The following is a 72,089-nucleotide window of genomic DNA, read 5'->3' on the forward strand; positions in this document are numbered from 1 at the left end:
CTAGACGTTTCTTATTCCTTTTCAGAAAATCTGGCACATGTGCTCAGAAGCGAATATTACCATTTTGATTTAAACACAGCTCATCAAATAATCTCAAACAGATTAAGGAGCATCACAAATATACCAGACAAATGACCACATGCCTTGACTGTCCACAGCTCGCCGTAGATCCGTGAACAGACGGCCTCATATTTGACATTTTCCGACAGACTCCGTTCACTATGACCCCTCCAGGGTTTGGTTTTGTGGTGGGACATGGGTGGCGGTTTTACTGAGGTGATGTTCATGATCTCATCTGCACCATCCTGGGGGGACATTCACGTCTCCTTTTAAAACTCTGCACTTTAATTTAAAAAGTACATTTTTGATGGGAGTGGGTGAGATTTATGGGGTGGGTCCTAAGGAAAGAAGGGAAAGAAGAAGTTTATCAGTTTGTATACTGCATCATGTCGGAAAAATGTGCTAAAGGAATAAAAGGCATTATTTTTTTTAATCTCTCTGTGGTAAAACAGTATATGAAGCTAAATTGAATTCTTAATAATGCTCAGTGGTTCAGTTAAAGTTAAAAAAAAAATAAAAATTCACTTCCCGAACTGGTCATATTAAAAAAAACTGCAATTTTACAGTGAAACCACAGACAGGGAAAAAATGCTGTAGGAGTCAGTAGAGAGCAGGCAAATGTATCAGGGGAGGAAGGTGCCTCTGCTCCAGCAGCAGACTATACTACACTCTTTCACTCTTTTTTTTTTTTTCATTCCAAGAGCAGAAGTCTCAGTCCAAACCATGTGTTTATGCGACTGTGAGGTAAATATGCACAGAGGTGACATAGTTAGCGAGGAGGAGATCAGGGAGGCGTGGGGTTTACACACGCAAAGTCGAAGATCAGCTGCTTCACTTGTACTTGGTAACCCACCCTCACCCCACCCACCCGCCCACCAAACCGTTTTCTGGGAGTTACATTCCACACATAAAATATGCAACCCAAAAGCCCCTGGGCCCCCCTAAGAAATAAAGAGGACAGTTACTGTGGAAACCTTAAACAACAGCCGCACACAACATCCCACTGATGGACAGCACACTCCAGGAGGCCGGTGAACAGGTGCTATTTTCTTTCAAAACATAAAGAAAGGAGAGAAATATTAGAAACTGTTCATGTTTTTTAATACGGGGGGGTAATAAAAGTTGTGCAACGTTAGATGTTTTGTGTTGTTCAGCAAATTTTACACATGTGCTACTTCAGGAAAAGAAGTCTCCTTTTTCCTTATCAGATCCTTGAGATTTTAAGGGTGTTTATACTCTTTAAAGAAATAAGTCCTGACACACTGTAAATGATATATAATAAGCCTTATTATATGAATTATGTATGCTTCTTTACTTTCTTTTTTGTTTTGTTTTTTTAACCTGTAGGAAAATCGGTCTCTTCTATTTGTTATGAAAGGAGATTGTTCTGGGGAATAAAGCACAAACAAGCAATTAGAAGTCTGACGATTATGCAAAGGAAACAAAAGCAGAGCAAAAGGGAGGAGGGGTGTGATATCGCAACTCTTAACACTTAGAAACATCAGTTGGCAATAGGCGAGGGTAAATGTAACAAGTGTCGAATGTGATAATAAAAGGAGATAAAAAAAAAAAACCCTGAGGAAACATGTGAAAGATAAAGGGATGCGGTGGGGGAGTGGGAGTCGTGCTTGAGGATGTGTTTGTGGCATGGAGCGTGGGTCCGGTTCCCACAAAACACTTGATCAGCCTAATTAAAAGAACCTTGGCATGATACGTTATGAGCAGTGGGGAGTCAGGCCGCGTGCCAGGTCTGCACTCACCTCCTCTCTCCCACACACATCCAGGCACTGCCATCAACCACAACAACATGAGGCATAAAAGAGAGAAAGCAAATTCTGGGCAAGTTCTCAAGACACTCCGTTTTGTGATCCAGCAAAGACAAGGCAGGAAACTGTATTTGAAGCACAGCAGCGGCTCACTGTCAAAGATGTATCTGCTGTCACTGACCACTGGTTCTCCTGTTTGTCCTCCCCGTCTGAAAAGAGCATTCAGTGTCCCTGCATCAGAGGATCCTGAGTGCAAACGTGAGTCATCTTTGGCAACTCGCAGAAAGAAAAGCAGCCTCTTGGAGCACTACTGTACATATGAATCAAACTTATGTATATGGACTGACTGCCAGCACTTAATGCGTTGCACATTTCTCTAGCATGCACACACTGTGTCCTACCCCGTCCACACACACACAAACGCACAGAGACACAATACACACTCATACAAACAACCATGCATGTTTGTTTAAGGCCTTTTTTTTTTTCTTTTCCTCCAAAATAGACACTCCAGGGTTGCTACAACAGTAGGACACAATCTACCAAACAACTTCACTCGGTAGAGGGGTATCATCTTACACGTAAAAAACATTTAGATTTTAAATGCTTAAGGAACTGGAAAATATTACTAGTATTTTGGACATCAGGTTACTTCTGAATTGAAGGAAAGAATCGTCATTTTATGATGGCAAATAAAAAAAAAATTAAATTAAAACATTTCCCTTAAATTGAACAGCAGAATATTTACTATGCTCTTATTGCTGTTTTGTACTTCTTTGTCTCAGTTTTGCATACACATCTGAATTTGCTAAAGCACTCCTGGTTTGGAGTGCATCAATAGTAAATGCTGCATTTGTTGTGTGACCTCCATTATCCGCACCCTGTACCTTCACTGTGAAACGCACTGTTGTAATTCCAAAGGTAAGTGGTTATACTGCAATGTATATTGTTCCCTCTGCATGTCACCTTGCCAACAGCACCACCCATCCATTTAAAGTGCTGTTCTTCCACCGTGTTACAGTGAGGAGACAGCAGAGGACAAGCAGGTAATGGGATTGCCACACCCTGTTTGGGTTCAAAGCCAGAGGAGCTCTCAGCTGTAGGACAGCGATCCAAGATGTGTCTGGGGAGCATCACCTGGGTGTTGGAGCTGTTCAACCTGCACAAGCTCATTGTTCAGCCCTGTCTCCATCTATGTAGGGAGAAAAAAACAGGACAAAGGAAGAAAAAAAAAAAAAAGATCTAAAATTGGCTATTTTGTGTGCTTCAGTGTGAATGTTCACATATGCATGTGCAGTGTCATGATATGGTCCGCTTCTCCCTGTGTCAGCTTTCTGTATCTGCGCTTTTGAGATAAAATAGATGAGAGGAAGCAGTGTCGCTTTTTTTAGCAAGTTCTCTAATCCTTCACACGAACTAATACAGCCCTTTCTCTCATTAGGTTTCTCTATCTATAGAATACTGCTTGTCAGAGATAAACGTTCAGCTTTCCCGAAGACCTTCGAAAACTCCCTATATTCTGTGAATGGGGCCCGTAATGCATTTTGTTGTCGAGGCTACAATGATTATCATAAAATGATTATTTTATGAGCATCAAGTCTGTATGCAAATGATGCAATCATGCCCCTGAAGTTTCTCTTGCAGATATTCAATGTTTCATTTGGTGATAAATTCAACATCTCCATGATGCATCCAACGTCGTTCCGCCCTTTCAACCACCTTAACTAATTTTTGTTTTTCAACTTTTCCATCTTTCGAATCTCTTCAACCATAGCTCACAGGTTATTTCCCCGTACTCTAGAAATAAAACTTGCTAGAGAGAGTGTTGGTTGGGGGGGGGGGGGGGGGGGGGGGTCACACAGAAGGAGAAAGAAAGTGGCAGGAAGCAGAGAGAGGGCAGGTACAAGATAAAGCATGAAACAAGAAGTATGGAGACGCACTGTACCGCTGTTAAGTAGAGCAACAAGAAAATGTAAACACCTTCCCTTCTCCAACGGCCTTTACTAGAAGGAGGGGGGTGCAGACCTGTCAACGATTGTTAACACATGTGTCCAGACTTCCTCTAGGCCGTTTACTTGGAGAATGAAAGAGGCTCACCACCAAAGATTTATGGCTCCTGGGGAAGAAGTGGAAGTGTGTTATTGATAAGTTGCCGAGAGAAGGTGAGGGGCGCCCACGGCAGTAATTAGAGGATGAACTTGCAGCCCATTGATTGAATAGAGTCCTGGACAAGAACCACAGTCACTTCATACAGTGCTACTGTCACAGTCTGACCTCACGCTGGACAAGTGACCTGAACCCAGAGCCGTGAACATGGCCAAACATCAGAGCTGAGGACTCCTCATCCAAGTGTATAATGTTGTCAACAAATGAGACACTGAAGATGCTGCTGCATTCGAGCTCAGCAATACAGACACAATCCGCTTTTATGCATGCTTAAGTGTCCATGTGTTTGTGTGTGTGCTCATAGTGTGTCAGTGTGGACATGTGGGTGGATGGGGTAAGAGTGCTGCTTCTGTTAAAGCCTAGTATTATCCCAGCATTCACCAGTGTTTCCAGTGACCACAAGGTTGGAGGCCGGCCCAGTCCTTCTAGACACTGCTTAGCAATGGGACCCACCATTGTTTGATTTGGCTGCATATTCCAGTGTTTTCAGCATTGCCTAAAAGAGGAGGGGCAGTGGAGGGAGAGAAGTCTGGGCTGAAAGGAGGAGGAGAAGAAGCAAGCCGAGAGTCGGCCTTCTTCCCACTCCGCAGTTTTCCTAGAACTTAGGAAAAAACAGCAGATGCAGACACTGAGTTCAAGCTGGGGTTTTTTTTTTTTTTTCCTTCACGTTGTACAAAGAAAGATTCCCCTGTTATTTCAGTTGGTTATTGCATCACTTCAGTTATTCTCATCAAAGTGACTAAGATGATTAAAGGTATCTAATCAAAGAAAGCTGTGCTCCTGTGATGCAGGCAATCATTGGGTCATGATATTTATTATTTTGTTTGTCTGAATGTATGTGCAATCCCAGCATGGCTATGTTTGCACAGGTCCCCTGTTTAATTGAGCAAATTAAAGCACTTGTAATTGTTTTTGGAATTTACCTTTGAGATATCTGCGTTGTTGTTTATAATTAAATAGGAACCAAATTATGTTATTCGGAGGTGTTTTTATAACATTATTATTGTACTGCTCATTGCAGACGTTAAGCATAGTGCCCGTAGAGTCTCCAGCATGAGCAGTTCATCGTAACTAACATTGAGGAACTTCCAGGACACGAACCCACCTGAATCCTTTTGTCCCCCAGAGTCGATATTTTAACCGTGCAGAGCTCCCATGTGTAGCCAGGAGCTGGTCTGGAAATCTGAATCCCTCCATCTCATTAATAGTAGATGCCCTCCATCCAGGATTGGAGATGCCTGAATAATCCTCTCCTGGGTTTTTATCATTCAAATGTATTCCACCCAATGAGACACCTGTTCTGCATCTTGGGTCTCTATGACTTCACCAGTGTACCATCCTCCTGCAGCGCCGTGGGGACTCTCCCCTTCTACTAAAAACCCACAGACCAGGCAAACTTTCTAAGGACAACTGGCATACATGTTACAACAGGGAGACCATTCTTCCACAGCCTGGATGAAATCAGCATTCTGTACAAACGAACACCTTCAGCAGGATGAATAACCAAATGGATCCACTTTGACTATAAAATAGATTTCACTAACGGCACTAACAAGAGTGTACTCCGCCTCGCACCAAACACCAACCCCCCACTTTCTGCAACTCCCTCTCGCGTCCGCCTAACCCTCCTCTTCTGCCCAGGTGAGTGTTGTTCAAGCTGCAGCAGCGGTGGAATTACACAGGCAAGACGAAGAAAGCGGACAATTATCTTCAATATCTGTCAGACACATGACAGAAACAGCCCCCCCACCCCCATCCCACGAATACACCCCACCCCACCCCACCCCACCACACACACACACACACACACACACACACACACACACACACACACACACACACACACACACACACACACACACACACACACACGCTAAACTAAAGTACAAAGAATGGGGGTGTGCTGCTCTTTTGATTGTTCAGAGGCATAGAAATTGTCTCTCTCTCCCCCTCATATCTTACCCCCCTTCCTTCAGTGCCTTTTTCTGCTCATTACCCACCACATTTGCATGCAGGCTGCCAAAGAGCAGGCAACTATGGGGAGGGAAATAAAATAAAAGGATTAGAACAATGGTAATCACTGGTTCTGTGTGCGTGTTTAAGTGTGTGTATACGCTCGCATGCATGCAAGTGTGACAGGACGTGAAGAGCAGGGAAAAGCAACCTATTTGAATACATCTGAGATGGCTTTTTTGAAGTGCACCAGAGAGAATTAAGAGAGAGAAAAAATGAACGCAGGTGTAATTAAGAGCTGGGATCAAGTCTTATTTTTTGGTGCCACAATAACTGGAACATGCATTATTTTTAAATAACTCAAAAAAGATTACAGTCCATCATCAGATCCGTAATTTTGCCTGAAAGCGAAAACCAAATCTGACTTGTGTGAATGATCATAAATGTGCCGATCATCTTACAATCTTGCAATCTATCGATGGAGTGAAAGAAGAGAAAACTTTACCGTACACACCCAGCGTAATGAGGGTGGAACTGCTTCGGAGCTCTCTAGCTCTATACTGATAAAATGGAGTAAGTTATAATAATTTCAAACTTTCCAGTATGTCCTTCGGGTCTTTACCTTCCAGATTTGCCAACTAATGCCCTCTGGGTAGAGAGGCTCCATAACTGACATGAACTCAAGCATGCAGACAAGACCTAATAGAGCTGGGCCATATCAGCAGAGCTGGAGGGATGGTAAGGACTGGCCATGCAGCAGCCCAGGGTGAGACCTGCAGGAAACACTCTTTCAGAACAGGGAAGGTCGATGAAAGACCCCCATGAGCCACAGAATGGATTATGTCTCCTTCCCTCTCAGTGCACTGATAACCACATCAGCTTCAAGGACCCCTCAGGGCCGGTGCAGGTGAGGCTAGCTATCTCTCCCACTTACAATCATGAGCCCTTGATGCATTAACTCTGTTTCAGATGCATGTGAATATAGAGTGGTCCGAGCTAAAAGGAACAGATGGGGATGAAAGATGAAATGTGTTAGTGTGGAGGAAGTGGAAACGGGAGACCAATCAGCAGAAGCACAACAAAGCTAGGAAATGCTAACCTTTGAAGGACTAGCGGTTTGAGAGAGGAGGGAGAGTGGGGATCTGTGATAATAGCGCACACTTGATCACACCATTACCTCGAATTAGGGATAATTAGCCTCGGTAAACTGGGCACGAAACACGCCTATGATGTTGGGCCCAGAAGGCATGCTGCGGTACCTTTTACAGCCCGGTGGTTGATTTTGGGCACACACAACTGCCGCACACAGCACGGAGAGGAAGCGATAAAGAGAGTGGGCCCGACCGGCTGGTAGCAAACTGGGAGTAATTATCAAAGAGAGCTTATAATCAAACATCTGAATCGCAAACACGGACTATAAAACCCCTTTGGCATACATCCAGGAGTCGTTTTATCCAATTAGGTAAATGGCTGTAATGTGGGGGACTAAAGTAGGGGTGAGGAGAGGGGTCTGAGGCAATAAATGAATGGAGATCCACAATCGTATATTGCTGGGGATTTTGTCGATATTTTTGGCCTTTCGGTTATTATATTATTGTTTCTGCTGGCATGACTCGAGAATCAAACAATGAAAAACGTGTTCGTTGGGTGCAAATTTCTGTCTCTTCTTGCTGCTGCACTGTTGGACAGAAAAAAATAGCTTTTGGCAGGATTTCCTGACTCCAATTAGTATCACTGTTTGTGTATTTAATTATGAAATGCTACAATGGGGGGGGGGGGGTTTAACGTGTTGGGTGTTTCAGAAGCATTTTTAACGATACACCTGGTCAAGACATGCGATCTAGTGAGCAGATGCTGGATAATCCCACCAGCCTCTTGATCAGGAGCCATATTTGCTCTACTTAAGTGCTGCGTGTACATACTAATCACCATCAACCATTAAACAGCTGAGTCATGCCTCTAACGTAAACCAGCGAATTACACTTTCATTTTAATAAGTCCTGGTGGTTTTGATGCACCACAACCCCTGTCACTCCTCTTAAAGATCACTATTTAAACACCGACTGCGACAGCTCTCAGTTTAAAGAGCTCTTGCCTCACTTACCTCTCTCTATGCAAGTTAATTGGGAGCAGGATTGTTCAGTGGTGATGAAATCCAGATACAACTCAGTGTGTATGTGCAACAACGCCGTACCTCTGTCACACTACAGAGGAATGTACCACGCAGGGTAAAGACAGGAAAGATGCTACGCTTGTGGCCTTCGGAGCCCCTAAAACCTGAAAGTCACATTCCACATCGTCTTGACACTTCAGAGGTTACTGAACAATCCAGAGTTCCCTTTTTGTGAGTGACGGGCTTTGCACTGTGGGCTGTTGCCATGCACTTGTTAACCCTGCTCCTCTTGCCTTCTGCCATTCAAGGCACGGCTCACACTGCACCAATACTATGTTAAGAGTTATGCAAATAGCAATTTCAGACACCACAAGCAAGAGCAGGATATTTATGGAGAAGCTTTAGAGCCATGCAGAAAAACATATGCAGTTAACTGGCTGACAGCATGAAACCCATCTGAACGGGCAGGACAAGTCTTGCTTTGTGTCACATGCTCATTTTGGGAAGATAAAAAGGCACAATTCTAAAATAGGATGTTCGCCAATTAAAGGAATATTTCATTATTTGTAGAAGTCTGTTTATCTGCAGTAAATTAGTCGGGAAGATCAATATCGTTTTGCATTCAGCCTGGTGACATTCTTTGCCTTAAGCGGAAAAACTGAAAGCAGGAGGGAATGTGACATGAACTTATACTTAATCTATTATTTTTAGCACTTGCTCTCAATTTATCAGCTCAGTCATTCATCTCAAGATTTTTGTGTTTTCGTTTTCTTTATTGGTTTAAGTTTGTTTTCCCCATAGAGCCACTCTGATAAGTTAAAATAGTTTTAATGAGTCTTGAACCAAACTGCATTCTATTTTCTTGAACAAAAGTTTTTAGTTGTTTTTTTTAATTCAAACAAAAACAGAACACTGATATAATCACGGTGTGCAGTGGTTCACCCTGTAACCCCACATCACAAAGATTTCTGTTCAAATATTTTTTGGGGGGGGGCTCTGTGGGAGTTTATATGTTCTCCTGTTGCAGTAGCAATCAGAAGATAAAATTATGTATTCGTTATCGGAAAAGAACAATGTATAGTTCTTGACTTTGTAGGTAGGGGATGGATGGATGGATGGATGGATGGATGGATGGATGGATGGATGGATGGATGGATGGATGGATTGATTCTTGGTGAGATTTTTGCCATCTTTTTTCATTAACAGATTAACGGACGTGTCAGTATGTTTCCATCCCTGACATTATTTAACTGAGAAGTCATGCAAAAAAAAAAAAGTCTAAGTTCATCAAGATTTGGGCTTTTAGAGTGCTTGTTGTACTTTCCTTCAGATTTACCCCTACACTATAAGTACTGCAATGTATTTCCATGAATTACTGTAGACAGACCTGGTGTGGACACCACTGTCTATGAGAAAAAGTTTCACAGTCAGAAGGCAACATTTCAATAATAATTGCCATACACAGGGAAATAAAAGCTAAAACACAAAATAATGCAATAATGCAGCTGTAGTTCGTATGTGAGCCAAGATGGTCAATATATAATGTATGTGAATAATCTGCTTTTTATGTGACTCTGAAGATGATGTGGTATATTTAGCTAAACTCTTGAGCGGCATTGTCAGACACTCACAATGCCATTGCTGTAGAAATGAACAGCCAAAATCCAACCAAATCAATTAAAAAAAAACTTAAAAAGAATAAATTGACTATTGTTTCTGCATTTTTGTATCCACTGCAAATCATCATATTGTATCAAGTAGTGAGGTTTGTTCTTTCTTCTTGTGCTCCACATCTTTGAAAAAGAGAGGATCTCTTCTATTGGGCAGTGTTCTTCTATTGGGAACCATACGGTATATTTGATTTAGCTCTCAGAGCCATTTCATTGTGGAGTTTGCATGTTCTCCTGCATAAACACATGGAATTTCCCTGGATACTCTTGTTTCTTCCTACAATCAAAAGGCGTTCCGAGCCATCCATCTTGGAGAGTGCTGGTGGCTCTGCCAGTCTGAAGAAAGCCGACATAGCCGTGTGCTTGGCCTTAGTGACTGGATAGTATTAGAAATAAAGTCCTTTTGGAGAAGTATTCATTTCATTTTTCTCTCTTTATCACTCTTGTGGGGGTTTTTTAAATCATGCAATTCATCTTCTGGTGAGCAATGTTAATATAAACACCAGGGAAGAACATTCCTGCTGGACTGATATAACAGTACTTATATTCTACTGCGTTAAAGTGTTCTAAAGTGCTGTACAGTCACACACACACACCATGACATGCAAGGCGCTCAGTCCATCCATTGGAAGCAATTTGGGGTGCCTTGGAACCTGCAATGTTCCGATTTCTACCAACTCATATACCCATAAATTCTCCGTCTCCAACTCCTCCACTGATAAACTCCAATATTATTTGCCGCCTCTAAACACAGGAATGTGACACTTTAACTCCTTCGTGTCCGTACAAGCTGCACCCGGCCGCCCTTCCAGCTCCGGACCCGCCAGCAGACTCACTCAAGCATGAGATGCTGGCTGTGCGTGCATGTACAGGGCATGTCCGACATGAGCAGACACATACAGGGCTGCACGATGGTGAGGTGGCCTCTATCCCCGCAGGGCCCGAACAGGCAAACACAAGAGCAGCAAGGATGGTGTTTCCTGTAAACACCTTGGTGTTGCAGTGCCGGTGTCATGCAGGAGGCAGACCAACACAAGGTTTTGTGTGTCTGTGCAGGTGCGAGTCAGACACGCAACAATGCATGCATTCTTGCGCTTCAGGAGAGGAGTGGCCTGCTTTCAAGAGAAATAAATGTTTTGGTGAATAATACACATATTTGAATGTATATTAAAAAAAAAAAAAAACATAACTTAAACAGTTAGTAATTTTTCCATTTAAAAAGAGAGAGAGAGCGAGAGAGAATACATCTTAAGTTGAATATCCATCCTGAATGAATCATTTTTCTACCTTGACTACACTGAAAGACTTTTAATATATACACAGCACTGCCCAAGCTCAAGAGTACTTTGTGGTCAACCAATCACGTCATTTTTCTCCGCCCCACATCATTTTGTCAGCTGATGAAGAGGAGAGACTCAAATGGTGACTGATGTGATATAGTGCAAAACCTCAGAAAATGCGATCAATGAATCACCTCCTCCTCTACAAGTCTAAAGCCTTAAGAGCAGATCGCCACACTGCTCCCTGACAAAAAAGTTCTGGTGGCTGTATTGGTGTTACTGTGGGTGGAGAACACAGAATGTAGAAATAACAAACATATGTAATGTATGCCATCACTAATGGGTTTTTAACCTGATATCTTGAAGACTTATTTTAGTGTTATGGCTCAACCACTTCTCATCGTTGTGGGTCGACACCAGAGCTACAAATTCCAAATGAGTGCCAGACACTGTAACTGAGTGAGATGAGAATGACGTACCTGCATGACAGGCAGCTAGAGCACACAAACATAGGAAAGCTCAAATGCTAAAATACAAAAACACAAAAGGCATTTTTTTTGTGAATGCTTTCTTATCAATGGTATTTCCGGGACAGGATCATAACACAGATTTTTTTTTTTCTATTGTACATTTGCTATGGAAGTTACATAGTCTGGAGTTGTTTGGGTGGATCCTGCAAATTTGATGTTTAACTATGAGTATTTCTGTTCTCCAAAGACCAAAGCTGAGCAATTAATTTGCCAATGTAGACACAAACTGAATGTTTTACTAATCCTGCTGAATATAAATGAATGTATTGTTAAGGATGTATTAGATGGATTTAATAGGGTACTCTTTTTACTCCATATCCATTGAGTTTGTGTATATCTATTCATATTTTGCATATAACAGTATTCAAATGAGAATCCTTCAACTAAATTGCCCCTGGCAACTACTTTTTTTATTGTTGACTAAACTAAAACGTTTTTACAGTTCAATTAGTTTAAAAAAGGGAGGATCTTCAGAGTTTGACACCCTGAATTCAGACTAAACATCATCAATAATGAACCTTTAAGTTCAGTGGAAGCAAATGAGTCACAGCTTTTCCGTGTAAAAAACACACTGGGCGGAGTGTGGCCTAGTTCGGCTCGCAGCACCAGCAATTGTTACATGCAGGTTGATCGTCAAATGTTTGATTTGACTGAAGTTGTACATCTCGGCAGTGGAGTGAGTCTATGACTCTTTTGTTCTGGTTTGGTTTTTCTGGCCTCGTCTACATGCCATCTTGTTTTACCCTCTTAAATGAAAAGCAGTACTAAACCACCCTGGTTTTGTGAAAGGACGTGTTTCAAAACTGCAGCCGACTCAAACACTGCTGGAGGAGAAGGACCGCTGTCTGATTGCTAGATATCGACAGATAGTTCACTATTTCTTTTTCCCAAATGGTTGTATTTTCTAAATATATTGGAACAATAGTAGGCCTTCTAATGTCCAATTAGTCACATATGTATAATTCTAAACTACTAAATATACATGGACATGATACATTCTATCATGTAGCTATTTTACTTATGACCCTTCTGAGTGATTCAGTTACACTATAACACACTTGTCTCTGTAAATAAAGTTGGTTATGGGCAGTCGCTTTTTCTTTTAATCTCAAGAAATACATTTCTCAGTTATGACTGAGAAATGGCAACTGTAAAAATTCAAAGATGTGACTGTGGAAATTCAAACTGTAACTCTATCTTGAGCTTAAGGTTAATGGTTTTACTTAGTTCACCATATGTAAGGAAACATCTTGGTTGATGAGTCCTTGTAGAGCGTCTCGTTGATATTAGAACAAGTTCTCCAGGCTTGAGGATTTAGCTCCATGCTCTTGTTGCTCTTGATTGTAGTATATACGTAAAATACACTTTTTCATTTAATTTCTGTGAAGGTAAATGCAGAAGCACAGTCCAGTTGGTCGCTACAAAAGTCTTTGTTTGTTTTTGTGGAACTGTGTGTCTCTGCATGCGTGAGATAATCGGACACTAGCCTCCTTAATGAGGTCATTAATCCGCAGACGAGCCACGCAGCCAACAGATGCGGCTGCAGGCAACTTCTCTGAGAACTGCACAGGTGGGAGGGAGAAGCTGGGTCTGAGGTGGAGGGAGGGGAGGGGGTAATTTTACAATGATTACAGGCTCTCAGCAGAAATGATCCTACAGATATTAGTAGTACTGTGGGAAATTTTACCAGAATTTTATCAAAAGGTCATGTCACTTTTTCTGCTTGTTTACACGAGAGCATCAGTATTTCCTCAAAGGCGAAGAAGTGAATTTGTAAAAGCATGAAATACTCAGTATGTGCGTGTGGAACACCATTTCTGCTTGACATTCTCCAAGTCAAGCAACTCCACCCTCAGGACAGACAGAAGAAGGATGCTCGCAGCCCTTTCACAGCGAAAACCAGTCATTCAATGAGTCAGCGTTCAACCCCTCAGAGGTGTCAGCCAGTCTGTGGGTTGGTGGCAGTGTGAATTAAGACAGTTGCAACTCCCACTCCCGCACTTTGAAACAGAAAATGTGTCTTTTGGAATTCACGTACTTGTGACTGTCGGGGCTTGAGCTCTGAAGGAAACTTGTGAAAAGTGCGCTCGAGAAGAAAGCGCACGGAGCTCGAACATTAATGAAGCAGTTTGAAATTATGGAAAAATATTCAACATGTCTTTATTAATATGGAGAGACTCAATCATATTTGTCTCTTTCATTACATGATTAGCTGTTCCCTCAGTATTTACTGATTGATATGAATATCCAAATGCTATAGCAAGTAAAAAGCCTTCCGTTATGTAAGTGATATTGTTTTAACTGAGAAAAATAAATCGACCGCCCTTCCTTATTGGAATATTAGCATTAGAAATGCAATCATTAAAGTGAACAGTCCCTTCTAGACTTCTATCATGTTGTGTATATATGTGTTTAGTGGTGCCATTGAGGTGTCTGGTGGATTGAATGTGTCCTTTAGAGCTGGCTAACAATGTTAAACTGCAGGACTGCAGCAGGACAAGTTGCAAGAGCATGACTGATCTATTGAGAGAGCATCAGTGTGAATGTAGTCATGGCTCCGATCAATATCGCCTTATTTGTCTGAGTGCACGCGAGTGTAAAATTGTGTGTTGTCTCTCTTTGTGTCTTTCTCGAATTGTGTGAGTTAGCGTCTTGCATTGAGGGAGCGACAGTGAAGGTCTGAGAGCAACGAGGGGTGGAATGGACAGATAGTTGGCGTTTACAGTCCCTCAGCGAGGCGAGCAAAGAGGACGTTCGGAGAGAATGATCTTGCATTTATTCACAAATATAAAAGCTATTCGCTCTTTCCAAGGTGACTTTTACCTGCTCAGCATCAGGGTATTTCTTGGGTTTTATTCAGTCGCCACCATGAAGTGCCTTTCCCTGTGCCTCTTAGAGGCTGAGGCCTTGAATAAGGATGACCCGTCAGGGTCTCGTAGCTGCTGTCGGGGAAGCCATTAGTTTTGCAAGTGGTGAAAGGGTAGCTCTCTCCACAACATAGATATAAAACCTAGAACACAGGATACAGTGGCCAACATACTCCAGACATTTCATCTATAGGTTTTCTTCAAGCCACTTTTCAACCATAAATTGGATTACCACAAATACACATCAGAGACATGCATTTCTGCTACATTCCACTTTTTTCTTCTTCTCTCATTTACTGTAACATCAACCCAGGGCTTCAATTAAGTCTTGCCAAACGGAGAGAATTTCATAGACTTAAATGAATTCTTAGCTTTTGCCCAAGGCTTGTGTCTAACAAAGACTCATTCCTTGTAAGCAACATGAATTCACATGTTCAGATGAGGTAATTGAAAACAATGGCCTTTTCACAGCGGCAGCAATCTCACACAAGGTACTGTTGCGAGGAAAATCTAATTATTGATCAGAGAAACATGATTTGTGTATTACATCCATCTTTACAGTGCAAACTAGCAATGTAATATGAAGTTAGAAGAAGCAAACATAAATGATTCCGTAAGCTTAGATGAGACTGTTATAAGCTATACTATTGACTTATTTGTTCAATTCCTGTTATCTTTCTTTTTTCCTTTCCTTCTACTATAAATATAACACAACCACATGACTTTGGAGTTTATGCTCACTGCATTCACTACATCCTCCCACCGAATATTGAGTCTGACAGACGTGCAGCATTATGCGCACAAATGATTTAGTGCATTTGCCTTCATGAATATAGAATATCCATCATGTCCGACCAGATTGGGCAAAAACTTTGGTGATTGCTATATTCTTGTAATCATTTTACATTAGTCTGTGTGCATGTGTGCGTGCAATAGTCAGTCATAACTATACCAAGCATGTTTGTCATCCAAGGTGGATTATAAATAAAAGATTCAAAGGTAGGGCAGACGCACAGGAATGCCACCAGGGTCAGCAAATCAGGGGACTAATAATTATTTGAAATAATAATAAAATAGAATGTTTTATGAAACAGTAATATTATAATTCCCATCTCTGACATTTACAATCTGTTTACACAATGTGTCAGGTGAACACGCATTATTTTTGCATTTTCATTTCTGAAAAGTTTTCCGATTACACGGCAATGTTTGGAAAGTGATGTCCATTTACATGGAAATGGCAGAAACGTAGTGAACAATGTGGTTTTCATGTTCAGCCACTAGTGGGTGCTGTTGTTTGATTTTGTAATGGAATCACACAAAACATTTAAAATGGAGAGTACACCATCATACCTATGGAGGTATGACGAAGTTGCATTGCCATTACTGGTGACTCGGTGCATTTCACACCGAGGCCTTCAGTAGTGCTCAGTCTGAATCAATTCACCCTCAATAACTTTTTAATGGCCCCCCCAAATTTTTTATCATGCAGAAATGCAGTATAATGAGCCGTTGCATCACAGGTAGATACTCGTGTAGCCAGAATAAATACTTTTACTGAAGAAACAAACCCAGAGAGCACAGCTGTTATTCCTACTGCTGGAACTGCAGCTTCATAAAAAAAAAAACATCTTCTATTCTGAAAATTTCAAGGAGGGTGAGAAACATCAGTTTTTCGTAGTCTTGAAATCTGATCTGTGTCTGGCAAGCAATATAGACCACAAACCTGCCGTGGAGTTGGTGATATTGTGCAGCTGCTAGTCCGAGGTGCATTCAATGATCTCTTGAAAAGTCCGTCTTGGAAATGCTTTTGACAATAAATTGTAATCAAACCCCTTTCTCTCCCCCTTCAGCCAATGTGAGTTGACAAAGCCATTATTAAATATACACAACTATATTTTCAGTTGGCTACAGTTTGTTAGGTCTGGCTCATAAACCGTGACTATCCAATCAGAGGGCAGGAATGCAGTGACGTTACTGTACGCCTGCTCCAACTCTGATTGGTTGAAGCAGCAGCGTGACAGACTCTTATTTTATGCTTTTTTAGGCCTGCAGAAGTGACTGTGAAGAACTCAGGCAGGTTTCTTTGACCCTGGCAACAAATGACGGCTGAAATGTGATTGTTTAAAAGCTTTAATACGAAAATACAAATCTGGAAGCAGCGCAACCAGGGGGAAGTTATGAGAGGAAGCCAACTGATTGTTTGGTATGATAAAATAAGTATTCATGGTCAAACTATAATTAACATCAGTCTGTGATTCAGATAATTTTCTGAGGCCAGCAGAGAAGGCCTGACCAAGTCTCAGGAGAATATGTAGGCTATTGGGAGTCATGACACTCTGGAGGCCACCATTCTTGTTATTGTCCATCTACTTGTGCACGTCCAGAAAAACTACTCACTGCGGCCGCAGTGCACATGCGCACTCACAGCGTTTTAGAAAAGTCACATTCTCCTCCGTTTACATGGAGAGGGAGTGTTTTAGAATAGTTCCACTGTGGCTCTATGGGTAATGGGATACTGAAACCCAAAACCGCCCGCAGTGCATGGACTAAGCACCTTGCATGGCAGCCGCCTCCATTGGTGTGTGAATGGGTGACTGTGATTGTTGATTGTTTGCAATTTTCACTTGAAAAACACTGAAGAGCAAATGGAGCCTCAAAAGGGTTGTAAATCTCATTTTGTAGCTAGTGAAATTGTTGAATGGCTAGTGGCTTGTGAAGAAAAAAGTTATTGTTTAACCCTGGCTCCATCAAATCACTCAATGGAAAACTCAAGCTAACTAACACACGGGGGGGGGGGGGTATTGTTTCCCACAGATCATTCTTGTTTAAATGAAGTCTGCACGCAAAACACTCACTTAAATACTCCTGTTTGCGCTTAAAAACACAAGCGAACTGAAAGAGCAATCTCTTTGTGTATAAATGAATTCACGTCTACAGTCTCAAGGAGAATATGTTCGGATTCACATTTGGAGCCATATTTCCATGTACAATAACCTGATAAATAAAGTGCCTCAATGATGCCCCTCCACTCTTTACAGTTATTCTCTTTACATTAAATTTCATCTTTAAGATTTTATTTTTTCATGAAGATATGTGATACCATTTTCACACAACACATTGTTCGACGAGTTCTTCATGGAAATCATCTTTTAAAGATTTTTTTTTTCCCAGCAGCAGTATGGAGTGTCAATGTGGCAAACCTCTTGCCCGCAGTAATAATTTTTTGGCAGGCAGTTGCTCCCTCCATGCATCCTGCCACAGACGCCACGCACCATGTAAACATGCAACAGGATTTAAATATAGTGGATTTGAAGGGAGATATTTAATCAGCTCTGAAAATTCCTCCACTGTGTAGTATTTGAGTCATCTCCGCTGGGCGTCTACTTTGGATGAGGGTAGCCACACAGCTGAATTGTATCCAAGTCCAACTGTGTATACATAAACAAAGAAACTTTGATTACTTTGTAAGCCTTTGTGGCTTAAAAAGAAATAAACAGTTCTAAGTCTATTTTTGTGAGCCATGGTTCACATCAACAATATATTTATTGTGAACAGCAAACAACTTGTTTGAGTTGTTTTGTGTTTCTTTTTCTTCCAAAACTAGGTTTAATGTGCACCTTTAATCTAGTTTTCTGACTGGAAATTTTAGTAATTTATGTTCAATGCAAATAAAATGGGCCACATGGTGAAGTTGTTAGCACTGGTGCCTCACAGGGAAAATATGCTCGGCTCAAATCTGGGCTTGGGGGATTCCCTGTTCTCCGTGAGCATGTGTGGGTACTCTGGTTTGGAGCCACAATCTCCAAACATGCTTTTGAGGTTAAATGATGATTCTAAATTGCCAGTAGGCATGAATGTGAATCTGTTTCTCTGAAGTTGTGCTGTGATGAAATATTAATCTGTCCAGGGTCTATCCACTGCTCAATATCAGCTGATATAGAAGACGGATGTATGTTTGTTTGTTTTTTTTAATTCCCTATATTACATTAATTATGCTAATTATCTTAATATTACCAAGATGTACCACATAGGGATGTAGTGTTTAGCACCCCTTCCTTGCTGTGAGAAAATCCCTGTTCAAATTTAGATTTTGGGGACTTTTGATATTGAGTTTGTATGTTTTTCTGAAGCATATGTGCATTTCTCTAGCTGCTCCATCTTCCTTCCATGAAGATTAATTAGTGACTCTATCCTGCCGCGAGGTATCCATATGAATATTTGTCGATTTGTGTTCGCCCTGTGATGGATTGGCGCCCTGTCCCCTGTCCTTTGCTAACCTGGATTGGACATTTATGAAAGATGAATGGATGCATGAAATTTGAGGAATATAGAGGTTTGTCTTAATTATATATATAAAAAAAATCTCTGTTTACTAAAGTTATAGACAATAGTAGGGCCTTACTTTCACAGACAAGTCCAAATGTTTCTCAGTCAGTTGTTTTTTGCCTGAATGGCCTTCTTAACTTATGAAATGTAATTACAAGGAAGTTACATCTCATTTACACTACGAACGCAAATCCAATGAAACTACATTTACTTTGAATGTGCAACCCTGATGACAATCCAAGTGATGTGAAAGTCTCAGTTCTATTGAGCACAATACAGTCAAAGGTACAAATCCTGTCTGTCATTCCATGTTACAGAGGGATGCCAGCACTGGGAAATGACAGTTGGTGGACTTTGGAAAAGACAAGCTGAAACCTGAACCAACCCTCCAGGAGTGCAGCCCACAAAAAAACAGGTTCCCTGCATGAGACACCACTGATGGTGGTGGTGGTGGTGTGTGTGTGTGTGTGTGTGTGTGTGTGTGTGTGTGTGTGTGTGTGTGTGTGTGTGTGTGTGTGTGTGTGCGTGTGTGTGTGTGTGTGTGTGTGTGTGTGTGTGTGTGTGTGTGTGTGTGTGTGTGTGTGTGTGTGTGTGTGTGTGTGTGTGTGTGTGTGTGTGTGTGTGTGTGTGGAGGGGGGGAGGGGGTGTTTGTGTCTCGGTGCGACAATCATCCCCAATCCTCCTCATTATGCAATGTCAACAGGCTCACGAACCAGTGTCTCCTCAGGAATAACCCTGAGCTTTTAGGACACAGTGTTCTGATGCAACTCCTTTTACCGGCTCAAGGTTCACTAAATAAATTGTACACCATTTAAAAGGCTACTGCTTTTATGATTTGTTGCAAAAGGATGTGCTTCTTATTTAGTTGACACAACCTGTATTTAAGTCAAAATATGAGAAAACAGGAGCCCAAGGCTGCACAACAATGTGCTGTCAGCCTCTTCAGTTGTTTTCATGTCTCTGATGGGGCAGAAAGGGCAAATGTCAGGGCTGGGCACACACACAGAAGATCTCTCTGACCTGAACGCACATGGCCTCTCACCCCATCCACGTCACAGTAATACAAACAACAACCTTCCTGAAACATTTAGTGGTTATGAGAGAAGTATTTCTGAGAAAGATGAAGAGCGTCTATTATTGGCGTAGCGGTTTGACCTTGCACCTGTTCAGTGTGGCATTATTGGAATGGGGAGTAGCTGTTCATGTGAGCGCCTGGTCAGGCAGCTCTGCGCTTTCCTCTTTAATGACCTTTGGATATTTCATGTTGGCGCATCTCGACACTATATTTTTGATTGCACTCGTGTGGTACAGTATGTTTTTAAATGCATGAGCAGAATTCCTCTGCCTGCCTACTTATGCACTTGTGTGTGTGGTCTACTGAGCAAAGTATGTGTGTACAGTATGTATTCACCCCCCAGCCCCACCCACAGGGACAATGCAATCAAACGCCACCACAGGAACCTGATATAATGATCGCTGTGGAGTGTGCTAATTAACACTGAATAGAGCTCATAAGCGTGGTTCCTTTGCCAACAAATCAGCAGACAGCAAAGCACACAGGCGTTTGTCAAAGCGCCGAACGGTGACAGGGTCACACACTCTACAAAATCCAGCTCATTCTAAAGAAAGTGCCCCGTTACCTATGGACACATGTGCCGCGCATTGAAAATATATGCTCCTTTATTATGCGTGTAAACAGCATGACATGGCATGGGACTTTGAGGGACTCATGTCCTTATTCAAGTGTCCTGAGGCTGTTTTCACTCCCTGCTGCAGTAAACAGTATCATTATTTATATCACCATTGCCTGTGAGACTGTGTGCATAGACGGAAAAAACACAATACGAGCAAGCATATTCAAACACATACTCATACACAAACTGCTGGTCTCCTTTGAGATGTCAGCGATCTGCTCACGGTTTGGTGGAGCCATTGTTCAGAAGGGCTCATATTCTTTAATGGGGGGCCTTTTGTTGTTGTAAACAGCATGAATTTTTAATCCAGTCCAAGATTCTGGGCTGGTAATGAATGTGTCTCGGCAGCCAGCCTCTCTGGGGAAGGAGGCCCCTGGCTCCTGTTGCTAAGTTTCAGCAATGCTCAAGTTATGGAGGAATCAGCCTGTTACGCCCCACCAATCAACACACACACACGCACACGCACACACACACACACACACACACACACACACACACACACACACACACACACACACACACACACACACACTTCCCGTGTACATACACCAATAGTCAGTCGGATACACAATCACAGACTTGTGCAAATAAACAACAGCCCTTAAAACTATATGCACACAGCTTACAACTTGCAAAGAAAAATACACACTGTACATCCCATGCAGTATAATGTAATACTTATTCACACAGAAACTACAGTATATGTGTGTATAAAGAAACACAGATGCATGCTTGCAGAAATATATCCTGCAGCTCACTCAAGTGTTCAGCCATTCGAGAAAAGATGGCCACATTTTTCAATTAACTCACTCCGTTTCTATTAAGTCTCCTCTACTGGGCAAGCTGATTTGAAGAGTGGTTCTATGTTCTCCCATTTCCAGCTTGCTTTTTTTCTCCTCTGAGGATCCATATCTTCGATTCTGCACCAGAAGCTGTCACTCATTTTATTAGTCTAAAGCTTGCTCATTCAATAGTGTCAATTCCAAGCCTCAGACATTGACCTGAAGGAGTTTCTCCTCAACATCCAGCACCAAATCATCCACTTCCTCCCCAGATCTTTTTTTTCCTACATAGTTTTCACTTCAACAAAGAACCCCCTCAACCCGACCAGATTAACTCTGACCTCGGAGGTGGAGCTCGAGCATGAAGGCAGTTGCATATAACAGCAAAGCTGAGAACACTTTCAGATTATGGACAATTACTGTGAGTTGCGAGTAATAAGTTAAAGAACTACAAGGTCTTTGTCATCCAATCTTTACACTATTCCTGAAACATTAACCAAGTCGTAACCAAGACTCCAAAAGACACAGTGGCTGTGTGTTCCTGTGTCTCAAAATAGATCCACTCCCTCTGGAGCCTCTCCTGTCATAGAGAAAAGCTTCAATAAAACTGAGAGATGTATACTATATGCCAAAGGGTTAAATCAAAGCGGTGCTTTTTTAAGTAAAAAAGCTGTGGAATTCTCTCCTGTCCTCTTTTTTTCACCCCCCCCCCCTCTCCCCTCCCACAGCGATTAAATTGCTGATTGATTTTTGTATCTCAGCTCGATTCCTTGCCCCTCACTCCCCGTCTCTCGCCATTGATCCTCACAAGGCTGCTGACTCCAAAGTCAGAGGACCCATCCTCTCTGGCCTCCGGAAATGAACTTGTTAGATGGGCTGTGCGATTTATTGCTCATGAGGCCGGGGTGTCTCAGTGTGAATGTGTGAGAGTCTATAGGGGCCGTGTCTGTGTGTGTGTGTGTGTGTGTGTGTGTGTGTGTGTGTGTGTGTGTGTGTGTGTGTGTGTGTGTGTGTGTGTGTGTGTGTGTGTGTGTGTGTGTGTGTGTGTGTGTGTGTGTGTGTGTGTGTGTGTGTGCGCTTTCACAAGGTTTGGAATTTATTGCATGTCTGCATTTCTCAGCACACGAGTGCACGTGCGCGTCTCCACAACGGACGAAACTGCTGAATTTATGCCAGTGTGTTAGTGTGAATAAACGTGTGTGTGAATATTATTCATGTCTGACAATGTTATGTATTATTCTTAAAGTTGTTTTCAGATTTTAATAAATCTTCAGCCCCATAAATCTCTTCTTTTATGCAAAGTTTAGGACCCAGAGCGTCCCGTTTAACTTTCTTTCATCCTGATTTGGTGTTGTATGTCCGGCAGCAGTTTATCATCCAATACACTGGACTCAGGCTCAGGTTGAAGTTTTGCTCGGAGATTTTCTGCTGAGGTAGGAGGTTTCGAGTTTTTCCTGATATTCTGAGGTGTCCCGCTCACTGATTTGCCCTGTCTACCTGCTCGTGGCGTCTAACGCGGCACTGTCCTCTGCTGCAGCCTCCTCTGACATATTGATTGGGTTCCATTTAAAAGCCCTGTTCTCCCACCGTTATTTACTTCAATAGTAAATCTTTACAATGCCGTAAAAGACTGTTTTACACACTTGGGTTATACAATCTCCCTGCTGCAGGAGCCAGACAGGCGTGTGTCAGACTGGAGAGGAGAGGAGAGGAGAGGAGAGGAGGGGAGAGGAGAGGAGAGGAGAGGAGAGGAGAGGAGAGGAGAGGAGAGGAGAGGAGAGGAGAGGAGAGGAGAGGAGAGGAGAGGAGAGGAGAGGAGAGGAGAGGAGAGGAGAGGAGAGGAGAGGAGAGGAGAGGAGAGGTAAAGATAAGAGGTGTGGGCTCCCTACCTCATCTTTCCCGAGAGGCAGTTTCAGTGCAATGGCACCAGAAAGGGCCTTGGCACTGCTTTAAAGGATGCTCTGAGAGAATGAGCTGCCTGCTCTCCCTCAACTTCATTCTCCTCTCTCCAGTGTGCTTTGGCACTTCTCCATCCTTTTGTTTTAAGCTGCAGACTTTTTTTTTTTGTACCGTGGCATTAAATTCAGGAGAAGTGCCAGCTACTGTTAGTTTATAGCTCTGCAGAAAGTGATCTTGCATAACTGACCCAGACCTCGAATCAAAGCATTGTCTCATAATATCCAACTGAAAGCCCTTTTGTATGAAGGGGATATTAAAATGATGATGATTAATTTGAGTGTGTGCAACAGCTAAGGAGCACAGGAATTGTAAGCTCTTTAAAGAACAACACCCCGTGGAAGGGTTGAATGATTACGATCCATTAGGAAGAGTGTGTCAGGCAGTGAAGAAGTCATGCACAAGCTTTGACTCGTGACTTCAAGAGGTCACTATGCATCAGCATAAATCATTCAGCTTGGATATAGCAGAGGTCTTTATTTCATTAGAGGACATATGCTCTGCTTGTTCCCACTGCCTATCTTCATTGAGTAACCCCGGCCTTCAGCCCAGCCCAAGCCCAGTCCTGCTATCGTCCACATGGCCAAGTCACACCAGCAGTAATAATTACTTAATTTAGGAGCAGGGAGGCGGGCCCTGCTTGGCGTTTATTGGTGTTGACGCCGAGCAGACTTCAAAAAGACACTAGGTCCATAATTTATCTCTCTCCACGGGCCCAAGTGTTTCAGGAACAGAGTGTGGAAGACAGAGAGAGTAAACGAGTGTGAGAGAGTGGAAGAGAGAGAGTATATGTCTTTTAGTGGCTGTTTAATACTGCCTGGCTGTTGACTTTGGTGTACTTATTCTTTGATGTCAGTAACACTATCATCAAGGATCTTTTCCCCAGCCCCCTGCAGTAGTTTTACACCAGCAGTGGCACATTCCCCCCCTTCACAAACTCATCCAAGTTGAACTTGGCTATCCAAATCATCTGCTGCTGGTCGGGCTCACATGGGATACCCAAGCTGAAAGTGTACACTCGAAAAAAAAAAGATCATTTGGAATAAACAATAAATAATTCAGTAGAGTGGTTAAATAAGTAATAGTGTGATATCTATTTCTTTGGTGGCGCTATTGCCTTGCTTTATTTATTAATGGGCTTAATAGACACCGTGTCTTGCCATGAAGAGCAAAGTCTAAAATGCCTATGGTGAGTCTCTTGAAGTGAGCCCTTAAGGGAAAGAGAAAGTTCTGGCTTGGACCATTCTGTCTATCTCGAGATGTGCCTTTTTGTGTGTCTCTGTGAAGTGGTCAGACATACAGCACAGTCTAGACTCTTTTTTTTGCGGGGGATATGTGGGGGTAAGGTTCAAGGAGTGACATGAGCCAGCTGTGGAATCCTGATCGCAACAACTCCCCCAATTCTCGCCCTCCTTTGCTTCACACTCGTACAACTACACTCCCACCCCAAGCTCTCCTGTAATAACCATGAGATGCTCCAAAAATACCCTCCCCCACCACATCCACAGGAGGATGTCCGCCCTTCTCCGGGGAGATAGAATGTCTTTCTCCATATCTGGCAACCATGACCACAAATTAAGTCAAGGCTTCTGTGAAATATTCCCTTTGTCTGGCTCTGGGGTTAAAAGCACCCAAAAGAATCAAGACACTTCTCAGACCTAAAATAAACACACACGTGAACATTTTTCAATCCAGAATTAAGTGGGATAAAGTCATCCTCCTTAAGCTTCTCTATCTGAAAGCCTCATTCTTGTTGAGCTACGAATATTCAGCTTCAAAATCGAGGCCAGGAACATGGGATGAATCCCATTTTACCATATAGCTCGGAGCTAAGTCGAAAGAGAATAATCTAACACCACATTATTACTCTTACTTTTTTTGCTTTTAAATGCCAGCTCACAAGCACGCTGACAATTTACTCAACTCAAATTCATTTATGATCTTTTGTTTAAGTGCTGACACCTTCTAATATATTGACAAATGTGTGCTTCAGTGGCCAGTCAACAACTTGCTAATATATGACCACAACACTTTCTTCTGCTGACCAGTATTGAGGCGGTAGAGGCAGTGTGGAGCAGAGCTGAGGAGTGTAAGTGTTTTACCAGATAGGTGGACAAGAACCCACCGTCATCCTGAAACATGGCCGGCTGCAGCCAAGAGCTGTAAATCAAGCAGTACCAGAATTTCAACACTGGCTATAGTGCGACGGTGCACCTGCACATATTCTGCCGTCTGTGGCTGTGACCCTGCAGTGTTTTACACAACACTACAAACCACTACACACAAAAGCATAAAATGAAATCTGTGCTTTCAGAATGTTCTTTCACCTCTTTACTTTTCACTCCAGACTTGCTGCTGTATTCCATGAACAGTTAGTTAACACAGCTCAAGAATCTCACTTAGACATGCAGCCCTCATCCTGTAAGAGTGCCTGAGCTGGGAGAATAAAAAAAACATAGCGATGCCTGCCCTCTTTGGCCTGTGGCTGTTGGAGAAGAGGATGCCTCGCGCCTCCCATTTCCCTTCGTCCACAGGAGGCCCGTCTCCACACAACCACTGACCCATCGTCCCGCATGGCTAACTGGGCTCCTGTGTATTCACCGCAGCAGAGAAGCAGTGGAGGGAAGGAGGGGTGAGGGGGGCCTCCAACATCTGGGAACCATCAAGCCAAAAGAGCCTTAGATCCTGAGATTCCAGTCTCCGACCCCTCTCCTCTTCTCATCCCCCCCTTACCTCTCCTCAACCCCTCCAACACCACCTTTTCTCTCCATCTGTCTCCCTCCTTCCCCACTCCCCTCCTCTTCCTCTCCTCCTCTCGTCCCGGCTGCCCATCATTTCCATGTCTCTTCGGCAGTGGGCCTAATCCAAACAGATTGTCTAACTGTTTCAAAAACATACTCCCTTTCCAAGCCCCCTTCGCTCCCCCTCTCTGTCCTGTGTTCATCCCAGGGAACAGACACTTTCATTCATAGCAGAGGAGGTGCTGGTGTCAGTCTGGCCCAGGTTAGCAGGTTACTGCTCCACAGAACCATTTCAGGAGGAATGAGAAAGCCAGGCCCCAAAGCACTTTGACAGATCCACATTTAATACTCAATGCTGACACATTACACAGCACCTAACCCTCTCCTCTCTCCCTCCCTTAACCACCCCACTAAGTCTGCATAGGAATGGCTGCAGCTGGTCACTAGGCACACTGTGTGTGGCACAAAGCCCATTGTCTCAGGCATATTGTCCAGCACTGCCACCTTTTTCCACAGGCGAGTGCTAGGCCAGGGAAAGCCCTTGGGGGAGAGCCCCAGTAGGGTGCTTAGGAGCAGAGAGGTATCCCAGGAGACCACCAGGCCTCCCACTGGGTAGCCTGCCTACATCAGAGGCTCCCCCAGCCACTGCCTGCTGAACTACTGCATACTGTGTTTTGTTTAGAAGGAAGCTCTCTGCCTATTTACCATAATTGAATTAAAAGGATTAACATGGTTCCAGTGTTGCTCACATCTGTGTTCTCTATGATTCCACCTCTTTCTCGGCGTCTTGAATTCTTGAGGGAGGGGGAATGGGGATTTGTTGGTACTTATAAAGTGTTTCCTGCTACATAATTGCGGGATTTTACATATTTCAAGCCCATGTAACATTTAAAGAAGTGGATTTACTGATTAGATATTTAGGGCACTTTGTTGAAATCATAGTTCTAAAACCAAAATGTGAGTTTTACATATATATTATAGACCAACAAACCTATCATAGACGGCACATTAAATTTAAAAAACATAATGGAAGCTCAACTGGGCAGTAGGATTCACTGTGTTGATTTTAGCCCACCCGTGTAGTTGCTATCCCAATTGGATTGTGGCTGAGGGTCATAAGAGCAGTGGCCTGCAGATCAGAGGCTGGATTAATTGTTGACACTCTCCCAGTCCAAACAGAACCCTCACTACCCCCACAGCACACACACACACACACGCAAACACGTACGCACGCACATGCACCCTCCCAACTACATCGAGGCCCTGACAGACACTTTGATTTATGTCTAGCCACCAACAAAAAAAAGAGAACAAAATCAATTGGCTATTACCGCACTTAGTACTGGGCTGTCACCACCTGGGAGTAGGGTGTTGAAAATAAAAGACAGAGTCCATACAACACTTCCATACCACTCCATATACTCATTCCCACTGGGGAGACACAGATCAGTGCTCAATCTCCATATACACAGTCTCCAAGCTGACTGTCTGTTACACTTGAGCTCAGGGGCAGCGGTAGCCCAGAGGTCAGAGAAGCTGGCTTGAGACTGAAGTGTCGATGGGTGAAATTGGCAGACAGGCTGGGGAACCTTGGGTGCAGAAAGCAGAAACCACCACCACAGCACCAGTATGCAAGTCTCCAGCTTCCATCTGGCCAACAGAAGAGGACTGTGGTTGTGAAGGGAAGTTTGCAGGTCTGGCTGCTTCCAAGTCTTTCAATGTAACGTAAACTGCTGATGAAACAGATAAGACCTTTAACTAAAATTGTAAATTTGACTGATTATTCGCTGTGAGTAACCTTGATTACATACATTTACCACTTAAATTTAATCTGTCTGCATTATTTGACCTCTCACCACCTCTAACTGAACTTCTCTCTTTTTTCTCTCACCTCTTTTCAAAGTAATTACTCGACAGCATAAACACACCCAATGTCAAGGGCACTAAAATGGATCAGTATGTACTCTGCAAATCAATCCTGTTCCCTGACACCATACAATACAATTAGCTGCAATAAGGCAGGCTGAAATACTCACTCTTTAAACTGTTACTGTACCCCCTGACCTTCCTCTGACCTTTATGTCCTATTCTATAAATTGTCCTGCTGTATTTTGGGCTTTTTATTCCCAATGGAAGCCATTCAAGGCATGTATCATGCAAGCAATAGAGGGATATTTTTATGGTCAGGCTCAAGGGGGTGGGGGGTGTAAGGAGGTATGAGATGGTAATATTGAAAGATAGAGATATATGATTTTGAGACTTTTGATTTTGCAGACCGTAGAGAAGTTTTCAGACTCTGAAGCAACTTTAAAACAGTGGAAGAAAAAGAGCAAATACGGGGGGAAAAAAAAAAGCTGAGTTATGAAACACTTATTTTGCTTCCCCCCCTTCGAGGGTTGTGCCAAATGGAGTACAGTTGTCAGCGGTAAAACGGCCGACACTGGTTGTCACCCCACTCCAACCCCCCACCCCACTCCAACCCTCCCCACCCCAGTCAGCTTGTCCTGCACCGGCAAGGGAACCATGTCTGACCCAACAACTGTGTGTCTGCCAACTGGAATGCAGGCCAGGGTCAGTGGCTGAGGCCTCATGGCCTCGTAGGGACTATTCTGAGAGCAGCAGCTCATCTCTGTTCTAACCCTTTACTGGTGTCTTGTGACTGTGGTTAAAAATGGCCTTATGTGCTCACCGATTCTAAAACACAATCACTCTCTCTACCTCCCTTTAATGTACGCACATGCACACACACACACAGACACTTTGTAACGAGCTAAATACTCTAAACTAAATAATAAAAAAGGTTCAAGCTGTCCTTTGTCGTCAAAATTATGCTGATGCTTTTTGAGTGTTATGTTTACTGGCTGTTGGGCAGAATGGTCATTAGGGAAGAACATCACATGATAATAACATCCATGTGTGGAGTCAAGCATGTGATGATTTACCTTCACGTAAGTTAAATGTAGGTACATTCACCCAACAATGCATGTACATGAGCACACTCTCCCATGCACAGAATATTCCTCTCATGCATGTAGTGTCTTTACAAAGCACAAATCACCTTTGTGTCCATCTGCAGTTTCAAGTTCCAGCCCACTGACCATACGCTGTAATCACTGTGTATTTAGCTTTATCTTTAGTGAGCTGGCATGCGTGAGTCCTCTTTACGACACTGTAAACTTTAACTGCCTGGGTCTTAGTGCTTTAACTCTAGTCCAGCCACCCAGGGGAACCAAGGGGCTTATGGGATTGAATGGGAGAAAACCACTATCGTCCATCTCAGCAGTAGCAACAACAACAAAAGGAGCGATAGCATGCCAGTATGCAACATGCTGTCCTGCCATCATCCCATTAACAGAAGCCCATCCAAAAATATGAAATTCAAACTTGTCAACAGGACGGTATATTTGAAACATCATTTATGTGAATGAAAGATTCTTTTTCAGATTTCTGATGCCACAGCGAGAAATACAAACAATTCAAGCTCCCATAACTGTCCTGTGGAAGAAAACGAAACTGAAACAAATAAGGCACATTTCATGGTCAAATATCAGTTCGGGTTCTGTTTAGGTCCATTTCTTAAAACATGTGCATAAACTGACAGCTTCCGTCCTCTCCAGCACCAGTTGGCTTTTATCTCCAAATCTGGATGTGATGTAGAGGCTTCTTGCTGTTAAATCATCTATTTCACGAGTTGTTGGCGCTGTGTCTGGGGAAAAAACCTTAAGGAGGCTATTAGAGCCTAACTGTGTTAATGCAGCCACCCATTAAAAATCCCCATGGAGCTAGAAGTGGACTCGTACACTTTAAGCATCTAAACACACCAAAAGTCATGCAACCACCGATAAATATGCATCCGCACACAAAAGCATGATATTACAGACACAGAAATGTGTGACTGAATATGTAGCATTTACATGATGGAAATGCAAAATCCACTGCAGCCTAAAATATTGCATCAATCCCAACATGAAAAAATGTCCATTACAAATGGTCATTTCTTGCAAACTAGTCATTCATAAAGGCCTGGCCATAAACAATCCTTATAACAATGATCCTCACACACAGACGTTGTGCAACACATGCCCTTACCGACACCTGTTGTGTCGCTTAGATTTCTACAGCCCCAAGATAGCCGGTCATCTTGGGTGCTTGCTCACGTGAGCGAGGGGTTGGAACAGAGCAGCCTTCTGCTGCAATGCAAACAGGACTTTTATAGGCATGTTTACGAGCAGGTTGTCGTAGTCTCCCGTTTTAGGATGGGCCGGGCTGAGTTAGTCTGAGTCAAGCTAGCCGGAGGAGGCAGAGAAGGATTGATGGCAGACAGGACAACACAGCCCTGTCTGGGCGTCTGGGTCATACGCCATGGCCTCTGCTCTCTCTGGTTTCAGCTCAGGTTGCCGTTTCATGTGGGATCTCCTACGGGGGGACACTAACTGTCAACATAGCTCCTCTGTGAAAGGCAGAGGTCAGTGCACACATGTGGTTGTGGGGTGCCTTGTTGGCGCTCACAATGGATCATGTTGAGAAAGCACCCCACTGTTAAAATGTACCCCATCAATAAGAGTTAAACATGTTGCTTCTCCAAAATGGGATTCCAGTCAAACACAGTTATGCTGCTCGGATCGATGCATTGATGCTGCAGTCACATTATTGTTTACATTTTACAAGATAGCGGGCTCTTCACCCAGGCGTAGTTGCTTTCTAAGCTTCTGTATTGTGCAGTAATACCACAAGTGTGCTAAAGGCCAGATAAGGCTCTGACCCTGTGGGCCAAGGAATCATTATGGGCTCATAAAGGGCCCTGCGCCAAGCCTCCACTCAATAAGCCTGGATCCACATGGAGCCAATGCAGCTGATTAATTAGTCAAGCAATCAATGAGCTGCGCCTTCCATCCACTGATTTCCTCTCGTATTTTGTCCAGGTACTGCAGCAATTACTATACATGCAAAACATACACGCAGAAAAACATGACGAATACAACGTACAGAAAGACCCACAAATGCACAAGTGATCACACACACACGAGTCTGCGAAATGATAATGAGATACAAAAACAAAGAAAAACACTTTGAATTGGGGATAAGAGGCGACAGAGGCAGAAGGGAAAAAAAGCACACCAAAAAAAGCTGTGGGAATAAGTAAAAAAGTTCTCACCTTCAAAGCACTGAGAGCAGGCTGGCTGTCAGTCAGGAGAGGGAGGTGCCATTTGAAGGATCAGTCATCCTTGACAGTGCTGTCATGGAGAGCCTTAATTAGCCAGGATTACTTCCTCACTTAATGAAGCATGCGCTTCTTCGTCTCGGCCCGAATACCACTCTCCCCTCTCTCTTTTTTCCTTCCCTCAGGTTTTCTCCTCTGTCGAACTCCCTCACTCATTCTCCGCAGCTCCACTCTGTTCTCCGTGCTGCTCTCCAGGCTGGCTGCTCAAATCACTCCTCATACTGGAGACTTCTCACATCCTGTATCATAGACGCTCTGTCACTTCCACTAACCCAAGTGAGTGTGTGTTCATCCCCCCTGCTCGCTTTCTTCTTCATGCACCCTCAATTCCCGCTCAGTTGTAACGTACACTTTGGCTGTTTTTCTCAATCAGTTCTCAAGCACCAATTCTGAAGCAGACCTTTGGTGGAGGTGAGGCTGTCTGTTTGATTGTCAAACCAACTTATAATCTGTCTGACAGACTGTGAACAAATTGTGTATTCTTTGGGGGGGGGACAATGCATGGACAATATATCTCATAACTGAAATGATGAATTTTTTTTAAAATGATAATATAACCTTGTGCATTAGGTGAAGATGTTAGCATTCGTCATAAAGTTTCAAGAATTGGAAAAGTTTTTTTTATTGGTCTCTTTGTGTTATTTTTAACTGTTCTCCAAAAAGAAAAGCGAATCCATTTTAATATTACATACACATGAAAACATGAAGAAAATTGAATAGTTTGGTAAGACAGCAAGGATGGGTTATGAGGAGAGAGGCAAGTGGTGATAGAAAGGGCTGACTAATAAAGCAGTGAGAAGATGGGCAGGCTATGAGAGGAGGAGGAGGAGGAGTGAAGGTGAGGTACAGGCTTGAAGGAGCAAGGAGAGCAATTTGCCGCCACAGCGCACACAATGTCCCCTCCATGCCTGTGGGCCATGTGAAGACTGCTCCTTCAATTACACTTCACACCGGTCAGGGGGAAAAGAGACAGACATACTGAAAACGTAAGAGGTGAAAAGAGAGACCGAAACAAATAAGCGCATTCAAATGTGGTGATAATAGGAGATCTGTCACACAAAAAAAGCAAGAGAGGATCAAGCAAAAAGTTAAATGGTCAGAATTTACAGTGACGTTGTGTGTATTGAGTACTTGGCACCAGCAGAGGGAACAAAGAGCAGCGTCTTCCAGTTTGTAAAAGATTTGTAGTGTGGGGGTTTGAAGTGTCAGAAGACCTTTGACATTATATAAATGTTTACTTGGAAAATGTCTTTGCTACAAAATTCAGTCAAGGTAGAGACATAATGGACGACCGAGCAAGATCAGTTTTGAACAGTTCATTTGAATGACAGAGATCAGTTATTTCTGTAATTTCACCAGTCATCTGAAGTGGCATCCTAACAAGTGTCACTTTACAGTATTTTGCGGGGTTTTTTTTCTATTGTTTTTGCTGAAAAAGTTTACCGGTACTTTCTTTTCATGTGTTTGCTTGTTTTTGGCTTAAGTCTAGATTTTCTTTTCTTTTCTTTTTTTTTGAACAGCGTTTGGTTGGTAAAGATGGTGGTACCCTGCATTGTAATACTAATATATTTAGTTTTTCACATGTGATATGATTCTTCTTTTGGTCCAGGTTGCAAATTGTAAGAACAAGCCATGTGCAACAAATAGCTAACTGACTTAATTTCTTTTTTCTCTCTCTCCATTTATTGAATTATTAATGTCTCTGGTGTCAAAAAAATAAACAGAATAAATTATTGAAATGAAGGTTAACTCAAATATAATTTAAAAAAAAAACATTTTAGATTCTTCATTTGAGAAAGTTGGTTTGTTCACATTTCACGTGTATCTTTTGTCTTCTTGTTGCTATGCACAAATCCACATACAAGTTGACTAAACTTCATTTGCATAATAATAGATATGGCCAAAAGGTTTTTCTTGCTAATGTTCAGAATTATTCACATCCCTAACAAAATATTGTGATTTCACTTCTTGTAAATTATTTTCAAGATGTTCTGATGGAATGTATTAGAATCGTTTTGCTTTTTGCTCCGTCCTCTGCTTTTGTCTCCTTCTATCCTCTCACCCCAACGGGAACAGCAGCAAGTCTCCGCCTCTGAGCCTGGTTCTGCAGGTTTCTTCCTGTTGAGTTTTTCCCTTTCCGCCGTCGTTTGCGCATCCTCACGAATAATTGTTGAGTTTGCCTCGATAAAAGTGCCTTGAAGTGACTGCGTTGTACTTGGCACTATATAAATAAAATTCAATTGAATTCAATTGAGCACTGTGCCCACAGTCGATCATGGTGATGGGAACATAAAGCTGTGAGGAGGTTTCTCTTCCAGTGACAGAGAGAGAACCTCATCAAGGTCCAAGGAATCATTAAAAAAAAAGAGGATCAGGATCCTTGATGAATATATGAAGGAATCCGCTGAGAAACTCCAGTTCGGCCATCACAGGAAGTACCAGTAGGACAATATACTTCCAAGGCAGTGAAGAAGTATTGGCAGACAATGACCCAGAGTAGAACAACATTCGATATAAGACATGCAGATAGAAAGCTTGTAGACAGCTTGTAACTATCGCCTTACAGTGAAAATGTCCCTATCGTTCAATTTGGGCAAAAACATGCATTAAAGTAGATTATATTGAATAAAGCAGCAGAAAAAGATGCTTATTTGTGGTGTTCTGTGTAGCATACACTCACAAATACTCAGACATGTCATTTATAGTAGTGTTTAGGTCATAGATAAGTGATTATTTCCGTCTTTCTTCATCGCTAACATTGGAAATGTGCAACTACACAAATTATTCAGATGATTAAATCAGGGCAAAAGTCTTCCCGAGGTCCAGAGTGCATTTCGTAGTAGTTTTTCTGGGATTAATAATAAATGGTTCTGAAGCAAAGTGAAGCCCACAAACACTTGGGCACAAGTGTTAGTTCAAGTGACACTAACAGATATCTATGATCCGGTCTACATCTTCCACGCGAGACAAAAGGCTTGAGGTGGGTAAGACATCCACGTCACATCGGACAGCACAGCAGACACACGCAGACCTCCAGCTTGCTGCTGTCAGCAAACCAGACGATGTGATAGAAGGGCCACAGAGTAGTAGTTAACATGGCTAAAAGATATGAAGCCAACAGAGTGGTTGAGCAAGGATGACAGGAGGGCATGTTCTAATACAGGCCACCGTCACGACGGAGGCCCGCTCCCACTCTTCCAACCCCCCCCCCTTCTCAATACGTCTCTCCTCAAACATGCCCACCAGGCATGGGCTGGCTGCTGAGGAGGTGGAGGGAAGTAGAGGACTGGGGGAGGGGGGTTGAGGGATGGAGGTAGAGGTTTGGGAGAGTTGGGGCTGAGGCGGAGGGGTGCCTGTATCAATCCGTCACAGGATGACAGCTGACTCCTGTGCTCGCCATGGCCACGGGCAACTGACCAGAACCAGGCCGAAGCTGGCCAGCTGTTTGTGTGAGTGTGCGCCGGTTCGTGTATTTCAACCCTGCAACCCACCGACACACACACACACACATATATATATATTTAATCTTCCGTCCAACAGTAGCCATATCCTTCTAGCCATCTTTCTGCCTCTCTCGCTTTCTCTGCCTCCCCAGCCTGTCCATGACATCTTACAAGTCAATCAATCAGTTTCAGAGAGCTGGCATGAGAGCACTGCATTTATACAGAGCACACCCTGCCTGTCATACTTGCTGAAGTATTTTTATTTAAACTGACCTTCAAACCAATCCACTTTTTACCCCCTCTGCAATGCCTCAGGTATGTGCAACAATATAAGAGAATCTTCAGAGAGAAACGGATGGCAGAGACCAACATCTGGTGTCTTTCAGTTCCACCCTACCTGGTATTTGAAAACCTCTGTCTCTGGTATGCCCCCTGAAAGTAAAAGGGTTGTTTCATCCGCACCCATTTGTATGTGTGTCAGCTCCTGCGTGCGCACCAAGGTTCGCTCCCCAAAAAATTATCAGATGGTCTTTGTCATAATGGAAGTTGATCGAGTGCTGCCGAATGTAAGCATCATTCACACTCCCAAGTTTTGGAGATTGTGAACCTACGCAATAGTTGTTTGGGTGCATTGTTAAGCAGGCAGTATCCCGTGATAGATACAATATGCAAATAAAAGTACTAACAGTGACAGTTTAATTAATCAAAATAGTATCTGTTGTCTCCTGCAATTTGTTGGAATTGGTCCTGACTCCCACTTCCATTTAGAGTTTTGAGCTCCATATGTTTCCGTTTGTTTGTGTTTAGTCATGTGGTTACGTGTCTCGGTGCTCTTCATTCCAATTACACACAGACACACACAGACACACCAAAATTGCAGTTTCACTCTCGTTTTTGCTTACACTCCATTACATATTAAGGAAGGCTCAATGTCTCTCAGTTATGCCTTCATCCCAGTCATCTCCACCTTTATTTTAACTCAATCCTAAGCATCACCCCCCCCCCCCCCCCACCTCCCAAGCCATGGCCCTGTAACCCTCCACTACACCTCCCCCTAACCCACCGACCCGCCCCAGCTCCTGACAGTACCTCAGCGGGAGAGCGTGGCTCTGATGGATGCCACAGATGGGCCTTTCCCTCGGAGCTCCCAGGCTCGGCGCAGTGTGCGCTCTGCAGGGTCAGAAGCCAGGCCTCCCCATGAAATGCATGTTGTAACAGGAAACAAAAGAAGGGCCCCTGTCCCCACCAAGAGCTACAGCACCCCCCCCCCCCTAAGTCTCATCTCCCAAACCCAAAACAGAGGACATGCACCTCACGAGGGAGGGCGAAGGGGCGGGGTTGAAGTTGAAGGGGGAGAGATGGGTCACAGAGAAAGAGAACGGTACTCAAAGAGGCAAACAAGGGAAGATAAGAGGGAACATTTTCAGTCAGGCAGTTGGATGGTTGACTTCGTTCCCTCTCATCACACTTGATGTCTTGGCCTTTGTGGAATGTAATTGTCTCCTTTCCACTAAATAAATGTACAGCCTTCACACTGATGCAACACAACTACTTTTATAGCCACACAGCTCAGAGCTGTATTATTTGGACATGTTTTCTTTGAATTTGTATTGGGTGAAATGATGGCATTCCCTTAAATTGTCTGAGAGAAAACATTCATCCCATCAAAATAATGTCAATGCACAGCTTTTTAAAGTTTCTCATATAGATTCTGACAGGGAAACAATTCTGCCCATAGATAACGGCTGATTGATTGTTCTACGTGTTTTAATGAAGGTGGTGGAGACCTCCTCGATGACAAAAATATTTCAATAGATATTGGGTTGGGTGATGATTTAACTGTGAAAGCTACAACAAAATAGTTGAATCCATCCATCTTCTAAATCACTCAACCAACTTAAGGCACCTACATTTATCACCTACTACACTGTGGGACAACAAAGTACGACTGCGCGCTGTCACTCTGTACTGAATCAGAGGTGACAAGCACCACATCCTATTGTACTTCATTATGTAAGGGTTCCAACACTTCAATAAATAAATAAATCTAGAATGGAATAGTTAAGCTTGAAGAATTTATGTCCAGGGAGTAATTTTCTGTATTTTACATCCCTGGGATGCTGCAAACTATTGTTTTAGAGCAGCACTGGTGTGCTTTTGATCGCCACTTCATTTTCTACTGCATTTCTATTGTTTACGAGCAGCTGTTGCTCAAACCAGCAGACTCGCTGTGCGGTGCTGTGAGACGGTGGTCATGAAATTTGTCAGACTCTCACGAGACTATTTTGGTCTGTCTGTGGTTGCACGACCGTGACAACAGGTGTCTGCAAAGACCACAGGTTTTAAACCAAAATCAAATGTTTTGTCACGAAGGCCAAGATGACACAATGGACAGCCATCTCAAAGGTGGTGATTAAGGGTGTGCCATATGTTGCCCCCCAAAAAAACATTGTCCCATTCATACCTCAGATTTATTAAATCGTCTTATTTCTCTCTCAGCTGCATTCGTGGTTCCATCTTCTCTCCATTCTCTAGTCTTTGCCTGTTCTCTGTCTCCTCCGATGAACCTCTTTCCAGCTAATAACACTGGGAATAAAACTACAACATATTTGTGAGCCTGAAAAGGTTTGAAGGATGTGGTACTGTTTGTAATATTAACACCAAGTCTGAATATTGTCCCATTTTACCCCAGATTGATGGACAAAATTGATATATAAAATGTTTCTTCTTCTTTCTGTACAATATAAATAATGTATTTTTTTCTTCCTCGTCATCCTCTTTAACCCCCTGATCACATTTCTCCACTCCATCTCTTTGAAAGAAACTAAAAAAAATCTCACCGCTTAACATTTTTTTTCACTCCCACTACTTCTGCCTGTATCTGAGCTGTTGTGTTGAGCTGATCTGCGCCTCTGCTTCTCCAAAACGTCCCTTAAAAGTCATATTTCTGTCGTCCTGACCTCGTTAGGACATAGCTGTGGTGTTGTGGTCTTCAGGTGGACGTTAGTGACGCGGACATCTTGTTTCTGTGCACTGGGCTCTGTGGCATGGAGGCTGTTTAAAACAGAAAAGAAAAACAGATATAACCACACTCGCAGATGTTGTCAGAGCTGAAACCCATCTGCCACTAAATGTGGAGTTATGGACGGTTTTATAAAATGCAAAAATGTGAACTTGTGGGGAGGACGTTTGTGCAGCAGGTGGACTCTACTTGTGGACAGACGCACATGCAGCCGTGTGTGCTGGATTCCACCGCACTATAAAAGATAGATGAGCAGAAATTGCTGAAAATATGTGCAAATTCCTGCATATTTCCTCCATGCGAGTCCCAACCGTGTGTTTTCCTGCCACCGAGGCCGCTTATTGGAGAACGCGCTATCGCCACGTGACTGAATGCTGCCCGCTGATTGGCTTCTGGACACCTCATGTACTGCTACATTGCCAGCTATGTGACTTTCCTTCTCGATAGTGTAAATATTCAATACTGTAAAATTACACATCGTCAAAGAACATTCACGATAATGTCGTAGACGTCATGTATCGCACAACTCCGGTGGTGATTCTCATCCCAGCTGACAGTAGATCAGCCATTACAGTGTACATTGGTCCATCGCATGGAGAAAGTGACAGCGCCACATACTTCATTCACACCTACACCTTATTGCGATTCCATCCACACGTGACAAAAACATTTCCGTTTAAATGTTTTCCATGCACACAGTCACATCAAGAAATGTATCCCTACTAAACCAAAAAATTGTTGTCATTTTTATACCAGGCCTGCAGTGGCTACACAAATAGTCCCCAAACAAAGAAAAGAGCGGGAAAACACGGGAAAACTACCTCTTCTGGTCGCTCTCTGCGACGACCTCGGAGCAGGTCACATGTGCTTTTCTTCTTCTTCTATCACTCTTTTTAATCACGAAGGTAGAATCGAAGTAGAACATTTTGTTGTAAAACAGACATTGTTGTGTGGGAATGCTGGTAAAGGACGATGGTGCCAATGTGAGAGTGATGGCGTTTTCACTCGTTAAGATGGAGTAAGCGTTTTCATATGTATCTACTCCGCGATGGATTAAAAATGGCGTGTTTATTTAAAAAAAACAAAAAAAAACAACCTCAGTACAGTTGTGCATATACTGTACTTAAATCAGCCTTTGTATGAATGTACATGGAAACGCTCAGTGTGCGTTAGGCTTATAATAAAAAGCATTTACTGACCTCACATGCCACCTTCTACTCTACCCACTTCAGAGTTTTATGTTGTTGTTGGGTTTTTAAAATTATTATTATTATTATCATTATTACTTCTCTCCACTCCTGTGAGCCATTAGAGTAGGAACAGCAGGCGGCCTGTTTGGACAAGTGCCAAGCTGCCCACAACCCATAGATAACTTCTAGAATAAGTTGAACTTGAAGACAGAAAAAAAAGTTGACAAACAGGTAACATACAGTTGACATACAATTGACAGTCTTCAATATCCCTTTCAGAGAAATAATACCTTTTTTTCCCTTTTGTTCCTGTAAATTGGTTTATCAAGCATCTTTTTGATTGAAACATTTTAACTTGGTTGTGAGGGAATACTGATTTCAACCTAGGTTAGGATTTTTCTCACTTCAAGTCTTATCTTTCAATTCTCTATGTGAGTTAACTCATTGCTATCTGGAATTAAGTCAAGTTCTTTACTTTCATAATCTACTTCAAGTTCAGTTAAGATCCCGTTTCAACCATTTCCTGTTTTGAACCAACAAGAATAATTACAGTTCCGATAATACCATTTCAGTACTACATGTATGGTTGACAAAAATAAAAGCAATAAAATGTACAAACTCAAACTAATTCAGCAAAAGACTGAAAAATAAAATTGTATTCCACAAGTAAATGTCTCTTTTCCCTTAAATGTGAATCCTTGATCATCCTGATGGTTAATTCCTGGACTTCAGAGAATGCGCTGCAGGTTGAAGAGCTGTGCGGATAAATCCGACCAGTTTTGGATCCCTCCTCCCTCCGTGTTTCCTTGGCGGCCATGATAAGAAACGTTCTCAATAAGCTAAGGAAAGGAGGCTCAATGTTTCCTTTATAACTTCCTTTAGCACAGGAAACACTGATGCATCCTTTACCAAAGCAGATGAGATAACGCTGCCCCACAATTCTTTGCGGCGACAACATTTTATGGGACCCCCTCATTCGAGTGTTCAGGGAAACTCACAATTACTCAACGCAGACCATGTTAAGATACCAATGCAATTATATGCCTTGAATAACTTTAAATAATCCAAAACCCAGATCCCAACTATGAATGTTGTGTGGATGTTGTAAAACAAACAAAACAAAGTAAACCGTTGGTGCAGCCTATTTTCAGTTCAATTGGTTATTTATTCACCTGGAGCTTCTTTTCCTTTCATTTCAATTCAAACTTTGTGATACTTGAGATTATATCAGTGGTTGAATCCACAGAGGAAAATGTTAGAAATGCACTTTTTTGTAGTCCATTTCTGGACATTTTTAGTTTTTTCACCACAGCGGATGTCACTAACCTGCGTCACCTTTGGATTATTATTATGGTCACAAAAACATGATCGCCTTTCCCTAACTCCTTTAGGAAGCCTCCTAGTACAAAGGTACTAGGAGGTCACGGGGTTAAGGAAAAGTAGAAAGGAGGGACTATTTCGATGTACCCACAGTTCAAGGGATCATTGGGTGGCCGCCATCTTTTTTCAGGCACATTGGATCTAATTCTGATGGAAACTCAGAATTTCCCAGTCCAAACCGGGTCGCTTCAAACATAAGTAAAAGTATGATTTCCAGCTTAAATGGTACTTAATGAGCACCTCATCTGCAGTCAAGGTTAGGAGAAAAAAAAGAAAAAACATAATGTCTGCATTTCAAATAAGCATCAAATACACCATTTACATCGAACAAATCAACATTAAGCAACATTAATGTGCTACCTTAGCTTACAATTTCCATGAAATGACCAATCCATTGTGAGAAAATATATTTCACATGAAATAAAATACAATTCTTCAACTTACCAACTCTAACTCAGCAATGTGCAGCTTGTCACAAAGGCAAAGACAAGGTGTGGAACAGAACTAAACTCCTTCAGTGTACAAAACTGACTTAAGCTACTCCTTTGACTTGGTTTCTTCTCATTTTCTCTCTTTTTCTAGCTCTGCAAGAGCCATGACTTTCTCATTCAGCAGCAGGAAAAACCCAAACAAACTGCTTGGCTGTGACTAGTCACATGGTTCATGCTGCAACGTGACTTTTCAAAATAATAGTCCAAACACGTTTTAAATTAAATAAAATAGCATGAATTTCCATATTTTAAACCATTTAACTGTTTTTAAACACAACACAAATCTGATTTCATGAATTATGGTATTTCTGAAATTTTTTATGAATTATTTATTGTTTGTCACTTAAGTCTGAGGAAAGACAAATGCAGGAATTGCACTTTTTAAGAAAAGCTTTTATTCGTTTGTTGTGATAAGTACAAATCATTCTATAAAAATAGATACATTTCTGTACACGCTGTTAAGTAGAATGAATTATCTTCACAAAATAATCTTGGGACATGTTTTTCTCAAACCAGAAAATGGGACAAAGAAAAAGAAAATATGCGCAAAGTTTTCTGGAAATCCACCACACCATAGCATGAGTACAATATATTTGTTGCAGTCCAAGCTAGGCCAATGGGACTTCTTTCTCTTCTTGTGTTTCACCACAATGAAATGAGAGTGCAAAAGAATTTCCCCATCTTTGTGCCAAACACAGGGAACGGTTTTGAGTAGTCTTGTACTGTTAGCTTTTTGAGGAAAATAAGAATGCCGTGCCAATTTTAACATATCAAGTGCAGCATGGCCCAGTCAACAGGAGGGTTCCCGCTGCATATTAACAGCAGTCGTTCATATTAACAACAATCATTGTAAAGAAATTGGTCAAATTCGGCAAAACGGCAAATCTCACATTGATTTTTTTTCTGATAAAATGTTTGAATCTAATAATGGAAAACCAAGACGAGATTTAGGGGGCGGATTAAGAAACAATACAAGCAATATCCTCTTCAATATATCACAGAGCCTTTAACTCTGAATCACTGAATCCTTCATTCAGATCTCTGAATGATCGGTTCAACTTTCCAAAATACAGGTGTGTGCAGTACTAAACTACTGTATCATTCTGTTTTATGCAATGTTTATGCAATTAACACTTTGTGCCATTACCGTGGTCATGTTCTTTTCTTTAAGTGATTAAAAATGTCCCAACTAGGACCTGATTCCTTTTTTTATTGGCCCACGTCAAATTTCTAAACAGTGGTTGTCTTTGACTTATATTCCTCTGTTTTAAACACAGCAGTGGACGAGTATAGCATAGCTTGACTATCGACTAGAATATCTGACAACAACGTCATCTCATATAAACTATTCACCAATTCTGTTGACCAAAAGGCCAGATGAAGAGTTGTTGTCGCCCTAACAATGAACCCTTTTCAAAGTCACTTAAGCTTTACCTGTCATGCAAAATCACTAAGGGATATATATATATATATATATATATATATATACACACACACACACAAACTATAATTGGTTACAAATTGTTAAGTGGTTTCATATTGTGCACCGGTGTTGAAAGTCAACATTTCTTTGTTCAATTACTCCAAATTTGCCCTGAAATTGTAGCCAATCTGGAAAAAATTGTATATTATTGTATAATATGTCTCGTTGAATGTTAAACTACAATGAACAGGGATAACTAATATTTCAACAATACTGGCAAGTGACTGACTCTACGCAGCAGTGCTTTCATTAGACTTTAGTCATGAACATCTGTTGTGTTGTGAGTTATTTCAGTTGTGTTTTACACAACTTGCAGCATTTCTGTGTTTCTGTAGTTGCCGTGTGCTTCTTAATGCCACATTTGAGCTGTCAGATTGTTGAATAAGGTTCCCCCTTGGCCTGTGTTTTAGTTATTTATGGCATCTTTTTCAAAATGTTATTTTTTTTACGTGCTGTCTGAATGGTGAAGAAGCTTCCTTCATTTTCTTGCTTTTCATCCACTGGCAAGTCATCAAACGACGATAGATACAAGCATACTGTACATAGACAGTGCGTGAATGGACCTCCCACCTTCCCTCCATCCCCTAATGCAGAGTACTTTCTGTGTGTGTGTGTGTGTGTGTGTGTGTGTCTGTGTTAAGTTGAGCTAAGCTGATCCTAGTAAGATTCCAGCCTGCTGGAGCTGAGAGTTGCACCAGGCGGCATCGCCAGCCTCTGGCTATCCACTAAATTAAAGGCCTAATGCACAATCCTTCGTGCAGGCTGACAAACTAATGAAATGGAGAAGTAGGGGCCCCCGGGAGGATTGGCCGGCAGATGAAGACGCCTCCAATGAGGGATTCAACCCAGAAGCTGCTTCCCCACCTTGTCTTTTCCATCCACGTCTCTCCATCCTGCTCTCCCTGGCTCACCCTCTCAGTTAGTCTCTTTCTGTCACTCACTTTCTCAGCACACAGCCATGGACGTCAACCGCATGTCTTTGTACAAAGAAAAGGTAGGATACAGTTGTGCATCACGAAGCCATGTAGAGTCGTGCGAGTCCCAAGAAATGAGCGTGGTGAGATTTTTGGTTGCACTTCTCTTCGACGCCACCGAACGCGATGGTACCCACAGAGAACTGTACAGACTTAACCTACTAACCTTGGAAGAGGTTCTTTGTCTATAAATAACTCCCACCAATTAAAGCTGTTTTTCTGAGTGCTCCCCACTGAGCCCGGCACCTTGCAGTCCCTGACGACTCGTCTCTCAAGAAGCTCAGCACAGGAGCCACCACCCTGTTAATTAGACTTGCTATCGTTCACCTGCCCCTGTCTCGCTGCTCCGCACTGCTGTCTCATTCGCACACACACACACACACACACACACACACACACACACACACACACGCACACACACACACGCACACACACACACGCACGCACGCACACACGCACGCACGCACGCACCCACGCACGCACACTCACACGCACACATGCATGCACGCACAAAATGCTTAATATGCATGTTTGTTCACTTTTTTTTTTTTTTATCATTTGACTACCACGACAATATCCAAAGAAGAGGATTAGCCTCAAGCAGTTGACTCAGTAATGTTATTTATCCACTTGTTTGACCTGGGTGTTTTTATTATAACTGCCAACAGCAGGATGCACGACATATTGTAAAATTTACTTTAGGAAAAAAATTTCACAATCCTCAAATGGTTTTGGTGACTGAAAAAGAAAAAAAAAAAGCAGGAGGCAAAGCAAATAATCTGCCACTGAGGGAAATGGGTTGAATTACACTTTAATTTCCATCGCTATTAATTAGAAGTCTTGGAAATCTGTTGCGGTTTGGGTCCCCCTCCCCTGCCTGCCCCCCTCCCTACATCCAGTTAGTCGTCCTTATGAAGCTATCTATTAACATCTTAATTGCTGCCTGGTCGGCTGCGTTGTGTTATGGCAGCTCCAGTGAGTTAAACATAGCCATCCTGACACTGGGCTCACAAAAACGGGATGGCTGGTTCAGGGAACGCTTTTGCCACGAATCATTGACTCAAAACAACAAGTTACCCTCTCAACGGGTCAGTATGTCGCAGTGATTGCCCATTACCAAACTATGTCACATTTGAGACATAGAAAAATGGCATCCTTTGGTGGACAAAAAGAATTGCTAAAATGTCACTTGTTTCTTTTATCCCTCGGCTCATGTGTTTGTCATTGTCATGGGTGTGAAATTGCTCAGTCAGTTGCTGATGATGAAGTGAGCCCATTGTAATGAATTCTATCTAACCTATAAGTGGTTGAGCCTAGGGATGATCAAAGGTTAACACCACTTCACCCCGAAGACAGGTCCCATTAGCAGTTATATTGGGCTAATGCTGGAGTTTGTGCCTCGTCTCACAATTGTGTGCGTGTGTGATCAATGCATAACTATGCGGCTGGCTCTATGATAAAGCTAAGGCATGAAGAATGGCTTGTGTGTCATCGACACCCACAGACAGGCCACAGCCGGGAACTGTCAGTCAAACTTTATCTGTCTATCAGTGTCTCCTAACCAGCCTGCAGACACAGGGGTTGTGCTAAATGGCATTTTTACACATTAATGCATTAGATTACACCCAGGGATGGATTTAGCGCCGTGGCAGCTCCACAAAATGCTCGATCCCCGCCAAACAACATGCACCACACCCTGGAACACACACCATGCTAATAGTCCTGCCTTTGACATTTGAGGTAACATTATTATGGGGCTCATTTGGAGCGCCGAGGCCGCCGGCAGGAGGCTCCATTCATCAGGTAGGCCGGGGCAGCGAGACACTGGAGGGTCAGGTAGGGTTGGGGGGCGTAAAGCAAGTGGGTGTGTGGGTGGTGGGTGTCAGAGCCCCTCTGGGTTTGACATTCACAGCACAACAGACAGCAGAGATGGATGCTGGGTAGCATTCCATCTCTGCACGCATGACAGAGCCCCTCCCTGCACACAGGAACATTCAATCCCACATATGACCTTTCAAGAAAACAGGGGTCAACTTCAGAGTTTTATGTTATTGTTGGGGTTTTTTTTATTATTATTATTATCATTATTATTATTCATTCTCTCCACTATTGTGAGCCTTAAGAGTAGGAACAGCAGGCGGCCTGTTTGGATTAGTGCCAAGCTGCCCACAACCCATAGGTTTTGTGGATCAGATCAAAGTAATCACCTCACTACAGCTTACTATTCCTTCCCAGTCTTCATCCTTTGACCAAGACAGTGGATATATATACAGAGTTTAAGTGTATCCTAATGTGTGTACTTGCAGGTGCATGTGCTATATGTTTTGTCTTTGTGTGTGTGTGTGTGTGTGTGTGTGTGTGTGTGTGTGTGTGTGTGTGTGTGTGTGTGTGTGTGTGTGTGTGTGTGTGTGTGTGTGTGTGTGTGTGTGTGTGTGTGTGTGTGTGTGTGTGTGTGCGCGCAGGTTAGGTGGGGCTCACAGGGTCAGGAGATGCTGCAGGGCTCTGCTGACGGCTGCAGGAAACCAATCAACCTTGTCTGTGTATTCCACGACCCGTCGTTTTCTTAATGACCTGCCCTGACAGGCCTGCTGCAGCCCCAGCCAAGCCTCCCTGCACCACTCAATGGATGACCGGCCCCCATCAGCAACATGCTAATGACCCAGAGAGGGAGAGAGAGAGAGAGAGAGAGAGAGAGAGAGAGAGAGAGAGAGAGAGAGAGAGAGAGAGAGAGAGAGAGAGAGAGAGAGAGAGAGAGGAGGAGACAAATTGAAAACGAATAATGTAAACAAAAAGAAAACTCCAAATGCAAGGTGAGTAAAAGAGTCGACGGGTTTCCCTTCTGCAAACATTAGAGATGATTAAGATAAAGAAAAATGCACCACTATGTGACTTGGTTCAGTTGGTTGAGTGGGCCATCTTCCAGTTGCAATATAGTTGGACAAGACACTGAACAACAAGTTGCCACCACTCAAGCAACTTGCACGACAGCTGTCGCTAAGAGTGTGAGTGTGCGTGTGAATGTGGAAAACAATGTGGGTCTTGGCTATATATATATATATATATATATATATATACACACACACACACACTTTTGGCAGAGTAAGTCGGGAAAGTAAGTTGAATTTATGCAGTACATGTAATTTTACTGAAGTCAGGATGCATTTGTGTTCCTTTCACAACATTTCACTGCAAAGAAACCAAGGTCAAGTCAACACCAATCCTCATTAAAGCCATTAATTAAAAGTAAGTGCCTTTATTCTCATATGCAGTCATAGTCACTGCTGTATATGTTTTAAGGAATTTAGGGTTTTCTTTTAAATAATGTCTGTCTTTATGTATCCTGGATGACCATGTCACACATTAGCCTCAGAACATGAAGCCATTCAAGTTCACCATCTTCTCTACATGTTTCACCATTATGATCGGCGTATTAAAACTAAAAGCACAGTGTGAAACAAGAAATATGGAGGTGAACCAAGTCACACTCCGACTGTAAATGTAATTACAGAAAAACTTGGAAAACTCAGTGTGACATTATATTTTGACGTCAAGGCCTAACCACAACCCACGCCTTTCAAAATGTTTACATTTTCCCTCAAGGCACATAATTAAATGCTTTAAAAAAAAATCAATCTATGCAGTATATATTTGAATAACTAAATGCCAGGATATGTTTAATGCAGCCTCTCTCAGATTGGACTTTTGCCCGTTCTCAAAAAGTTTCAAGCTTAAGACAGAAGTCTACATTCTTGAAATGCATCATTTAGGTTACCAATATGCCACAAAGTCTACTGCACTACAGGGGGAAAAAAGTCTCACTTAATAGTATTGGAAAAATAATATTAGCAAACACTCATCCAGCCACACAAGCATTTTTCACAGAGCTGAACTTTTCCCTCACGAATGTGTCTGGCTTTTGATTGTGTGTTGGATCAGTTGTGACATGACCGGGTCATCGAAGGATGTTCACTCTGGAGCACATCACTCAAGTCAGTTTTCCCACTGATGAGATGTGCTATTAAATAATCAGCCATTTGTCTCTGTGAGCTTGTTCTTCAGCCTGGATCGAAAACATATTCAGCCATCAGGGTCAGATCAGTGCTTGAGCAGCTCTTTCCACCTGCCATGAGGATTACTATTCATACTGTACACATTGGTATTTCACAGTATCGTGATAGCATATCAAACGCACAAATAAGTGCAAAGATTCAATAAATATCAACATGAATAAGGTTGTTCGGTAGCAAGCTTAGAGAGAAGCATGTTATAGATCACTGAAGACACGAAACACAAGCAAATGAGCATGTACTGTCTTTTTCTATGCCACGTGTGTTAACAAAATCTATGTTGAAATATGCCTTCTGTTGGTAACAGCAAATGTGCTCAAGCAATTTAATGAACAACAGATTGTTATAACCAATGCTTCACAGGTGAAACAATGAGAAAAGAACCGAACCGGGGCAATGGGACGTTACCTGTGGCCTGAGGCTGGTTTTGAACTGCAGCGGACTGTCAACCTGCCAGGAAGTAACAAAGAGGCAGGAAGAAGTTGACAGACCCTTCAAGTGGCGCCTCGACTGAATAAAGTGTTGTTTCCTCGCTTAGTAGTAAAGCAGCAAGCACTGCTTCATCTGTGTACGTTCTCTTTTTTTAAAAAGGCACTTAAATAAAGTGTGATCGATTGTGTAATAGACAGTCTTGACTTTTGTGCATGAAACTCAGAAAGATTGATTTCAGATTGATTTGATCTGAAAGGTTTATTTCGGACATTAGGGAACAACAACAAAACACAATAAAATAAAAACATTAAACACAGACAAACAGAACAATAGTTGAATTGTCAAAAAAAATTTACAATCCCATTTTTTTTTTTTAACCCAAACTCTCTTCTTGATAAAGTCAACTCCACATCCTTTCAGCTTTTTTTTTTTTTTAATTTAACTTAACTGTACTTCAGCAGCATGCTTCCTAACTTTTTCAAGATGGTTAGATTACCAAAGGTCATTCGTTTTGACATGATTTTTTTTTTTTTCCAGTATTTTGAGTGGATGGGTTCAAATGCTCAACATGAAGATTGGAGATCTGGTTACTTGGCAACGTGCTTGCACCCACTTGGCGAGATCTGGCTATGGAAGAGCCTGTCCTGGTGAAGCGTATCTGGCTATGCCAAGTGTGACGGGTAATTCACACTGTCTGGACAAAGGAAAAATCTTATAGTAAAATAAAAGATGCCAACACAGTATTTGCAAATCCCACACAAGGCCACGTTAGTGAGTAAATATCATTTTTAATGCCGTAAATCCATCCAGATTTTCCACTTTACAGAAATCAGAGGGCCCCAGATTAATCATACACGCTCCTTGCAGTCTTAACACCTGCAGTGATGTAGTTATTGTTGCAAACTAGCAGTTTGTACTCAATTAAGACAATCTCTTTGTAAGCCAGATTCAGTATCTGCAATCATTAACATTCAAAGGTTTTGACTGTGCTTCGAGCTAAATGAAACAGAAGAAAAATGACAGGGTCAATGGATAGAAACAAGACTGTTCAAGACCAGCATGATAAATTCTGCCATGTCATCATCTTCAGACGTTAACAAACTAATAAAAGTAATAAAATTCCAGAGTCCCCTTCCATTGAGGCGAGAGCCAAGACAGTGTCAGCACGTCATGCCACAAGTCTACTAAGCTCAGCACCCATATAAACTGTTAAAGTTTGTTCACATCACAGTAAAACAAAAGGCCAAAAGCAACAACTGGGAATTCCTGCGATGATGTGTAACTCTCACTTTACCAACAGCATCCTTAGCAACACACAGAGCAACAATATACTTGTCTTCCTCAACAAATATCATTTGGCACTCGTCACCAAGCAAAGCAGAGAACAAAGGTAAACGTGAAGACGGGGTGAAGCAGAAAAGGCCTCAGCTCCAGATACAGGTCAGGTAAAAATATCATGCTGTTCAGCGAAAGAAATCATAATTTGACGCATTTTAGAATATTATAACACTCCATTTTTGTTGATTACAATATTTTCTGTCTATTGACCTTCCATATTCTGAAAAGGTTCAAATCCTGTAAATTAGACTGACAATCTACTAGAGGTATTAATTAGATGATTTTTTTTTAGCAATTTGTTGGTTAATTTATTTCCTTTCTTTGTGAAATCCTTTATTGTTCACACGGGCTGGATTTACACGATGGCAATCAAATGACAATGACATCTTTTTGAGCTGGGACGTCAACATTTGCATGTCAGAATACTGAATAAACGCAGCGTTTATTTTTTGTGATGCAACCAGTCACGCATGCACACAGACAACAGTACGATGTAAACGTTCAAGCTGCTTCAAACTGTCTTTGTTAATCACATCTTACCCGTTCGGGATATGGTCTATGAAAGAAACATGTCTCCACGTGTGATCCAGATGATGGTGTGATGAATCTACAGTTGGTTGGAGACGTTCCGCTAAATGGAAAGAGTGAGCAGCACAATGGAGTCTTCCATTGTTTTTGTTGTGGAGGATGTTACTGCTACTGGCAGCATCTCATGAGGGCCTCCAGCGTTCACTGGATTGGTTCCCTGTCGAATTTGAAGCGGTTCGAATGCACATCGGCATCTCTAAATCTGAGTCCATGGTCCTCTCATGGAAAAGGATGGCATGCCCTCTCCAGTTGGGAGTTGTACCTTCCACAGGTTTGAGGAGTTCAACTACCTTGGTTTCTTATTCCGGAGTGATAAGAGGAGGGATCATGAGATCGGTCACATCTTCAGACAGGCGGCTGCAGTAACGCAGCCACTGTATCCCACTGTTGTAGTGAAGAGGGAGCTGAGCAGTAAATCAAAACTCTCCGTCGGTCTGAATCCCTGAAGTTTGGGTCACGACCAAAAGAATGAGATTGCACATACAAGGGGCTGAAATGAGTTTTCTCTGCAGGGTGGCGGGCGTCACTCTTCCTGATAGAGTGAGGAGCTCAGCCATCCGGGAGGGACTCAAAGTGGAGCTGCAACTCCTCCACGTTGAGAGGAGCCAGTTGAGATGCTTCATGCATCCCATTAGGATGATCGCCTCCTTTTAGGGATTTACCAGGTGGGTCCAAATGGGACGAGGCCCCGAGGTCGGCCCAGGACTCACTGGTGATCTATGGTTTAATCTGGGAGGCCAGAGATGGATGGATGGATGGATCAATGGATGGATTTAACTGTTTTCCCACTTGATGCAGATTCACAATGTACTGCAGTCAAATCCAGCAATAATCACTCCATCTCTCGTTGCCCTCTGTTCAGACACCAGTTTATTCAACGCCGACCTTGCTGGTGTTCATTTCTCCACTTTCCATACCTGCTCAGTGCTGCCGTCTGGTCAATAAGGTCACCGACCTGAAATCGGATAGTAGTCAATGAGCTAACCAAATGAGCCACCTAATATCTGAATCCTGCTGCGAGCACACACACAGACACACTCTCGATAACGCTGTGTACATTACCGGCATTAACACCGAGACTAAGGGTGACAAAAGGGGAGAGAGGGGTGAGAGAAAAGGGTAAGTGAGAAAGAAAAAGGCAGCAAAACTGAGGATGAAAGAAAATAAGAAAACCTTATCTATCATTGAACACTGAGATTTTTTTTTTTTTTTTTTTTTTTTTTTGCTGTTGTACGGAGACACGTCTGCACATGCAATTCATCATCTTTTATTTAGAGGATGTTCGGAGGCCCATAAAGCCTAGTAAGATGAAATATGTCTCTTGAATAAATTGCGAATATTCTGTGTTTTCTCTCTGTGATAGAACTGTATTTCAATCCCTGTCATTGTGATGCTGCCAGAATCCCCTGGCAAGCACGGGGAGGTTTGGGACTTTTAAGCTGTTTGTTTCATCTCAGGTATTAACCCCAATTTTATACCTACGCACTGAGATAATCATGGTTTCAAGCTGTTCGTATTTTCTTCTCTCACCAAATCTGCACACTTTTAATCCCTGGAAACTAATTAAGATTTATATAATTATCATTTTCGCCAGTTTAGTTTAGTCAGTGTGTGTGTGTGTGTGTGTGTGTGTGTGTGTGTGTGTGTGTGTGTGTGTGTGTGTGTGTGTGTGTGTGTATGTGTGTGTGTGTGTGTGTGTGTGTGTGTGTGTGTGTGTGTGTGTGTGTGTGTGTGTGTGTGTGTGTGTGTGTGTGTGTGTGTGTGTGTGTGTGTGTGTGTGAGCAAGGAGGAGGGATGAACCATTGAAAAAGAAATTGGAGAAAAGGATGTGAAAATCCAGCATCTTCAAGAGGTAAGTGAATGAAGGTAGGGAGCTGGACAAGGCCTTCTTTATGTGCACAGTGAGGCTTCATGCTGCTGCAGTGCTTTCAGTGGGCAGTGACTGACCACCCTCCTGAACCCTCCCCCCTCCCCAACACCACCCCCACCCCCACCCCCACCCCACCTAACCCGCACACACACAATGAGACCCTGGAAATACCTCACATTCCTTCCACTTCTCTGACTGCTTAACAGCCAAGGAGAGATAACAAAGGAATGGGCAGGCATTGAATATCGGCCTGCGGAGTGAATTGAGAATTTTTTATTTTTTTATTGACCCACCCCCCCTTATTGAAACCATTGCACACCACACCTTATCTTGCCCATCCCACACAGAGATGTCTGACTGTTCTGCTAATGAGATGGTGTGCACTGTACATCTGAATGAGCCACCAGCTTGGCTCACCTGTTAATCCCATTGAAGTGAAACCTCATCCTACTGTCAAAGCGGCGCGCTGGCTCGTCCTCCTACCTGGACCCCGTCTCATACCCCGGCCAGCTCCAGGCACACAACTCTCCCCTGGGATGAGGTTTTCTCTTTCTCTTGGGCTCAAGTTCCCAGCTCAGGTATCCTGGATTCCCCTGGTCTCTGGCTTCTTATTTCACCTCCTGTATCATGCCTTCTTTCCTCTTGCCACGCTCAGGTCATCTATACTATTCACCCCTGGAGTCTTCATCAGGATGACAAAAGAGGGATGGCTAACCGACGCAGTGCTACTCATTCACTTGAATGTTTTGGTCCACTGATGCACAATCAAGATCAAATAGATGATATTGCTTGAACCGGAGAAAGCAGATTGATTTCCAGGGTCAGTTCATTACATTGTAAGGGTAGAGCTTCATAGTCAGGTGATGTTCCAGCTGAAGTGTCTCAAACCCTCTGCTGTATGTCAGCCTGTAAAAAAAATAATAATAATAAAGCACATAACCCAAGGAAAGACGTTTTCCATTGAGGCTGACAGGTAAACTGCAATTCAACCTTCACTACTGAGCCTGAGCTGTCTTTTGATTCTCTCTTCACACTCTTCCAACTTAGTCACCAGTGAAACTAAAATACAGGTTATTTACTAAAATATGGTCTTTTCTTGCCATTAATAGGAGATGATTTTGTTTTGAAAGAATTGCCAGCTCACATTTCTTTAGTAAAAGTCATGTGATATGACAACATCTTTTGCAGGATTTTCTGCCAGTGAAGAATCTAAGCTGTGGATCCGGAGCCAAGACTCTGTGGTATCAATATATGGAGATCTCTACAGTATTTTATACTCCCAGTCTTTTAATTGGATTTGGTTACAGGTTCACTTGGTTTTCCAGGTTCACTAAATTCACTAAATGGACTCGGCTTATTCAGGGGATTTGCAGTAGCAGATGCTACACAGAGGGCAAGAAGACCTCATCCCACAAAACCACACATAACCACAGATTGAGGTCAAACAAAAAGTACAGTACTCCAGCTTTAGGTCCTATTAAGTAACCTGCCATCCTAAATAACATATGGAACATTTAAAATTATCCCTCTGTCAAATACATTGCATTTCTGATCATTTTGATTCATTCATTAAATGAAGAAACTGTGGCATTACTTCACATCTGCAGTCAAAACATCCCAAATGCAAATAAACAAATTACCCGGTTAACAGATAAAAGCCGTTTGTGTGCCGTCACAACTTTCTGTGTGTAGTATGCATGTTCTCCCTGTGCATCTGTGTGTTTTTTCTTCCTGCCATTAGCCAGCCTTTGTTGAAGCTAAAGATGGATGGAACAATATGGAACAATAGTAATACCTGCACTCAGAGAATGACTCTTGTAGAAAATGTTACACAATACGCATTTGTAGTCACGTAGGGAAGCATAAAAGTAAAGTACAGCGTTCATGTTTTACGAGCCTTTGAAAGCCTGTTGTTCAGACAGCTTTTATAGAATTTACACTCCCTTTGTTATTCAACAAAAACAGTGAAAGAAAATCCTTGTTACCTCAAAATGTAATTGTGAGTGACTTATGTGCGTGTTCGACGTACAGCTGAAAGAGTTTTCAACCTGCACATATTAAGTGACATGAGACTGAAATTTACAGCCATTTAACTGGAGCTCACTTCCAGTGATGCCAAACCACTGTGAAATGGTTACCAGGAGGGAATATACGAATGATTTAAATAGGTTAAAAAAAAAAAAAAAAGCAAAATATATATGAAATGTTTGACATTAAGAGTCCAATAATAAGAAAGAAGAAGTTGTGAACATTCATAAAATATAATGTAAGCAGGGGAAAACTCCAAAAGATTTTTTTTTCCTTCAGTCTGAAGTGAAGATTTGGTAGTTGATACAAAATGGTCAGTGTCTGATGTGTTGATTCTCACATTTAAAGAATCAACACACTTTTAATAAAGGTAAAACACTATACTCTATATACAGTATGGCTTCAATGTAGAAAGATAATCATCATTTAAATACAAACATTTACACCTATAGCCACTTTAGAGTCATTGATTACCTTCATGTGCATGTTTGAACCTGTGAAAGGAAGCTGGAGGAGCAACACAGGTACAGGGAGATCATGCAAACCTCACATAGAAACTAAATGGTTTTTTTTTGTGATCAGGATACAATGGCATGATCCTTTTTTCATTTCTACAACATTTTTAAAGAAACCTGAGGAGAATATTATGCTTCCCGCAAACTACTACTGCGATGAGAAATAGACATGGATGCACATTGTGTGTCTTGCATGTAATTTAAATCTGCCTGATGAATTATACAAAGACAATTCAAGAAATATTATTGTTTATATTATAATGTTGATTGCCCAAAAGATACTTTAGCATGAATACAAATAAATACGAATGAGAAACAACTGTTATAGAGTGCATATGATATATCTGTAGTACACAAAATGTATTTAATAGAGTTAAATCATTTTCATTTTGCAGCTCGAGATATACTGAGCTGACACTGTGATTCTTGTTGGAATAATTTCACTCTGCTGTATACATTCGCCCTCAGTGAGCTGGGATCGGCTCCAGCGCCCTGCAACCCTGAAAAAGATAAAGTGGTATGGAAAATGGATGATGGAGTGTATATCTATACTTTTTGAACTTTTTCAGCACATTTTAGCTATCGCCCAATGCCACTTCACACCTTGGCATTGTTTTTGATGAAAATCTCCTCTTAATATTTCCTCTGTAGTATGCCAACATGATAAGAGCTTAAAGTACATAATGTTTCACTGGTTAGAAGATACTTAGACAGAGAGACAGACAGAATGTACATAAACACCACAAACAATTTCTTTGTGTGCGTAAAAGTGTCACTTCTTAACATTATCTATGACCTCAACCTCAAAAGATTGGAGGAGACAGACAGGAAGGAGGAGTCACTCAGATTTGGGTGAATTTTGGAGGCCTATGAAGGAGCGGGGAGGGGCTGGCACACTGTGTGGGGGCTGAGCTGTGAACCCAGCAGGAGGCCATGTCCCTCCAGGACAGGGTTTCCGAGCGTGGCACACCCCAGGGCAAGCCAGGCAGACAGAGCCCCACAGGGTTAGCATGATGGTAACATTGGCCGGCATCGGGCTCGCCTTCTGTCAGTGCCACATCCTCGTAGGATCGCTGGACCTTTGGTTGGGGTGGGAGTCTGTTTTGGAAGGCAGTGGGTGGGCAGTGTGGCGCGAATGTGCTCCAGCGGTAATTCCAAATGGCACAGAAAAGGCCCCAGGTAGTGTTTTGGGAGCGCAGTGGCGGCTGTGTCATGGAAAGACGGGGCTAATGTGTCAGCTGGGTGTTTCCCCAAATCAGCCTCGTGCTCCACCAGGACAGCCCTCAAACCAAATGGACTGCTGAAGATGACATATGCTGAGGGCAGAGACTGACTCTGTGTGTTTGTGTAATGTGTAATTTATGTCACTTTACACCCAGACACGCACTTCTTTCTCATAAGCATCCACATGCATTCATGAAGGTGTGTGTGTGTGTGTGTGTGTGTGTGTGTGTGTGTGTGTGTGTGTGTGTGTGTGTGTGTGTGTGTGTGTGTGTGTGTGTGTGTGTGTGTGTGTGTGTGTGTGTGTGCGTGTGTGTGTGTGTGCGTGTGTGCGTGTGTGCGTGTGTGTGTGGCTGCCTGCTTGTCACGGTATGCTTGAGTGTATACAGTACACGTGTATGACTGCAGCTGTGCTTGATGAGAACTCAGACCAGCGGTGGAGGGGGTCTTATTGATGTTGATGCAGTCCAGACATCTATATTTAAAGCTGATGTGGTTAAAGTAGCCTCTTAAGCCAGCCTTTCCACGCTTCTGTGGTCTAAGCCAGTGTGAAGAGGTGCGCTAATCGCTCTGCCATGTCTGTGTGCGAGACGAGCGCGAGCGTTCCCTGTAGCCCAGCAATTTGATCACAGCTGATTAGAGACTCACGCAGTGCCCACAAGGCAAACAGGTATGAGGGCAGATTAGTGCTGAAAAGTACATGAGAATAGAGCATTACTTGTGGGCTAAGGGGCGATAAAGCATTCTTAAAAGAGTCTAGAAGTGGCAACCTGAGCCATGCAGAGCGGTACAGTTTGGGTCCTGGACTACAGAGAAGAGGAGACAGAGAGGGAAAGGCTGCCTGCTGCAGCAGCCCTCCCGTTCCCCTCCTGACAGAGCTGCTGCTGATCACGCTGCCTCGGGCCTGTTGTGGCTGGATGCTGCCGTCCAAGCCTACATGTCAGTGTGAGACAGGCTCTCTCTGACCTCTCCAGCGCTAGGGGCCTTCCAGCCCCAAGGAGGGGCCCCCCGCTCCATCACATCCCTTCCAATTACTGACATCCTGCCGCCTTTGAACACACAGGAATCATAGTGAAGAATAGCAGAGGTCAGACTGCAGATGGAAAGGGGTGGAAACAGCAGGGTCTAAGTAAGAGGGGAAGAAAGAGAAAAGGGAGGGAAGAAGAGTGAAAAGCTATTTGTGTCATTGATGCTTCTGTAGCCCCTCTACCAAGCCTCCATCCTTTTCAGGGCTTATGACTGAACCCTAATCAGGAGCAACTGTTTCAACAACAAAGACAGAAGGGCGGCGTGAGTTAAAAATGGCCTTCCAGTTTGTAAAAACAGGGAAAACAAAGGACCCCTGTGCCTCACAAAAAAAGATCAAATTAGGTCATTTTCAATATGTGAAACATCGACACTGTTAAAAAAAAAAACTGAATAAAAGAAAGCACTGGTTTAATCTCCAGCTTCTGTCATGTAACTGTTATCGCCTTTTTAACTAAGATGCAGACACAGTAAATAGGTAGCCGAGTTGTGCGAACAACATGAAACACACTAGTCGTGGCTGGTTTCACAACAGTTTACTTCATAGCTGAAGCTGTTGTAACAGGCATGACTCTTCTCGGGGGAATGGCGAGGTCTGACGATGGGGGTAGGGCTGTGGGGTGCCGGTTGCATGTTTGTGCATGTGTGCATGTAGGTTGTAGCTGTCCTACAATAAATGGCATATGAGATTGGTTGGTGCGCCTGGCAAGGGCCCAGTGCCCTTAAACCCAAATTAGCCTTTCGAAACCCATATCCCCCTGGCACAATGAAAAATCCTACACATGTATGTAAGACCACAATCTAACAAACACAAATACACATACAGTCACATCCACACACTCACAAAAAAACCAAAAAAAAAACACAATGCACCGATGACCTCACTCTCTCAAACTGTGGAGAACACTGCCAGGCCAGAAATCCCTCTAAGGCCTCCCTTTCAGACTGTAAGCACTGTGCTGCTGAGTAGCCATATCAAGGGTCATTATAGGGTCAAAATGGGCCGCTATTAGATTCCAGCAATCCCTGCAATTCAAGCATATAAAATGTGCATCACATTTGTAGTAATAGCATTACATCAAACAAGGTTTGACGTGTTCACCGTAGTGTGGTGAGTATAAAAATAGCTTCCCTTTATGGAATAAAGCATTTATGCTTTTTTATGTTTGTGCTTAAACAAATAAAAAAAAGTGCCACGGCTCTCAGTTACAGCAATAGAAATGTGTGCAAGGTAATGTGTGTGTTGTGTGTGTGAGGCTCAGGTAATATTAATGTGTGAGGATCTAAATGTGTTTATAGTAACATGATGGGGATATGTGTGTCTTTAAAGGGACAAAGAGCTTGGATTATAATGCAATTCAAAAAGTTACATTTTGTATTGTACTATACTTAAACATACAGTATATTGATGTTATACATATTTTTAAACAAGATTAAAGAACATTATCTGAAATAATCATTAATTTTCACATGCCCTACCAACATACCAACCATATTCACTAACAAAATCAGTGCTCTGCCACTTTATGCCCCACGCACAAACTATACAACAAATGAAAACTAAGATTCAACAGATAATGAAAGTTTAAAGGCGAGACAATTTTGAGCAGAGCCTTTAATAAAGGGATCGGTTTCAAAGTTTGTTTAAGCATTACATATTCGTTGACATTTGTGCAATTCTGCAGGAAGGTCAATGCAGTGTGTGTGTGTGTGTGTGTGTGTGTGTGTGTGTGTGTGTGTGTGTGTGTGTGTGTGTGTGTGTGTGTGTGTGTGTGTGTGTGTGTGTGTGTGTGTGTGTGTGTGTGTGTGTGTGTGTGTGTGTGTGTGTGTGTGTGTGTGTGTTATAAGGAGAGTTTAAAAGGTGTTGAAAACTATTAGCTTGCTGCGGAGAGGCACTGTGCAGAGGCTGAGTGATGAATTATTGAAGTGGCTCTTTGGTGTGAATGAAGTGATGAAAATGTCCATGGCCACAGAACAAACTGAAGTTCCGACACAAGTCTTTCGGTGACACGCGTTGACATGCACATGTTGCTTCTAACGGCTATGATCCAATTCCCATTTCTCAAGAAAGCGTGTGTATGTCATACACTCATTTTATTAATCTACAGTCACTTCCTGTCAAAACATTTTACCTTTTCCTGTTGCAACTTTAATTTTTACCTCTTTTGTTCTCTTCTTGGTCCTATTTTCTCTCTTTCTCTCCAGTTCTGTGCCATCAAGATCCTCAGTATCTCTCTCTTTTTAACGGCACATCCAGTGATCAGTCAATGTGATGCCACTCTTTCAAGTCTTCCCTGTTTTAAAGAGCCATTGCCGTTGGGGGTAGAGTGAACGGGAGTCTGAACCAATGCTTTTCGACAGCACGGCCCCATCTGTATGTTACACTCCAACAGCACCGGTGGAGAAATGTGGGAAGTAGCAGGAGGGTGGGGAAGGGGGGGCTCTGAAACACACGTCACACATGAAAGTCACCTCACTCCAACCGGGAGAAATCATGGGTCCTGACGGAAAGGTAACAGCCGGCCGCAGGCGTTCGGCGGGTTGCTAGGAGACAGGGAAGCAGTGAATGGTGGATGAGATGAGTGGATGGCTGATGTATCCGCTCAGATGGAGCTCGCTGACACATGCAGACACACCGACATGCAGATGAATGTACACAAACTGAAACATGAAGAAACAACAAATTTCATAAAAATATAAAATAGTATGAGGAATAATGTGTAAGTAAGCAACGTTAGTGTTGCTCCACAAGCGCTGCATTAACAGCAGTAAATAAATATTAGTTTGTCCTTGCAAGGCCTCTGCTGCGGTCTGCATGTTTGTGGTTTATAGCAGCACCACTACTTTTTTTTAAAGTTCTCATGATCATGAATCTATTCATTTAATATACTAATAAAATATCTCCACAACTTTTTGCAGAAGTGGCACTAATCAACGACAAGTTTTCCATGACTGGTCCAGTATGGGATATGCTGATATGTAAATCAGAATAGCTTCTTGTTGTGGTGGTGGTAAACTCTGCGCTACCATGTACCAGGTTAAGCATGCGATCTCAAACATATCAAAGGTGAACTTGAAATGTTGATCAGCGCCGTCCCCAGAGCTGCATGGTTGCACACATACAGTCAGTTGTCGTTCCAGTACGGAGGTGTTTTATGGTTGTGGATAATAAGAGGGCTGCTTGCCTCTCTCCTTGACCCACTGCTGAACCTGCCATAGTTGACGCGACTGCGCTGGAGGGATGCGAGATGACAAGAGCCAAACAACTCTACCTGACCGTGTTCAGTCACCAAGAAAAGCACAGCTCGTGACTCATTCAACCTTTTAATTTCAATCTCTCAGTCTATCCAGATTTTTTTTTTTTTTTTTTTTCTCGTCTCCTCTCTCTGTCCCACATGATCGTTCCTGTGAGGAGGGCTTGCGGGGCATTACGCACTGGCTGATGCGTTTCCAGTGATTTAGAGTCTCTCGCTATGTGGTGAGAGATGCCCTGTGGAATGAGCCAGCCCGGCCACAGATAGGGGTTTTGGATGGAGCAGTGGGGAGGCAAACTTGCCTTATCTAAAGTATTTCTTGGGGAGGAAGCAGATGCCTTCTCTCCCATTATATCATTATGTAAACACAGGGTTGTGCCACAGGTTGACAGGCTGTATTTCATAAAATCGGCAAAGAACAAGCCGGCGTTGATTATTGTGCGCTTACATCACTGTGAGAAATCAATCTGTTTAATTGGCCAGCTTTTGTCAAATATATTAGATTAAGACCTGTATGAGACCATTATATTGAAGAGTGTAAATGAATAAGCTTTCAGCTGTTAGGAGTCAGAGCTTGTTGTTATGATTTATTGTGCTTACGAAACATGTTTTTCTTCCGTTGACCACACTGGGACTGATGAAAGAAGAAAGGACTGCAAATACCAGCCTGAGTCATCTTCAAAGCATTTTCTCTTATGATTGTAGGCATCATGATACCAGACCAACTGAGGTGACGACACAAACTGAGCAGTATATAGAGGCTTAAAAAAAACACTCAAAAAGTCTATTGTGTAATGCAGCTCGAGGGACTATCACCTGTGTTTGACACATATATCTACCTGACTTGTTTTGCATATGATCTTTTTTTTTTTTCCAACAAAGCAGACTGAGTTTATCTTCCACTCCACTGTTTTTAAGTCACGTTGACTATTTTAGCATTCATGGCAAGCCACGGCAAGGCACAATAACAAGTGGTCTATTCAAATTAAATCAGTAATGGCATTGTCCATATTTCAGGCAGGTCATGCGTTTTTATTTATTCAAAGAATGAAGACAGGTCGGTTCCTCTCACAATTATCTCTTTTCATTTAAAGAATGAATGTGCATGTCAGGGCTTCTTTTACTCTCTTTCTTTCTATTCTAAGGTCCCCCCATCTTCACTGCCCCCGCCATCACTGGGCGACAGTAGAGGTCGTTAGTAGAAGAGGGATGATGCCAAACTTGACTGGAGTCGAGCCTTATCTCTATTCTTTACACTCTCGCTTTTGTTTCAAGGGCTTTGTTTACACACGCCCCATTAATCACCTTCTGCCTTCCCACAATCCCACAGCATTTAAAGTGGGTGCTCGTCTTGGGGACATTGTGCAGCACAGGTGCCAGTGTAAATCTTTCTTTCTTCTCCTCTTTAGGAAGGAAATGAAGACACCCAGAACTCTGGTCACCTTCTCCTTCCCAGTCTATTCCTTCCTCGCTGCCCTTGGCTTTGATCGTTATCTCAACATTTCACTCCAGCATGGCCCCAGAGAGGTCTGATCACCAAACAGTCAAGTATCAGTGCCACGAGCCTTGTCTGGCACGCCCATGCCACCCTGGTACATTTAATCCAGTCTCGGTGTCAGACTGTCAATGCCCTCATGTCTTGACAGCCAAATGTGAGTGTATGCAGACTGGATGCTGTTGAGCAAACATTAATCACACCACAGGAAGCCACGGGCAGAGAGGAGGATGGAGGAGAAACCACCCACCGGTGGTTCCAAGGACTGTCGGGTCACCTCTAGACAGACACCTCTCCGTAAAGTGCTGTAAACCCCAAATGATATGCAGACACTTCTTATCTGCTTCAAAGTGGGATGCCAGCCACGATGTTGTCATCCATGTTATTGTGGCACCCACATCTTACTCGTCCTTAACGGTATGGAAATAAGAAATGTTTCACTCCCCGTTTTCATTCCTGGAATGACACTGACACTCAGGATATCAATAAATGTGTGAAAACAGGAGGCGATGTTGGACTATAATGAGGAGAGAACACGTGAAAATGGGTGAATTATTTTTCGCATGTGCTTCACGGCAGATTCATGGCACCATTTGAATACTGGTTTTAAGAGAGTGTATGTGCAATGCATGTACGGGAGCTTACTGGGAGTGCTTTAATGCATAGCCCTGTTTAATTGCATAGTCAATGCATTCATCATTCAGAATGCAGAGCCAGGCTAAAATGAATTGAATTATCTGCTGGAGAGAACAAAGACATGTACATTGAGTTTGTGCGTAATTTATTGTTGCAGAGTGAAGCGAGCGGGGACCAAGAGAGGCTGGAAGAATTAGAGGCAAAGAGGGAAGACAGAGAGACCTGGAGGAGGACAGGAGGGAAAAAAAAGAGAGAGACGAGGGAGAGGAGAGAGGCAGACACAAAAAGATGAGGGGGTAGAGAGAGTGGAGATAGAGAGGTCTGAGGGAGGAGGGAAGACAGGCAAGGAGTGGGAGAAATGAGTAGGAGAAAGGAGATCAGGAGTCCAGGAGAAGTGGGGAGAGAGAGGGGGGGGGGGGGAGAGAGACAGAGAGAGAGGGAGAGAGACAGAGAGGATGAGGACGGGAGGAGATAATAGTGAAGCCTGGAGGAAGGAGGGGTGGGGGAGAGAGAGTGGTGGAGGGAACGAGAGAGACAGACAGAAAGGGAGGAGAGGGAAGCTTGTGTGCAGAGCCAGAGATAGACCAGAGACGGACCTGACACCTTCCACCAGATTCCTAAGGGGATAAAAAACAAGCAGTGTGTGTGCATGTGTGTGTCCATTTCCACATGCCTGCACAGGTATGGAATGTGACAACAGAGGCTTCTGGGAGATTTCTTGCATTGTTATACATGTAAATGTTCAATGGGGTGAACACCTGGACGTACACACCTACACAACCACATAGATTACTTCACCACTCATCCATAATTCCATCTAATCAAATGTTCGCAGTCAAAAAATTTTACCTTGCCAAGTCCCCATCGCTCTCTGTTGACTGTGAAGTAATTGCAGTTAGTATCAAAGCGAGCGCTTGTGGAGCCCATCATGGTGAAGGGGGTTGGGGGTGCTGAAGAAAATCTATTTCCCAATACCATCTAACCGCGGCTTTCCTCCAAAGGACTTGCATTCCTGGTACTGGCCGTGTCCCATTGATTCCCTACCAACATCATCTGAAAATCTATGAGCATAAAGGGCAGCTCCACAAAGTACAAAGCACATAAGTGCACATCATGTTCTATACAGTTACTGTAGGAGGAAACTCTCACTTTCACCTTCTCTCATTCTCTTGCTCTCCCTGCTTCTTCTAGCCATTATTCTTGAGGGAGTGAAGCCGAGGAGGCAGGAGAGACCATATGGATTATTCTGCACAGGTTGTGACATCTCCTGACAGTGCATTATACAACAGGGAGCGAAGCAATCCATGTCCAAATCCGGTTTCTGTGGAATAACGCTCGCCTGGAAACACAGCACAGCGGGGAACTGCATCAGCTTTTCGACTTTGTAAAATCACAAAATTGTTCAGAATTTCGCCAAAATAAAAAGGAGTTTATTACTTTCATATCTTGCTGCACACATCCTGACAATTGACACTGAAGTCAGTGGATGGTCTGTTTAATCAGATATATGTGCTCATCTTTTTTCCGCTGGGATACTATGTGTAGACCTAAGCCCTTAGACTATGATTATGGCATCAGTACAACATTCCTTGGACTGATCCATACTGTCCTACACACATTCAGGCAGATGGAGACGAAGCCAAGCAGCTCAGTGCTGAGACTAGGAGTAGACTATCCTGTTCCTCCTACTCCATTCGCTTGCCAAGGATTTAAAATTAGTCAGTGGAAAGATACACATTGTACTGTAGGGTTTAGAGCTGTATGGCTGAGCATAACACGACCTCTTGATAACACGGTCTGAAGGCAAATATTCAATATTAAGATAGGAAGAGGAGGTGAGTGGGGTATTCAAATATCCTGGAAAGACATCAGCCCAGAGAAATAGTTTCACTGGGACTTCAAAATCATTGGAACGTCAGACACAGGTAAACCTATTGATTGTCAATACTTTGTGTCACTTAATGATGATTATTTCCTGACTGCAGGGTTCCTTCCAGGCATTAAAGGAAAATATAAAGAGTACTAAAATATTGACATAAAGTGGTAGTGCTGAAATACATCAGTTGTGGTCGGTATATCATACAGAGTGCTCTGTATGATAGAAGAGATCTGCATGTGGTGTAATAAACAGTCCAATGATCCATTTCATAAACCATATCGTGTAGAAGATGCCCCACAGCATTTTTGTCTTGAGTCCATACCATGAATGTAAAACCCCATACACTGTAGAATCTATGCATTCGGTACTAATAAGCAGATGAATTCACGTACACAACCGTATAGATGCATCAAACTCACAGCAACTCTGTGCCACTGTTTGGATTTGTCACAGAAAGGAAGACAATCGTTTGCACCAAAATAAGAAAAGGTCAGGGGTCACCTGATGAACAGAGTGAGATTAAGATGCACGAGTGGCAGAAGCCACAGCTCAGTTGCCGACGGGTCAAAGTTCATCAGCAACACAGGTGTCCGTGAGTCAGTGGAGATGGAAGCAGCACTTCGAGTAAGGGCACATTCTCATCTACCACAGGAAGCTCCCTTTAATGTGTTGTCAGTCCGGGGTGAATCAGTGAATTGCAGCTTGACACAATTGTGTGGGAGTGTATGCTTGCATCATCTATTATTTATACTGTGTGTCTTCAGATGTGTGGTCATAAATAAAAACGTGTCGGCGTGTGGTTGTAGGAGGTTATGTCAGTACGTCTATGTTTAGTACATTACTGCTCGTCGGACTTGTTCCATCTTGTAACCCAAAGACTTTGCTTTAGTGTGTTAATAACACGAGTCATATGAGTTTAGCTCATTTGACTCAAATAAGGAACATTCAACACTTGTTACCACCACAAGAAGAGTGATCCATTTTTATACTTGTACTCAGATCAACGTGTGACTTAATGAGTCGTGACACACCCAACATGTCTACAAAATAACTATCATGCCAGATAGAATAGTTATGCTGCTCTGCCTCCCATATGGGCATAAATAAACAACGTACAACGCAACCGAACTGCCCCGTGGTGAAGAAGCAGGCATGGAGCCACAGCTGTGTCCCACATGATCACATCAACCAGAGGCCTCTAAGACAACATGTCTATGTCAAAAAATGACAAAGCAGTGTCATATGTGGCTGCGAGCTGAAGTGAGAAGATAGAAGAATCGCGAGTGGTGTTAAAGTGACTTAGAGCTGGATGGAAGAGAGAGGAAAAGAGAGAGGAGGAGGTCAGCAGGGGACAGAAAAACCACTGGCCTTGTCATAAGTGTTTAGCCAGACAACAGAGATTACACAGTATATTTCTCTCTCTCTCTACTTGTGCGGCGTATAGAAACTATACTGCAGTTTTAGTTTCAAGAAATCTTTTTTTTTTGAGGGGAGCTTGGATGAGAAGATGAATGGAGCGCAAAGAAAAAAGGGCCAGAGAGGATTGTGAGCCCAGAGGAGGAATGCAGAGAAAGGATGAGGCCTTTCTAAGAAGATGGGGCACGGCCAGAGCTGGGCGCAAAAAGAAGATCCTGTTTGCTGTCCCTTGATACAGTATACACACTAAATAGTCTTTGCAGCAGATTTCAGAGACAGACCCTTGTCTTTGTTCGCCTAATAGGCAGACCACTCTAAATGGGCTGTTTTTCAACCCTCTGACACAAAGACACTTTTTCATGACTCCTCGGTGCCATCGTTTTCCTGCTCTTCTTCTTCAGATATCTGGAACAGAGCGCTCTCTGTGTCTTGATGTGAAGCTCCCACAGCACAGGAGCTCTGAGCAAACTCTCTCACACTGCTCCCCATTGCCAGGCTCACATCCCCAGTAAAACTACCCTGCCCAACAGACACAGGCAAGGAGTGAGTAACCACAGGCGCCCTCACAGGGTCCCAGGGAGTGAATATGTGGGCCATTAAATGACCAAAATGGTCAGTCATAATACCCAATTGCTGAACTCAACACTTTATTGCAGCCCATAAAGTTTGTGCTCGTAAAAATGGAATCAATAGAAGAAAATGATATCCCTATGACAGCCTCGTACAGATTTGTACCATTTACAGAACGGTTCCATGACTGAATCATCAGTCTGAGCAATCACGGTATACATTTTAATGAGGTGTGTTGCCCTTTTCCTGGATGTACTTGTTGTCAGTTGCACTGTATACCCAGGAGTTGTTGTTACTTGACTGCTCTGAACCCCGAGGCTGTTTGGCACCTTCTGGAAGTGAACACAGTTCATTATCTAATGGCAATTTCCATTGGCAGTTTTCATCCCGTATCCCTGCATGTAAACAGTAAACAGACATGGTCCAAATAAAAAGTGGGGCTGGAAAAAGAAAAATGATCTACATCTATATTTTCTGTTTCCACTATTACTTCAGCTAATAATAACTTTTGACAGTCATAAGGTTTGCCAGTTCATGTGTTTAATTTTATGTGTTTTGGTTTAGTTTTCGGAGTGAAACACCGAAAGCAAGGGGAAAACATCTGTATGGTTCTTATTCACAAACCTCTCCCAAAGTTGCAAAAGGTTTCATTGACAGCAACTTCCACATTTTTTCACCTAAGCTATAATTGTTTTTTTTCACCCTTTTAAAGTTTGAGATATTTTCAGTTGACTGATATTATCGGTTTATTTTAAGCCATAAAAGAGACTATGCCTGTCTTTTTGGCAAAGGAAACAGGAAATAAATCAAACATTGTTGTAAGAATGACGGCAAAGATTTATTTCCAGTGTTTCTTTTCACACATGTTTGCTTTTCTCAATGTGCTGTTTTCATGAGTTTGGCATCAAATGTCACATAGGCTGTCTGTAGACTTTGATGGATCAATCTCTCTCCCACCAGCCATCCCCAGGGCTTTCATCTGCTTATCTCTGACCACTGTCTGTCTGCCTGACCGCCTCGCTGCTCATTCACACTCGGAGGCTTCCACACAGCCCTGCAGCGCTCACTCCCCCAAAAAAACATCCACACACACACATACCATCCTCGATGACCACAATCATTAGTGGAGGGGGGGGTTTTGAAAGTGAAACACCCCCCCCCCCTCTATCGTAACACCTTGTTGTGTGCGACCTATGTGTTATATTTACGGGAGTATGCCTTGGTAACCCACCACTCCCTGCTGTCGCTGGGCTTTCCTCAAATCCATTTATGTCCTGAGCCAGACTCACACATGTATAAACGATTTGTCATCCCTCTGCAGAAACTGGGTAGATTCCATGCTCCTCAGCCCTCGGGGTGTGTGTATGACAAATCCATTATTAGTGGCATCTTCATGACTTTAATCTGGACTTATCAAGTTATAAGCCATTTTGTTTGTACGCTAATTTGCTAATGTTCACAACTTTATCTTTGTTTGTGTTTCTTCTGTGATTCATTTAAATGCATCACTCACCAGATTTGGGATTCTCATCTCTCCGCCTCATGCACATATTCAGTTTTCCACTCTCTTTTTTTTTTCACGAGAGTTCTCATATGAGCTTATTTACATTAATTACAGAGGCATATTCTAAATGTGACTGCTTCTTCTGGAGCCTTTCCCACCCTCTCCAGAGGGTCTTTTCAGCCCCAGGGCTGCTGTAGTGATAGGATTAGGGGAGGCCTGGAGCGTGTCCACGTCTGGAGCTGAGCTGGACCATGCTCCAACGACCCACCAACCTCAGTGTTATTGTTCTGCTTCCCAGCGACCCACTCCAGGTGCCAGGCAATAGAGAAGATGCTCCAAACTTTCCCAGGAATGAGGTGGACTGACTAAAATAGTTCCTTTAGCAACCTTTGCAATCCCCCCCCCCCCCCCCCCCCCCTCACTTCTGCCGCCAACTAAGAATCTGAAAGGAGACTATCATCAAAATAGAGGCAGAAGGGATGTCTTTCTTGCCCATTCTCTCTCTTGTGTTGCACACTCACTCACTCTTTTAAATCTAAATTCCCCTCTTCGGTGGGGTGTGGGGGCCAGTGGGAGGACAGTTGTTTTGTCTCCTTCCATTGGCTGATTTACATCTCCACAGCTTCTCTATCAAAGTGGCCATTGTCAGTTCTGACCTATGAAAATTACAGAGGACACTGGGGGCCTTTCTCCTTTGACAGGCCAGCTAGTGTGCACGTGTGCGTGCGGGCGCACACACACGCAGAGATGCGCACACACACACTTTATCTATAAAAAGTTTACATACATAATTAAGAATAGTTCTCTTCCACTCTGTGCAAGTCTTTTTACATCTTCAGGAACTTAAATTAAAAGAAGGGATGAGGAATGAGAAAAGAGGGAGGGGAATCATCCAGGAATAAGGAGAGGCATCCATTTGCACACCAATTGTTTTTCCTTCTCTCTGAGCCGGAGAGAAGAGAAAGACCACCTCTCTCTCCCTCTGTGACCACCGTCCCTCCTCCTCCCCTCCTTCTCTCCCCCTGCCACCTCCTTCCCTCCCTCCTCTGTGAAAGCAGCGTGAATGGAGAGCCACATTCAGTGGGGATGAATGGGATGGGGTGGAAATGGGTAGGGGGTCATTCTGACCACCCCAGCCCTCCAATGCCAGAGCCACATGTGCAGCGTATTAACATATGAAGCCCTGTCACTGTTGTGTCCACCCTCCCAACTGACCTCATTCACACACACACACACACACACACACACACACACACACACACACACACACACACACACACACACACACACACACACACACACACACACACACACACGAAGCCTTTGAGTCAGGTGCAATACCATTTTATCACCAGAAATCTCTGAGCTGCTTTAAGGGATTGTGCACCAACAGCAGGGTGAACTCATGGGCAGCAAGGAAGGAAGACTAGCTTGTCAGGCTCGGGGCAGGCAGGTGGGAGTAATGCCAAAAACCTGCTCAAAACAAACAAAACAAAAAAATACAACAAAAAAAAAGAGCCCCACAATTGTAATGTAAGGCAACGCTTCCTCTTTAGGGATCAATGCAGGAACCGTCCAGCAATCTGTGAATCCAAAAACCATTGAACTGTAGTTAAGCAAATTGGAAAAACAAGTGCAAAAAATGTGAAATGAGGGCCAAAGAAAACGTACCTTGGGCCCTCGCTGCACAGGGACCTTTTTTAGACTGCCTTTCCTGTTAGACTTTCCCTCATCGAGACAGTGCGTCACACGCAGGGAGTCTGCGAGCCCAGCAGATGTTAACCCTTTGCAAGCTAAACAGCAGTCTTTCCTGAGAAGCCTTCCACAGGGCCTGTTGACACACCGTCTGCTGGGCCCACTATGTTTGGACTGAGCCTCTTACTACTCCGCCATACTCCCCCCAGGCTCTAATCTGTTTTACAGCACGGAGGATTTAATGATCACATTACAGCTTCCACCGCTCAGGAGTGCTTGTCTACCCTTTAAAAAAAAAAACAGGCTTGGTTAGCAGCCAAACGGCACATGTTGAATTGTCTGCAGCACCCCTCACCTCTGTGTGCGCGTGCGCGTGCGCGTGCATTCGCGTGTGTGTGCGTGTGTGTGTAGTAAGTGGCTAGTTATTAATCACTGCCTGAGAGCTGACATCAGGCAGCCAGTAAACGTTAATTAGGACCACCCAATGGCCAGGCCAGTGTCATTAGCTAATTGAGTTTGTTTATGTGTTTGTGTTTGCAGGGACAGGATAAAAAAGAAAAAAAGGAGGGGGGGGGGGGGGGAGGAAAAGTGTGTGTCAAGGGAGGAGGAAATGGAGAGAAGTTGGGAGGCCAGAGGGAGGGAGAAATGTGGGCTTGTCTCATCCAGTGCAGTGTTGTGGTGACATGTCCTTCAGCTCAATCCAGCTCAATCCATAGGGAGAAACAGAAACAGAGAGGAAGAGAAGACAGAAACTCAACCCCCCCTTCTATTCTCCACCATCATCACTACCACTGCTACTTCGTCTCGCAAACCTGAGGCCTCAATCACGGCCGGAAACTTACTCCACAGGCACACTTTGGAAAGAAAGACAGCATGCTTTCCCCTCTTTTTTTTTCTCTGAATCTTCTCAGATACATTGTGTTCCAGCTCTCCACAACCTCTGATTTCCACAAGAATGCATGTATGATGAAATCAAACGTATTCCCATCGTACACACAAACATCACCAAACGCAGATATGAGCTCATGTAGCCTCTGGTCTCCTCTTCCCCTGTGTGTGTTTTACACGCCACCTCTGTTGCCTCCCTGGGGTGTTTGGAGCGATGCTGTGTGTAGAGAGCAGCCAACCAACAGTGCTGCATGGTCTCAGATGGCTTGGTGTGGCTGGCTGTGGTTATGCCTGTTGAGTCTGCCTGACCACCACATGATGAATCACATCCCAACTCTGTCGAAAATGACACACACACACACACACACGCACACACACACACAGGTTGATACACCGGTTCTCAGCTCATTTCAGGCCACGCAATCAAAACAACTGTCTTCTACCCTTGTCATGCATAGAGACTAATTTTAACAAGCCAAGTCAGAGCACTCAACGGCAGCGCACAGAGAGCAGGAAAGGCAGAAAATCCACCAAGGAGCAGAGGGGAGGAGGGAGAACGTGGAGCCACAGCCCTCTGCTGTCAGGGTCTCTCTTCTTCTTCTCCCTGTGATTTGCGCCCTTGGCCAGGTCCGATTCATGTCCCACAGATAGCTCAGCTCATGCCCCAGTAGGCTTGTTAGAGCAGTTGAATGGATGCCTACATGTAAGGCTTTGGCCCAAAAGCGAGGACAAAAACAACAACAAGAAAAGCAAATCTAGGCGGACAGACGACAAAGTGAGACATTGCCCAGTTTGTTTGGTAACTTTCCTCTGCTGCTTTTTATAGGCGGCACAGCGGTCATTGAGATCATTGTCGTCAACTGGTAAAACACTTCCAATTTCTATTACAGTTTGTGATACAAAAACAGGGATAGTATAAAAGAAACAATTCCAGGAAAGCAGAAAATGTATTTGTCCCACTTTTCTGCTGGGGCATAGCCTTTTCTGTGTCTGCTAACATCAAACAGAAAACAACAAAACTACCTCAAAGAAACAAAACTGGAAAATCGCTCTGTTTGGTATTGTCTGTTCTGCTAGAATATGTTTACTTCTGTCCACTTTGAATTTCAAAACAGATTCATACTGAAATTTAAATGTTTTTTGCAAAAAAAATCTGAGCCATTCTTTTCCATCAAACAAAACCTGTATTTTTAAACAACGCGATTCATCAAATCCTTTGATACATTTTTCTATATCATACTTTCTAAATCATATGTTTGTGTTTATCTTCTGGAGCTTACTGACAAAATGTAATGTGAACTCGCAACTGGTCACTTGCAGCAATGATGCTTAGAATTTTATTTGAAGTGCAACTTTGATTTATTTGCTGTACTTCTTGATGTTTTAAATTCAGATTATAAACATAAATCTTAAGCGAATCATGCTCCCAACATTTTCTATTTTTTTTCCCCAGAAGCACACGCATCATGGTAAGCTCATTATATAGCGCCTCAGTGATGTAAAACAGCAATGTGATTTTTAACTGCTACATGTGGTAAAATGTCCTATTCAGGATATTCAGACACTCACGCTTGTATGTAAATGGTATTTTCAGATTGTGTTTGTTCAGCTGTGTGTGTCCCATCTCAGTCTATCTGACAGAAAGCTGCCTCTTACTGGGTTCGCCATGTGGCATACTGTCTAACTGCTAATGGATCACCAGAGATTCTGCATAACCAATCACCTGTGCACTGAAACCCCTGAGTGCACGGAGATCAGCACACTTCTGGGGCAAAAACAAAGAACGAATGAGAGAATCGCCCATTAGAGAGGTAAATTCCTGTTACCATGGCACCTTGGCATGGTTAAAGAGCACAGAGCTCAGGGGTAACCTGCCTCCACTCCCGCTCTTCCTGATGCTTCCCTCCCCTCCAGCGTGCCTTTTACATGCCCTGAGGAGCGTTGGAGCACTCTGTGGAGCACATCCGTGAGAGATGCTCCACAGCCAGGCAGGGGTGGAGAGACACCTCCAGCTGGATGCCGGGATCCAGGGTAGAAACTCTCAAATTAAACCCAGCATGAGGTGCAGGAGCAGCTGAAAGGGGGTAGGACTGTGGGAAAGTGAGAGTCGAGGCACAAGAGAGAATACGTGGATGGGAGACTTGTAGCGGAGAAGGAATGCTGGTAGGCAGAAAGGGGTGGGGAGGGTGGTGACAGCACTCATCAAGTGAGACGCCTCTCTGCACATTCACCAGGCTGTGGCAAATTAAATGTCTGATCTAGCACTTCATAAATATACAGACATGCACGCACCTCTCCACACACAATTATGCACGTTCATGACACCGGTTCTCATACTTCCGCACGTTTAGTCGCAAGCTGCACCACCAAACGTATGCCCACATGCAAGCAGAGTACACATCATTTAATGATTGGCTCATTGTGAGATCACCGTGTGGTTATGCTGCGGCTTAAGCTCCCTGAATGGTGTGATGTCAATGGGCATCTGTGTCCCTGTGTCCCACTTAGTCCCCTGCCGAGGAGCCCAACCTGCCGCTCAGTGTGGGAGAGCAGAGG

This window comes from Blennius ocellaris, assembly GCF_963422515.1.
Source record: "Blennius ocellaris genome assembly, chromosome: 7".
Classification (NCBI taxonomy): domain Eukaryota; kingdom Metazoa; phylum Chordata; class Actinopteri; order Blenniiformes; family Blenniidae; genus Blennius; species Blennius ocellaris.